Source organism: Myodes glareolus, chromosome 4 (assembly GCF_982192425.1).
Source record: "Myodes glareolus chromosome 4, mMyoGla1.1, whole genome shotgun sequence".
Lineage (NCBI taxonomy): Eukaryota > Metazoa > Chordata > Mammalia > Rodentia > Cricetidae > Myodes > Myodes glareolus.
The window spans coordinates 94,469,468-94,541,556 of record NC_142029.1 but is presented as its reverse complement, the minus strand read 5'-3'; the positions used below and the strand labels follow the sequence as shown (position 1 = coordinate 94,541,556).

General features: G+C 42.9%; 1 long non-coding RNA gene across 1 annotated transcript; it reads left to right on the top strand.

The window, feature by feature from the left end:
* Window positions 1-24,261: 24,261 nt before the first annotated feature.
* Window positions 24,262-68,265, top strand: LOC146894717 (uncharacterized). The gene is made up of 3 exons (XR_015001572.1): window positions 24,262-24,392; window positions 67,580-67,648; window positions 67,778-68,265. It is a non-coding gene; the product is annotated as an uncharacterized LOC146894717 (long non-coding RNA).
* The last annotated feature ends 3,824 nt before the right edge of the window (window positions 68,266-72,089 follow it).

Here is a 72,089-nt window from a genome sequence, read left to right as displayed (position 1 = left end):
CTCACAGAGATCCTCCTGCCTCTGACTCCCAAGTGCTGGGATTAAAGAGGTGAGCCACAGCTACCTGACTTTGATAAGCACTCTTTGAAATATTTCTTAGCCATTTTTATTTCTCCTTTGAGGAACTCTCAGTCTGATGGAAACCATTACAGAAACCCACAACCAATAAAAAAGATTTAGGGTTGTGGAGTCCAGTCCCAACTAATAAATCTACCACACAGCGCCTGCACCTAAGACTTGGGGATCACTGAGGAAGAGAGGGTAGAAAGATTGTAAGAGTCAGAGGAATAGGGAGTTTGTCATGAGAAGGTACACTCATAAAGTCTCACCAATGTGACTGCCTACACATGAGATGACCAAGGATGACACAAATAGACGTGCAAACATGGATGAGAAAAGCTCACAATCCCAGCCCTACACAAAATCTACAGGTAGCAAAGGAATGCTGGGAGGGGAAGAGCACACCAGTTGCTTATCCAGTACCAAATGGTCATTCCTGAAAACACACATCCAAGTAACATTATCCAGACTGAGCAGTTTGTATTTAGGAACACACACACATATCACACACACACACACACACACACACACACACACACACACACCACACACACACACACATACACACACCATACATGCACACGCATGTGTGTGTGTGTATGTATGTATACACTATATGTATAAATTTTAATGGAAAAAAGAGATCATTATTATTTCTAGAAATTTTCTGGTGGAATTTGTGGTTCCTCCTATGATATACATATCATATCATCTGAAAATAGGGATTATCTGACTTCTAACATGCTATTGGATTTAGTTTGCCTGTAGCTGGGTGACGGTTTTGCTTTAGTATTTACAAGGGACATTTGTCTATAGCTTTCTGGTGTAACAGGTCTCATGAGATGACTTAGGAAGTATCCTCTCCTCTCCAACTTTTCTTTAAAGAGCTTGGGAAAGTTTGATGTTAATTATTCAACCACTTGACAGAATTTGTTATGAAGCCTTTAAGTGAAGGCCTTTTCTATATTGGGAAGTTATTAGGTTTCTTTTCTTTTGATTTCTAAGTCAGAGTTACTGACTGTAAGTCTTCCGGGTTTCCATGTCTCCACGAATGAGTTTTGGCAGGTTGTCTCTTCCCAGGAGTGTACATTTCAGCCAGCTGATAATAATAAACAATTAGGGATGCTATAATAAAACATCTTCACACGATAGGTGTGTTGCCACACCTTTTATGGCGTAATAAGACGGAGTGATTTGTGAACAGAAGGTTATTATTACAATTTGGGTGGCTGAATTGGTCAAGATCAAGAAATACTTAATAGGTATGATGCCTGGTAAGAGGACCAGGTTTTCCTCCAAAGGAGGGGAGCACAGTGTCTTCACATGGCAGGAGGAATGGAAGAGGAGAGTGTGACTCCTTCACCAAGCCCTGTAATAATGATTCCGGATGCTATTAGGAAGGTGAATCATCGTGACTCAATGGCCTCCTAAGGGCCATGGCTCATGATGCCCTTGCACTTGGGATGAATTCATGAGAATTCTGGAAGGGACACGAACATTAAAGCTGTATCAGTTATCCAGTTTGTTGGAGTAAAATGTTTCTGCCAACTCTCTTACAAACCTCTTTATTTATGTAAAATCTACAGTAAATTTCTCTTTTTATTTAAGAGTTCAGGATTTTATTTTATTTCTTAGTCAATCCAAGCATTGTCAATTGTATTAGCCTTCTCAAAGAACCAACTTTTAGATTTGTGAACCTCCTCCATACTGTTCTCCTCTTTATTTGAGTATCTGCCACAGTATTTATTTTCTTTCTTCTGTAAATTTGAATTTAGTCTTTTTTCTTCAAATTTTAGAGCAGTCATGTTAGGTTGCTGACTTGAGATCTTTCTGGGCAAGAGTTCTTAGCTGTAACTCTCTTCCCTAGTGCTGCCTTTACTCTACCCCATTCATTTTGGGAGGTTATAGTCTCATGCCAGAGTGTATGTAGCTCAGAGGTAGAATGTTGACGCCCTACATCTGATCTTTAACAACACACACACACACACACACACACACACACACACAGGTTGGAGGGGTGAGAATATTGTGTTCTCATTTTCATCATGTCTAAGCACCTCCTAACCTCTCCAGGGTTTCTTGTGTATATGTGTGTGCACGTGTGTGTGTGTGTGTGTGTGTGTGTGTGTGTGTGTGAGTGTGTGTGTGTTATGCCCAGTCCATGGGGACCCCAAAAGACCACCAGGGAGATCGACTCACTGAAATGTAAAAGCAAGGTTTATTGTGTGCGTGTTTACAAGCTGGTAGGGACCTCAGCAGTGCAGCAGCGAGAGGAGGTACCCCGCTCTTCTGGAGGGTATTGTTTGAAGGCAAAACACAGAAAAGTTACATTAGCAGGGTGTGGGTGATGGGTCCAATCCTGATGGGCTGAAATTTGTCTAGGAGTGTTCTGGTGAAAAGCAATGGGTGTGTACTGGCAGGTGATCCTATCTACAATGGTAGGAACACTAGGAATTTCCTTTGGATGGTCTGTTCCTAGGTGCTGCCTGGGTGGTCTCAGTTTGTGGTCTTTCTCAGAACCAGGTATTGCCTTAGGGTAAACTACTGAGACTCAGGCCTCTATTGAGCTTGTCCTGACTGGGTTCCGCATTGTGTTCGTGAGTGAGTGGTATATGTGCAGATAAGGAGGCCAGAGGAGGACACTACCACTCTTGTTCCTGTGAAGCAGATTCTCTTGCTAAACCCCAGGCTCCCGTTTTCTGCCCAGTCTGGGAGCTCTAAGCCCCAGCAGTCCTCCGAATTGGTTCCTCTTAGTGCTGGAGTGATGAGTACGTGTGAGCTCACCAGGCACGCGGCTGCTGATGGTCACGCTCTAGTCGGCATGCTTGCCCAGTGACGTCCCTAATCATCCAGCCACCTCTCCAGCCCCAGTGTTTGCTTTTGTTTTCTTAAAACTGTGTTCTTAAAGTTATGTACAGGTTTTAAAAAAATTATTTTGTCAGTCTTTCCAAAATAGGCACAATAATCGTGTTGCTGACTATGTTAGAATTTACAAATTTGATTATTACCTAGAGAAAGGAGAATTTTCCCTAAACTATACTTATTCTGGGGCCAGTTTATCTTCCCACCTGCGCAAACTGAAGATGAACATAGCAGACTGACAGGCCTCTTCTGAACATGGACTCACTTCTGTTCAGTAGCCCTTCTCCACACTCAGACTAGCTGTGCATTTCCTGCTGATAGTCACTAAGTATCCAATAGTGTTTCCAGCGTCTTCTTCAACAGAAACGTACTAGATATTTCCCTGGTATCACCATGTGCATTAGAGGTGAAATTCTGAGGAGGGCAAGAGAGCCAAACGGTGAGCGTGGTTGTGATCACCTTGACGTTGGTTTTCCTGAAAATATATTGTCTTGTCCTTAGGTTGAGTGACTTCAACTTTAGTCATCTCAGCCTCTGCTCCTTCCCCTGAAGCCAAGAGAGTCTAGAGGGAGGGACCAGAAACCATTCCAGGACGGGAGCTGCCTGTGCTAAGGCAAACAACTCGTTGTGCAAGAGAGTGTTTTACATTAAAATACATTAGTAATTTCTGGTTTTCTTTCTATTGTAGACTTCCAGCCTCATCTCATTGTGGACAGTTTGATTTGTGGCCTAGCATATATATGGTCTACCTGGAGAAGGTCCCAGGTACCCGATAAAAGAGCCATAATCTTTTTGTTTACAAGTACGGTGTTCTGCGTCAGGTCAGGCATTTTCTAATTTCATTAGTCCATTTATTTCACAATCATGGTATTGTACGACACACGTTTTCTTACATAACCCATTTTCCTTGGGTTCTGTGTCTGAGCATGCAAACAAGATCTAGAAAGCCACTCTGGTTCTTTTGTAGGCGTCACATCAGATGTGAGGGAAGTGGGGGGTGGGTGGATAACTTTCGCAGAAGCGTGTTGCTTCCGAAGTGGGGCTGAGGGAGTCTAGGCTACATGATGATTGTCCCAATCATAACCTCAGGCCAGCTGAGCAGGGGAGACTGCAGCGAGTCCCATCGCTTCTCTCAAAGAATGCCTTTCAGAAGCTTCCTGGCCCCTCTACTGAAGAAGGCCCTTCTAGTACTGAGCCGAAGAGGTGTGTCCGCAGCTCAAGATGGGCGGTGTCCAGCACCTCCTGGGCAACAAACACTCCCATATTCCCACACTCCCAACTCTTCTTTCTGTCTCGGCTGTGGTGAATAGTTCTCACAATCTCTGTCGGTCCTGTGCAGACACAGAGAGGACGTCCCCTCCACTCATACTGCAGGTCTCTTGCTTCGCGCCCTGTGGCTCCTCTGAGGCTTTGCAGTCCACTCAACGGTCACACCAGCACAGTGGGAATTTTGAGGAAATAGGGCTCCCAAGGCCAGTTGTCACCAGTGAGAAAAGGCAACCATCGACACAAGCTGTTTCATCCTTTTGTTCCCTTTGCACAGACTCATTTGAATGTTCTCTTTAAGCCGGGTGTGGTGATACTATCTGCAATCCCTGCACTTTGGGAGGCTGTAGCAAGAAGATTGCTGTAAATTCAAGACCAGCTGGAGTCACATAGCAAGTTCACAGCAGGCCTGAGCTACAGAGAGAGATCTTAGCTAAAAAATACCAGTAAATAACTAAATAAATGAGTAAGTAAACAAATAACTCCTTTAAATGTGTCAATCTGAAAATAAAAAATTACCGTTGGTCAACTTTAAAAATATTTATTTCTAGCTTATGTGTATGCATGTGTATAGGTGCACCATGTGCAGGCATGGTGCCTAAAGAGGCCAGAGGAAGGCATCAGATCTCCTCGAATTGTAATTACAGAAGCTTGGAAGTTGCCAGGTGGGTTTAGGGAATTGAACCTGGGTCCTCTGCAAGAGCGGCAAGTGCTCTTAACCATTGAGAAGTCTCTCCAGCCTCGTGGTCAACTCATTTTTATTATTATAGTCTCTTTACTAGAATACTCTCCTAGCAAATCACCTACATCCAAGCCTCTTTCTCAGTGTCTGACTTGTGAAAACATAGTTCAAGATAGGAATTGTCAAAAATGCACACAGGAGTTGCCATGAACAGACATGCTATCTAAAGACGAGACAATTTAAAATCCAACAAAATGCCCACACTTTATAAAAGTACAAGGCATGTATAAAAACCATCGCTTTATAATGATACTCAGAAGGGAGAGATGTATAAAACAAAACTCATTAGACATCTTAGAAAGTTGCTGCGGCATCCAGTAATTATTTTTAAAATTAGTAATCAGAAGAAAAGAAACACCTGTCTTGACTTTTTTGGCACAAACTGTGTATTCAGGAGCCAAGGAAATGAACACAAGAATAGAACGATTAACAAGCAGCCCAACAAACAAACAGCTTCAAAAAATCAGTTCAGAAAATGACCCGCACGTACACAGTCCCTGGGCTTTTGACATTTGTAGTTTCGGGCACTAGGTAAAGACAGTTTAAAACAAGAAATCCAGGCCACCTGCATATCCATGTGGCGCCCTTGTAGCTTAAACTCTCCACCACTAGTACCACAGTGACTCACACAGCGACAATAGATTATAGACATGATTGTGGAAAGCAACACAAGAGCAACTTTCAAAGACAATAAGAAAAATTACTATTTGGGGACAAAAAATATTGTCTACAATGGTAGAAAAGGGAAAAACCTGGGCCGACAAGATGTGACTCAGTGGTTAATGGTGCTTGACACACAGGCCTGATGACCCAAGTGCCATCCCCAGATGCCATGATAGAAGGAAAGAATTGACTTCTAAAAAGTTATCCTTTGACCTTCACACATGCAGAGTGGTAGGTGTGAGCCTCCCTTCACACACACACACACACACACACACACACACTCGAATAAGAAGTAAAAATTCAAAAAGGCACCCACATAAAAGAAAGGATAGACCAGTGCGGCAGAGGTAGAGACAGGGGAATATCTGGAACTTGTTGGACAATTAGTCTAGCATCATCAGCAAGCCCCAGGTTCCACGGAGAGACCTTGCCTACAAAGAAAAAAGAAAAAAAAAAAGATGAATGGCCATCCTGAGGACCAATGCCCGAGGTAAGCCTCCAGCCTTCACAAGCATGCAAACGCTTTCAAGAAAAGAAACTTTTCTGGCACAAACTGTGTGTCAAGTAATCAAGAAAATGGGCACAAGAATAGAACAATTAACAACCAGTACAAATAAACAAACAACCCTTCAGAAAAATCATACACGTTGAAAGACCCCCGGTGTGGGGAGACTCTCACTCAAGTCTCGGGATAACATGACCCCCCCCCCAATAACTCACGAGAGACTGTCCTTGCTGAGGTTTATTGACAGGTACCAGTGCACTGGGGCTGAAACTCATAACCCACTCAGGGGAGGAGTTCAACCCCCAGTCCCTGGGAGAAGGGGTTTTTAAGGGAAGAAACCACAGCCCAGTAATCCGAAGGGGGTAGGGAGAGCGTTATAGAAAATTCCGAAAATCCAGTGATGATCACAAGGGGGCAACTCCCTGTTTCTCAAAATTATTCTCAAGATTATAATCAGCTAGTTCCTGAAACAGAGTATTCTAAAAATACCAGTCATAATCACAAAGGGGAAACTCCCTGTTTCTCAAGATTATTCTCAAGATTACAATCTAACTTTATCTTCAGCTAGTTCCTGAAACAGTCACTGAACCGGCTAATCCTCGATTTCTGATTCTTCTCTCCCTGCTTAGATTTTTGGCTCTATTTTTTCCTGCTAGGGGGTTCTGGATTTATCCAGGTCTTTCAATGTTAGCATTTAAACATTGCATTGTCACCTGACAAGATGCACTTGTCGGCATTCAGGCAAATACCTAGCCAGCCTCCGAGTCTTACGCTGAGCATGTAATTGCTGGTATTTAGGCAAATACTTAGTCAGTCCAGGGCTCTACCGCTGGTCTTTTGTCACCACATCAAGCCCTGCACGACTGTGTAAGGCTATGTACGTGTGCACAAAGGGCCCCCCTCTAAAGCAAGCTCCATCTGACTCTTGCCCTGACTTCACCACTGCCAAACTCCTCTCGGTGGACCGGCATGTCACAGTTCTCTTTCCCTGACCTGCCATAAACTTCCACGTGGGTTTGTTGTGTATTGTGTGATTCATTCTCGCTGTTGCCGCTAAACTACAACAATACACATACACGCAAAGTGAACCGATAAGAAACACACTGGAAGGGTTTGTCACATCAACATATCATCTCCAAACCACCCACAAATTAGCAGGAGGCAGACAACAACTTCCCTGAAAGAAAAAATAAGCCAAGGTAGTGAACGTTTTTATTCCTTAAAAATATAATGCTGCCGTGACCGCAGCTGCTAGTACAGGCAGAGACGGCTGCCAGAGCGGTGCAGATTCCCCGGCCGCGAGCAGCAGAGCGGTGGCTCATCCTGGACAGGCTGATGCTGCCATGCAGCGGGGAGAGTCACCCAAGTGGGCGGATAAAAGGCTTACAGGACGTAGTAAATAGACATACGGCTGAACATAAAGCTAAACATTTATTACTTAAAAGAGAAAGAAGGACAGAAATAGGAAAAGGGAAAGAGAAAGAACAGAAAACACGTGTGCACAGGCCAAGGGAGAGAGAGAAAGAGAGAAAGATGGCGAAGAGAGAGGGCAGAAGTCGTTGGGAGTGGGCGTGGCTTGCCCCTTGAAGGGACCAGAGACCAAAAGAATAACAAACGGTTACTTAAAATATAACAGCCAGTAAACTATGCGACCGTTCTCTATCTTACTACTTGTTACAACAAAACAAACTTAAGAACGATGTCGGGGTTAGGGTTGACAATGGGCTCCTTGTCAGCTTGACATGCAAACACAACTCTTCTGAACTAGAGCCTTTCCTTTCTCATTTATCCACGAGACGGCACGTAAATATTAATATCACAATATAAAGCCTAACTTTAGAAGTCCCACATGAAATAAAAAGGAACGGAAAGGACATGACTGCCTAGGTGTGGTGGAGGAGAAAGTTTACTCCAGATATGTGGGAGAGCATAGGGAGAGCATAGAGCAGGGACATCTGGGAGAGTCCAGAGTGGACATGGCCCTGAGCCATGTGAGGGCCGGGGGTGGGGGTGGGGATGGGGAAGGAGAGGAGGGAGATGGGAGAGAGGGGAACCAGCTGCAGCATCCAGGAGGCCCAAAAGAGAGTAGACAAAAAAGGCCAAGTAACCAAAATGGTTGGATTATATAGGGAGGAGAAACTGGGGGAATGGCAGCCCAGTTCCTGGCTAAATTTAGGGTACAGGGTGGCCAGTCAGGAGGGCCCCCATAACATGTAGGGACTGAGGGGTGCAGGGAGAACCTGGTGAAAGGTCCCCTTTGATATGTTAAATAGGCCCCTCAGCCTTTTGTCTCAGGTTTGAAAACTAACCTCACAGTCTTTACAAATTCAAATACATTAGAAGTGCAGTATCTTTAAAAATTCAAAATAGCGTTTAAAATTTCAATTTTTCTCAACTGTAGGCTCCTGTAAAAAAACAAACAAACAAACAAACAAAAAACCCAAAACCCAAATCAAGTTAAATAAATACTTTCTTCCAGAGAGAAGAACCAAAGCGCTTGGATTACTGCTGACTCTACCTTCTGCTGCCCACACAGTTTGTCTTCCCTGCTCCAGCTGATTTCACAGCTGCTGTTCTTGGGGGATCCTCCCACGGTGTAGGCATCTCCAAACTGTTGGGGTCTCTGCTGCAGCTGGACTGCACTTTCACCAATAGCTTCTCCTGGCCTCCCACAGTGCCAGGCCTCAGCAGATTTTCATGATCCCTTTGTGTCTCCTCCACCAAGTTTGGCTATCAGTGTGAGGTACAACTCTGGCCGCCTCTGGAACACAGGTCTGGTGTGTTGACTCTGAGGAAACATGTTTCAGAAGATTTCATCTCAGTGACTGATGCTGGTCTCTTCTTCATCGCCACTCATTCCTTGGCTCCAGATGACCAGCATCAACTGACCCAGCAAAGCAAAGCTTTCACTTCAGTGGTTCTGGTTTCTTGTTGATCACAGCTGATTTTTCAGCCCCAGCTAACTCGAACCGTGGACTCTCAAGGCAAAATAGCAAACCCCTGATAGAATCTTTAAGCAACTCTGGCCTCCACTGTCTGCATTTCTTTCAATACTCTTATTTTCCAAGCTGCTACAGAGCAGCTCACCACACTTTGAATAATCAGTGCCACTTCTAGCTTAAAGTTCCCATGTCCTGCCACAATCTTCCCCCAAATATGGTCAGGTCTGCCACAGAAATACCCAACTATCCTGGTATCAGTTCTATTGCTTTGTTGAAAACACCCTGGCCAATCAACTTTGGGAGGAAAGGGTTTTTTGTTGTTGTTGGGTTTTTTTTGTTTTTTGTTTTTGTTTTGGCTTAAGCTTCCATATCACTGTTCATCATCAAAGGAAAATCAGCACAGGAGCTCACGCAGGGCAGGATCCTGGAGGCAGGAGCTGATGCAGAGCTCATGGAGGGGAGCTGCTTACTGGCTTGCTCCCCATGGCTTGCTCAGTCTACTTTCTCATAGAATCCAGAACCATCAGCACAGGGATGACCCCACCCACATTGGGCTAGGACCTCGTTCATCAATCATTAATTAAGAAAATGCCCTACAGGTTTGCCTATAGCCCAGCTGAGTAGATACATTTTCTCAATTGAGGCAAGTTGACACTAGCCAACACAAACAGTAAGATATGAATGTTTACATAACAACAAAAATGAATGAGTGGCATTGTCATGTGTTAGCAAGGGTGAAGAGCAATTACAGTCTTATCTGTTACTACTGGAAGTGTAGGTTGGCTAAAGCCTCTTCTGAAAACCTCTTTATCATATATTCTGATCTTGAACACACCCACCAATCTATTGAAGAGTCTAAGAATAAGAAAATAAAAATGTAGTTTCCAAAAATAAGAATGTAGAAATAAAGAAATATAAAGTTGCAAGTCTAGGAGAATGAGAACAGACTGTCAGCAGCTTCCTCAGCAGATCAAAGATCAGTCATTCACAGTGAGTTATTTTCTCAGATGCTTGGGAAGCGTAGGTTATTTCATTTTTACAACTAGCTGTTTTATTTACAAGGCCAGAGAGCTTCTCCCTACAAATTGAAAGTAGTGTCCTGGCCATCCTTGATAAACGACAGATATGAACTGATTAACCTTTAGGAGACAGAGATATTGACCTCTGGGTTAGGCACAATCTCTGTTATGGAAAACTGGCACCACCAAAGGAGAGGCATGAGACTCTAGTATACACTTGAAGGTACCAGGAGACAGTGGACAAACACAATGATTTAATTAATGAGCTCTGATAATGGAGGATATAAAGTATGGCAATCTGTATCTGAGTTTTACCTTGAGATAGTGTGAAAAGCTTTCTGCTATCTTCTAAATTCTCAGCCTAAGAACCAGTTAATCCTAATTTATTAACCTTCTGGTATTACTAGCAGTCCCTTTTCTGACTAATTGCTAAAGACATCTGTTTTCTTGCAATTAGTGACTTTCACTGTACTCTCCTCTGAAACATATTTCATGATAGCTGCCTAGTAACCCATTGACATTAGAACACACTCCCCACTCGAGGGTCTCTGTTGACTGACCAATAGGTCAGAGCAAGATCGTAAAAATTCCTTTGTTCAGAGCTAATGCTTGGTGCCCCTACTATAAAAAGTGGGTTTAAAAACCGGTCTTTTGCCACAGCCTAACAAACACTATCTCTGGCTGTGGTCTCAGCTAGCTGATAAGCTTCTGTGCCCCATGGTGTTTTTTTTTTTTATTTTTAATTTTTATTTCTAAGTTTGCTTCTGGTTTTTCTAGAATCTGGTTTCTGGAATAAAGTTTGCTTCTGGGTTATTAGACTTGGTGGTGTTCTCATCTTTGCGTGACCCCCCTGCATCCAACACTATGACTTGACAACTGCAACTTCTAAGAATATACTCCCCAAGATGAGCTCAGCTGATTCTCCAAAGATTGGCACAATCAACATTATTCACCAAAGTCCGAACTGAAAAGAATGCAAATGCTGTTGTCAGTAGACAGATTGAGTAGACAGCTATGAGTTAATACAATTGAACACTGTGCAGCAGTAAGAATGGGCTGGGTATTATTACATGCACTAAAATACAAGAATCTTACAAAGGAACAATGTCACATACCATTATTATAGCATGATGTATAATCTTCCTGCCAAAAACATCCTCTGTGCTCTGACTGTTGACCACTTCCTTTTTTCCTAGTCTCTCGTAACCACTGATCTTTCTAAAATTTTTATTTTTATGTGTATGGGTATTTAGTTCACATGTATGCCTGTGTACTACATGTGTGATTGGTGCCTGAGAAGCCAGAAGAGGATATCAGAGCCTCTGACCCTGAAGTTACAGAGTTAGAGACAGTTGTGAACCACAATGTGGGTGCTGGGAATTGGACCTGGGGCCTTTGGAAGAACAGTCAGTGCTCTTAACTGCTGAACCATCTCTCTAGTTCCATCAGTGATGGTTTTATTGTCTTCATAGTTCTACTTTCTCTTGAATATCATATAGTTGGAATTAAAGTATGTACCCTTTTCTGATTGGCACCTTTCACTTAATAATATAAATAATGTTTGTAGCATGTCTCTTCATGGCTTATTTTTTTTTAGCACCAAATATTTTATCTTCTGAATGTAGCAGTTTATTTATCCATCCACATACTAAAGGATATCTTGATGGCTTCCCCATTTTTGCAGCTTTGAATAAAAGTACCATAATCACCCATGTACAAGTTGTTATGTAGATTGTTTTAAATTGCTTTGGGTAAGTACTGGTCAGAGCAATTGATAGGACCCTGAAAAGAGTATGTTATCCAGGTATGGTGGCCTACACCTTTAATCCCAGCACTACGGAGGGAGAGGCTGGTGGATCTCTGTGAGTTCAAGGCCAACCTGGTCTACAGAGTAAGTTCTAGGACAGCCAGGGCTACACGGAAAAACCCTGTCTTGGAAAACACACATACACAAAAGATAATATTTAGGTTTATAAGAAACCTTAAAACGACCTGCCCGGAGAGGCTGCATGGATTTTCTTTCACAATGGGAACCAATAGTATTCCTGCTGCTCTGCACATTTTTGTTTTTAAACCTTTATTTTCTTCTTTGTTACTATAAGCAAAGCAAAACTAAAAGTCCTGATAAGTATTAATACACTATGGGCTATAAAACAACCCAACTTTGCCGGGCTGTGGTGGCGCACGCCTTTAATCCCAGCACTTGGGAGGCAGAGGCAGGTGAATCCCTGTGAGTTCGAGGCCAGACTGGTCTACAAAAGGTAGTTCCAGGACAGCTAGGACGGTTACACAGGGAAACCCTGTCTTGGAAAACAAAAACAAAACAAAACAAACAAACAAAAAAAAAACAACCCAACTTTGAATATGGGTGATTTTTTTAAATTTTTTTTTTTTGATTTTTCGAGACAGGGTTTCTCTGTAGTTTTTGGTGCCTGTCTTGGAACTAGCTCTTGTAGACCAGGCTGGCCTCGAACTCACAGGAATTCGCCTGCCTCTGCCTCCCCAGTGCTGGGATTAAAGGTGTGCGCCACCACCGCCCGGCTTTTTTTTAAATTTTTTAAAAAAATTTTTCCAAGACAGGGTTTCTCTGTATAACAACTCTGGCTGTCCTAGAACTTACTCTGTAGACCAGGCTGGCCTTGAACTCACAGAGATCTGCCTGCCTCTGCTTCCCAAGTGCTGGGATTAAAGGCGTGTGCCACCACCTCCCAGTAACAATCCAACTCTAACTTTAAAATATGAAGACAAACATGCTTTATGAATCGGCATTTTCAGATTTTATTCTCTCTCTTTAAGTTTCCTGATATGCCCTTCTAAAGTCAAACAAAACATCAAAACAACCATTTATTGTCATTATTATTATTGCTGTTGTTGTTGTTGTTGTTGTTGTTATTTGAGTGGGACTATTGCTATATTGGTCATGTTGATCTTGAGTTATGCACTCAAATGTTCCTTCCGCCTCACCTACCTGCGGATTTGGCATTACAGATGTGCTAACTGTACATCACATTTGCCTGTTTAGCAGCTACTTTCAAAGTTAGGAACTCTCCTAACAACTGCTAAGATTAATGAGTACCTGCCATGCACAGGTACACAGTCAATGGAGCCGAAGCTTTGCTCTCTACACCAGACACTAAGCTCAGATAGTTCCCATCTCTAACAACTGTCCTCACCTAACACACTCATGCAACTCAACTCACCATCTCTAACACCTTCCATTTTTCTCTTCTTATTACTAAATTATGAGCAACTTTTGCAATTATGTAGACCCAAAATATTGTGACAGAGGACTTTCCATCACCTTTCAAATACCCTGCCAATCTTATTCTCATCTTTGTTGTAAATAAATAGTCTATATTCAAATATCTGTTGAATAAATAAGCATTATTTTTTTAGTATTGGTTTCTTTTCTTTGGACCCTTACAATTTTTGAATGTTTCAAATTGGCTATGTCAATCAATGTTAATACACTAAGCTAAAAGTTGCAAAGCTCCAGGTTCCAACCCCAGCACAAAATAAACAAAAACTGTTTTCTATCAAAGAGAAATGCACAGTATTTATAATTCTTGTCATGCAAACTACAGTCAAGATAGTAAGATAAGATGTAATAGAAAAGTATTATTTGGACTTAAAGAAACATCAGTCTCCCATTGGTAAGTTCTAGAACTTTTTAGTTCTGTAAGGAACACTCACCATGTCCTTTTTTCTGTCCTTTCCTTCAACTGGTGTTGAACTGGGTCCCACCATATTTATTGCCATCCATATGAATTCTGAATTTAGCCTCAGTGTGCACTGAATGCTAGGTGGCTTATCTAATCAAATGGGACCAAAGGCATTTGAATAGAATATTTTATGAAAGGTATACTAGCAGCTGAAGGTGAAACTGCCTGTCAAGACTGGTTCACCTCTTCAACCTTGAAAAAACGCTTTTAAAATCTTCCTGGTTGTGTGTTCCAATACCAGCTTTTCCCTACTTCTCTTTCATGATTTCTTGAGTACATACAACTTTCTAATGTCCTCAATATGAAAATGCTTTACTCTTTACAATAGGGCATTTGACTATATACTATTAGCAGGATTAAAACGAGAATCCCCAAGAGCTCTTTCAACACTCACTTTCCTTGGTTCAAACACTATGTCTGGAGACTGAAAGGAACATTCATTATACTTGGGTTGAGGTGCAGTGGTTTCTGCAGTAAATGCAGATTCCGCACTTGGAGAAATTCCACCCAATGTTTGTATACACTTTATTTCCCTTTTATTGGAAAAAATATGTGTAATCTGATATCTTTGCTGAGGAATTCTTCAACTTGCCCTCCAAGATCCTTTATGTCTGTAGTTTTTAGATGTGACATTAGAAGGCAAGGCAGGATAAACTATCATACTCCAAAGGTGACTTTTGTTTGAATTTTTCTGATCTGCTATCAGCTTTCAGAGGTTCCAAAGATGATTTGTTCAAGTTTGTCTTGGATTCCACGTGGGAAATATCCTTTGCTGTGGATCCTCATGGTCTTGGGCCTCATGAAAGCTGCCAGTCACCTACATACTGGTGCAGGATTGGGTCCCACACCCATTGGCCAGAGAACCAAGGCTTTGCTGGTCTAGCAGTCTGGGCAGCTGCCTTCACCTTTTCACCAGTCATATCTTTGAGGCTGCAGAGATGAGCCGCTCTGCAGGCTGAGTTTCTGGGCTGGCTCTAGCTCTAAGGTATGAGCAAGGAGGGATAAAAGACTCTTTATCCTTTAAATAATTATTTATATTATTATTGCTGTTGTTGTTGTTTTGTGTGTGTGTGTGTGTGTGTGTGCATGTGTGAGAATGCAGGCACACATATGCCATGCTACATATATGGTTAGAGAACATCTTAGGAGTTGCTTCCCCTTTTTCCACCTTGTGTTTGCGGGTTGAACTCAGGACATGGGCGTTTATTGCTCATCCATCTCACCAGACCTGCTCTCTCCATCCTTGATCATATCTGTTGTTGTCATGTTCTGGAATTCAGCTTTCTAGTGTTTAATGAGATCTCATGACTAATTAGCATTTTCTTGAAGTCGTATGATATAGCATATTTTGCATGCTTATTCCCTGTCTATCAATTGTCTTTGGTAAGGTTTTTATCAAGGCTTTTGACCACATGTAGAAAACTGGACTTTTAAATTAATCTTTGAAGGGCTGCAGAGATGGCTTGGCAGTTAAGAACACTTGCTGTTCTTGCAGAGGACCTGAGTCTGGTTCTCGGAAGACACACTGGGTAACTCACACCCTCTGCAACCCCAGGTTTAGGGGAACCCAGTGCCTCTATGCACACCAGCTTTCACATGCAAATGTCCACAGGCAGACAGAAAGACACACAATTCTTCGTGTGTGTGTGTGTGTGTGTGTGTGTGTGTTTATAGCAGTTCTTACCAGGTGTGTCATGTTGTTGTTGTTGGAGGCAAGGCTTCCCTCTGTAGTCCAGATACATCATCCTCCATGCTCAGCCTGAGTGCTGCAATTACAAGAATAAGTTCAGATTACTTTGCAAATATTTTTGTCAAATCTATATTTTCTTTTGTCATTCTTTTTACTTAGTTTTCTGCAAAGCTGTCTGTCTGTCTATCTATCTATCTATCTATCATCTATCTATCTATCTATCTATCTATCTATCTATCTATCTATCTATCTATTGTGGCACTATGTGTTGAACTTAGGGGCTCACACATGGTAGATAAACACTCCTCTATTAAACTATGTCCTAAACTTGAGAAAATATATTTTTGACTTTGAGACAAGGACTTGTTAAGCTTCCTTTGACCTTGTACTCACTCTTTAGAACATGAAGACTCTGAAATCCCCCTGCATCAGCCTCCAAAGTAGCTGCGATCAAAGGTTTATGCCATGAGGCCTTGTGAAAATTTGAAGCTGTTTTTTAAAATATTTTAGGTCTATTTTCTAGTCTCCTTCCTGTTTGTCTGCTTTATTCTCCTTTATTGTCCTAGTTTAACTTCTTTCATTTGATGTATGTATACATGATTTTATGAAACAATATGAACTCTATAAACAACAAATGAGAGAAAGTATACAACATTTGTCTTTTGGAAGCTGGCTTAATGCACTTAATATAACTATCTTTAACCATATTCATTTTATAGCAAGTAACATGCCTTTATTCTTCCTTATGCTGAAAAAATTCCATTGTGTGAATATATGTACATATGTATATATATGTATACATATATACATATAATAATTACTTTTATCTGTTCCTCTATTATTGAACACCTAGGTTGGTATATAAGTTAGCTATTGTGAATAGCACTGCAATTGACACAGATGTGCAAGTGTCCCAGATGTATCCACTTGGGGTCTTTTGGATAAATTCTAGGAGTGGCTACAGATAGTTCATTTGGAAGATTTATTGCAAAAACAAGAATGGACCCATTCCAAAAACAGTAGATGTAGAGATATGATTAATAAGGGAGCAGAAATTAAAGAATTGAAATATTTTAAAAATAGAATCAATAAAATGAAGAGTGGGTTCTTTAAAAAAAAGTAAACAAGATTAACAAACCCTTAGTTAAACTAAACTCATGAAACAGGGAAGACCCCCTAAAATCATCATGATCAAGTTGGTTTCATTCTAGACATGCAAGGATGGCTCAACATACATAAATCAATAAATTTAATTCATTACATAAATGGATTCAAACCCAGAAATCACATAATCATCCCGGTAGACACTTTTTGATGAAAGCCAGCAGATCTCCATGACAGAAGTCACGGGAAGTTAGGAATGGAAGGAGCATACCTCCACACAATAAAGGCTGTATAAGATAAATCTATAACCAGAGTCATGTTAAATGGAAAAAACACAGAGCATTATCATGAGAATTGGGAACAAGACAGGGGTAGTTGCCCTCTCTAATACTATTCAATATAGTGCTTAAAATCTTAGAGTGATGAGACCAGGGAACAAATACAAAAAGATGAGAGAGAGAGAGAGAGAGAGAGAGAGAGAGAGAGAGAGAGAGATTCTAAAGACTATACCTTCAGCAAAATGGTGGACTATGGAATGGATATGTGAAACTGGCAGCCTTCCTATATACCAATGACAAACAAATGTCAGGGAATCAAGAAAACAATGTCATTCACAGTATGAGAGTGGGGTTGGGGAGAGGGAGAGGGATGGAGAGTGAGGAGGAGCAAGAGAAAATGCGAGAACAAGCAAGTGCCCTGGAATAAATCTAACCAAGGAAGTGACATACTAGAAATGAAAGACCTTTACAATAAAAAGATCATAAAAAGAAATAGAGGAAGATACTAGAAGCAGTCACCAGCTTCTGGAAGAATTAGTAGTGTGAAAATGGCTACCCATAGAATCAGTGGGAACACAGGCTATGAATTTTACTGAAAATGTTTTCTCTGTCTTTAGCATGAAACTCTATTTATAAAAAGAGCCTTAAAATATTTTAATTAATGTGTATTTGTGTTTGTGTGAGTGTATGCCCCTTTTGGGGTGCAGTTACCAGCAGCTGAGAGTTGTCTGATGTGGGTCCTGGGAGCTAAACTCAGGTCTTCTGCAAGAACACTGTTGCCCATTTTTGGGAATCCTTCAGAAGTCAGGCTGGGAAGACCGGTCCTACCCCTGTGTGATTCTTTCTGATGTCTGGCTTGCTGCTTTGAGCCTTTGTCTACTTTCTCCTCTACACCCTGGCTCTGACCTGGGTTTGACCTCACTGAATCTTGTGTACTTCTGAGTCAAAATTTCTTCCTCATGACCTAGACATACTCTGTAGGTGAGGTTTCAGATTTTAGTCCTGTGACACTTGGTTTACAAAGATTCTGGTGTCAAATTGCAGACTCTTCAGGGTTTGTTTGTCTTAAAGGTGGTGTCCTGCGGTCATTCTGGTCAAGGGCTGAATGCTAAGAAGAGAGTCTTTCTTTCCAGGGGCTTCCATTGCCAGTTCTCCAGCCACATGCCTTTTGTCTGCCTCTGCCCACATGTTATGATCTTTAACACGTCTATTACTGAAATACAGCTCAGATATCCAGAGCCTCTGTTCTAAGCAGTGACTCCTGCCATCTTCTTCCTCACCAGGAACAGGGAGCACTCCCAGACTGGGCACCCTGCAGGATAGCTGCCTGGCTGCCTCTCCTACTTAGTAAGTTCCCTTCTTTACTCTGTTGCTAATGCTAGAGACACACAGTCATCACCTCCTCTTCTGATAGCCTTTATTCAACCTGCCCTAGCTTATTCCCCGGAGACCCCAGCAGACTGTTGGGGTGTCATCCGCCGTCCTCCTTAGAAGACAGGACAAGCTTCCGTATGCCTCGTATTCCTCCACTTCTCTATTGTAAAGTGGAAACGGTAATATCTACCATAGAGGGTTGGAGTGATACTCCAAACATGCATATTTATATGAGAGCAGGTACATATTTACATGGCATTTAACTGTGCTTGGCACATAGGAAACATATGTGGAAGGTTCTCCAATAGAGAGATCCAGTGTTAAAAAGGGAAAATGGTAACATCTTAGAGGATACACGCACAGTGTGTGGTAATATGATGAAAACTCTCATTCTAGACTAGAGATTTGGCTGGACTTCACAGCCAGAGTTAAGAATATTCCTCGAAGTCACTTAACAAACACCTAAGGCTGATTTGTAGTCTGTTTAAACTGCTTTTTTTTTTTAAAAAAAAAAAACAATACAAGTCTTTTATTGCTCCAAATGACACCCCAAATTATACTTATAATTCAGTATAAGTTTCTGGAGCCTGAAAACTTAGAGCTTACTCATCAACCTGCTCTACTCCTCCCTTTTCAGACACATAGATGTCATCTAAAACTTTTTCGGTATCCTTGTGTTTGACTGCTGTGGCTTGCTGAATCAGAACCACAGAATCTGAAACAAGTTCAAGAGCGTTTCCTTCGATGACTAATTCATCCTTCTAGGCTGAACAAGCTATGCCTGTCCTCATCCAAACCACACAGATGTATTTTTCACCCAAGAAATGTCGAATTTCAACGAAGACCCATTCTCCTGGCATTGAGGGGGTGGTGAGCACACACAGATCTCGTCTCGTAGCAGAAGCCCAGGCCCGTGTTCTGAATGTGACTACGGATGAGTCAGACAGTGGCCAGTTCCCCTCTGCTACCCCACACTTGTCAACCCGGAGCCTCTTCCTTTCCTTTCCAAGGTGGCTCGGCTCTGCATCGATGTGGTCTGAGTCCCTCCACAGGGTTCCTTGGGGCCGTCTTAGTTAGGGTTTCTATGGCTGTGAAAAGACACCATGACCACGGCAACTCTTATAAGGAAAGCCCTTCATTGAGGGGCTTGCTTACCGGTAGTTTTAGAGTTTCAGTCCATTATTAGCATGGTGGGGAGCCTGGTGGTGTGCAGGCAGATGTGGTGCTGGAGCTGAGAGTCCTACATCTTGTAGGCAACTGAAGTCAGTTGATAGTCACACTGAAGGAGGCTTGAGCAAAAAAGATCTCAAAGTCTTCCCCAATAGTGACACACCTCCTCCCACAAGTTCACACCTCCTAATAGTGCCACTCCCTCTGGGGGCCATTTTCTTTCAAACCACCACATTCTACTCCTTGGCCTCCAGAGGCTTGTAGCCATATCATTATGCCAAAAAATTCATTCCACTTCAAAAGTCTTCATAGTCTCAAACTTGTTTCAAAGTCTAAAGTCCAAAGTCTCTTCTGAGACACATGGCAATCTCTTAAATGTAATCCCTCTGTAAAAATCAAAAGCAAAAATCACATACTTCCAACATATAATGGCACAGGATATGCATTACCATTCCAAAATGCAGGAAGGGAGCATTGTGAGGAAATACTGGACCAAAGCAAGACTGAAAGCTACTTGTGCAAACTCCACTCCATGTCTGATGTCAAAATGCTTTCCACATCTCCACCTCCTTTCAGCATTGTTGATTGCATGCAGCATACTTTTTTCTCTTGAGCTGATTTCACTCCCTGTTAGCAGCTCTCGTTGGCAGGTACCCACAGCTCTGGTCTCTAATATCCTGGATTCTCAAGGGCAATCCAGGCTTTACCTTCACAGCCTCCTGCAAAGGCCTCTCTACTAGGCCTCCATTCAGGGACACCCTGACACATGCCTGACCTCAGTGCCTTTATTCCATAGCTCCTTTATTTTATCTTTAACTCTAAGCCCAGAACCATGTGGCCAAAGATGCTAAGTTCTGCTGCTTGTTGGGGCTGGAACATGGCCCCTTCAATTACATCTTCACCAGTTTTTCATCTTAAACTCCCTAAGCTTGGCTGTCCTGAACCTTGTTCTGTAGACAAGGCTGGCCTCGGACTCAGATCTGCTAGCCTCTGCCTTCCCTGTTCTTGGATTAAAGGTGTGCCCCTCCACACCCAGCTCTCAGCTCTTCAGCGGGTCTTTTTACAAGTTGGAAACTTAGCTGAGTGATATCTTGCCCTGAGGTCACTACTAATTTTATTCCTTTTCTTTATCCAATTTTCTCCCTGAACACAGAATTTAGCTCTACGCCACTTACTGGTGCTCTTTTTCTCCTCAAAATTTACATTTTGTAATTTATCCTGCTCAGCATACTCCTTTTCATTATAAATCCTCACTAGAGTTACTACCAATAACCATAGGACAGTCTATATGGATGTTTTGAGATTTCCTCTGCCAATATAATTAATCCAAAACTCTTCACTTTAGCCTCAGGTAGATTCTTCAGATAAGAAAAATAGGCAGTCACTTTCTTCACCAAAATATTACAAGAATTATGTAATTCTTCTCTGAAACCTCTTGAGCCAGCTTCTGACATCTCAAATAATTATTAGCACCGTTGTCTAACATGATTCTACTAGTATGACCCATTAAGCAGTGCTTAAAGCATTCCACTAATTTCCAAGCTCAAAGTACCAAAGTCCAAATTCTTCCAAAATAAACACATGGCCAGAGCCATCACAGCAATATCCCAGTCCCTGGTACCAACTTCTGTCTTAGTTAGGGTTTCTATTGCTGTGAAGAGATACCATAATCATGGCAACTTTGATAAGGGAAACATTTAATTGGGGCGACTTGCTTACAGTTTCAGAGGTTTAGTATATTATCATCATGGCAAGGAACATGGCAGCATGCAGGCAGACATGGCGCTAGAGAAGTATCTGAGAGTCCTAGATTTTGCAGACAACAGGAAGTTGACTGACAGTCACACTGAGGGAAACTTGAGCAAATGAGATCTCAAAGCCCTCCCCAATAGTGGCACATTTCCTCCAACAAGGCCATACCCACTCCAACAAAGACACACCTCCTAATATTGCCACTCTCTATGAGCTTATAGGAGCCAACTACATTCAAATTACCACAGGTTGGAATTAGGGGGTTAGGGTTGCGGCTAGAATCCCAAGTTAAGGTTAGAGCTTAAATTAGGGTTAGGTTTAGGGAGCCCTGAAGACTCATAAACAAATAATTATTTTTTTTGTTTTTATTGTTTGCTTTTTTCTGGGTTTTGATTTTTATGTTTTTTGTGTTTTTTTGTTTGTTTGTTTGTTTGTTTCTATGTTAACAGCTTTGGCTGTCTTGGAACCTGCTTTGTAGATCAGGCTGACTTTGAACTCACAGAGATCTGCTTGCCTCTGCCTCTGAAGTCCTGGGATTAAAGGTATGCGCCACCACACACAATTAATTGTTGGTGGAAAAAGTAGAGACATAATGGTTAATAGGTGCCTCTGCTCCTGTAAACAGACCCTCACCCATGCCCAAATATACAATCCTAATGAAACTCATTGTGTTATTAAAAACAAGCAAACAAACAAACAAAACAAAACAAACAACACAGAAGACACCGGTGAGATGGCTCATTGGGTAAAAGCATTTACCATGGAAGTCTGATGACTTGAGTTCAATACCCAGAACTCATGATAAAAAAAGAGAACTGATTTCCAAGTGTCCTCTGATTTCCACACATACATGGGAAGCCATGGGATATGTGCAAGTGCACACACACACACACACACACACACACACACACACACATGCACACATACACACACACAGACTCGGGTCGCCAGGCTTGGCAGCAGCATCTTTACTCACTGAGCCAACTTGCCATCCCTAACGCTGGCACTTTGGATTGCCCTAGCTAAAATACACAGAGAAAAAGTTGCTATAGTGATGTCTGGCGTATTGTTGCTTAGGACACGCTCATTACATCATCCGTCTGATCCCATCTTCTCACTTTGTTTCTCATAATATAGTTTAATAGCTTCCTGAGTAATTTATTTCGATTACAGTCGGAGTTGGAGTTCTCCCTCGCCTTTCCTTTTGAGGCCACTTGAATGGTTTTAATTACTTGCTGAATATTTTCAGTATGTGTGAAGAAGAACGTAAAAAGTCTCTGGGGAGCTGACTTGGAGGTTCAGCAAGCTTGGTGGTGAGAAGTGCTTAGCCTGCTGTGTTTCAGGGTGGACAACCCCTGCTCTTCAGTCCAGAGCAGTACACGGAACAACGGTTCAGCTCTGCCTCAGGGAAGGCTTCATGCTCCTTCCACTGAAGCTCTTAGAAGCAGATGTTGAGTCAGGAATTACAGAAAGGCCGACATCCTTTCTGCTGGCCTTGGTGTTGATGAATGAAAGGTTTTAAAGAAGAAAACAAAATGAAAGCTATATCAACAGTATTTCCTCTGACTAACACGGTCTTTAAACTGTCAAGCCCTGTCTCACTCTTGACTTCTTCCCACCCTTCTTGCATTCAGTGGTTTATTTCCTCCTTCTCTTTGTTGTTTACAATTCTGTCTGTGTTTCTCATAAAGACATATCAAACACAGAAAATCAAAACAAATCGTATTGTAGTTAGAATTTTTCTTTGGCCACAAACCAGCTCCCCAATAAACACACAGAGGTTTATTATTAATTAGGAATGCCTGGCCTTAGCTTATGCTTGTCCCACTAGCTCTTTTGACTTTTTTAAAAACCTGTTTCTATTCATCTATGTTTTTGTCTCAGGCCTTTTTTTACCTACTGTTTTTTTTTTTCTTTTCATTCTGTATGCCCTATTTTCCTGCTTTCTCCATGTCTGTCTGTCTGGTCCCTGGTGTTTCCCTGGTGTCTCTTTTTCTTTCTTTCCCTGAGCCTAAATTCTTTCTCCTACTTACTTTCCCTGCTCCAAGGTCCACCTATACCTCCTCCCTCACTATTGACTGTTCCGCTTTTTATTAGAGCAATCAGATGCCTTAGGCAGGTAAGGGAAAATAGCAGCACATCTTTACACAGTTAAACAAGTGTAACACATCTTTGCCTAGTTAAACAAATGTCCCACAACATTATATTTACACTAATGTTGCATCGAGTAAATGCATTAAAGATCACTCACACAAAACACCAACATGCAGTGAGTTTGAATGCATGAGTAATAAACTTGAATCACCAATAATGCATCAGTGTTGCTTTAAAAAAAGCAATGAAAGCACTTCCCCTCCATGTCATTTAACAAAGAGAGCAAGAGAGAGCCCAGGTTGGAATCCTTGTCTTCCTTTTGTCTTCTGTGGTTCCCGACTGCTGTATGAGCCTGAATCTGTGCCTGCCTGAATGCTGCCTTGTGAATCCTTCTGTCCCTGTCTCTGTTTGTTCTTAACGCCAGGTCTCTGCCTGGTTGAACAGCACAAAAAGCATCAGGCAGGAAAAGGAAGGATTCTTTGCAGAAATCTTTAACAGTGTTTTACACATGACTAAGTCACTGACCCTACCTAACCCAGAAACAAGCACTATCCAGTGATATCCAAATTCTGCTTTCTGCATTTATGGCAGGTATTCATTTTATAAGGCCACCTTCAGCTTAGTCTCTTCTTTCAACAAATGATTATCAGAACACATATACAAACCACATGTGTTACTCTTGGATGGGGCATGAAGGGTACATCACTTAGACTGCAAAAGCTGGTTACATGGGAAATCTAGACAAGTAAGATTGGTTGTTAGATTGTTCTCTTAAAAGCAGGCTAAACGCTTTTGCCCCATCTACTGCAAGAATGAAGACCATTCTAAGCAATCAGACTGCTGACATTGAAGAAAATGCGGACATCACTCTGAAGGTGCACACAGTCGCTGTGAAGGGTCCTGAGGTGGTTTGAAAGAAAATGACCCCAAAAGGGAAGGGCACAGTTAGGAGGTGTGGCCTTGATGGAGGAAGTGTGTCACTGTGCAGGCGGGATTTGAGATCTCTTTTCGCTCAAGCTTTTCTCAAGGTGACAGTCAGTAGACTTCCTGCTGCCTGCAGGATGTAGGACTCTCCGTTTTAGCACCACATTTGCCAGCATGCCGCCATGCTCCCCACCATGATGATAATGGGCTGGACCTCTGAAACTGGTAAGCGAGCCCCTTCAAAGGTTTTCCTTAGAGGTGTTGCCGTGGTCATGGTGTCTTTCACAGCAGCAGAAGCCCTAACTAAGACACAACCCTCTAACGCCCACATGTGCATTTCCTTTGCTCCTTTTCTTCTTTCTTTCCCTTCCTCTGTAATGTTTCTTAAGCCTCGGAGGAGGTGATATGTATGCCCCATCTCTGACTTAATTAATATTCAACAGTCATTTATTCTCGGCACTTTGGTTATGAATCACCGTGGTTACTACTGATCATTGCCAAAGGAAGCTTCTCTGAACAAAGCCGACAGCAGAGTTGATTTATGGGTATAAACCAGTTTGTCAGGGATGCTCGTGCACCAGGGCCTGTCACTCCCCCAGCCGCAGCCTTCTGAACAGGTTTCTGATACCAGACACAAATTCTCTCTTGTAGAAAGTGTTTCAGTGCCAATCAGAGAGCAGTTAGCAACCCCCACCACAGACTCGTCGCTATTGCTCCAGTGGGCACATCTTCCTGGGCAGTCGGTATTGTTGTACTCGGGGTCCACAGCAGAGTAAGACTATTGAGGACAATCCTTTAACAGTCGCCTTCAGAGCAGCTTCTAGCCCAGTTCCGGTTTGATTCCCTCTATGTCCTGTGACCAGGACATGTGGTGTCTTCAGCAATTGGGTCTTGCCATCCGGTTCTGGTTGGAAACCAACAGCAGTGGCATTTGTTGCTCTGTCGTGGGGATCTCTGGGGCCTGCCATACCAAGAACTCGTAGGAAGGTAGACAGTCAGAGCACTGCAATTTCATCAAACTCTTAATTTTTTTAAAATTAGCTTACCAATTGTCTTAGTGTTTTACATCAATCAGTAATTAAGAAAATGTCTCACAGGCTTGCCTACAGTCCATTTTATTGAGGAATTTTCTCAACTGAGGCTCCTTCCTCTCTGAAGACTCTGTCTTGTATCAAGTTGGCATAACACTATCCGGGACAGCTGACCCTTTGTTAGCTTGACACACAAACACATCACTGTTAAGCCTTAACTTCCTTTTCTTGTTCATCCCCAAGATTAGACATTAATAAAGACATCACAATATAAAACATTTTACAAAAATTTGCAAATTTTTGCCAGATGGTGGTGGTGCACGCCTTTAATCCCAGCACTCATGAGAGAGAGGCAGGTGGATCTCTGTGAGTTTGAGGCTAGCCTGGTCTACAAGAGCTAGTTCTAGGACAGGCTCCAAAGCTACAGAGAAACCCTGTCTTGAAAAACAAAAACAAAAACAAAAAAATACAAACTTTAAATATATCATAGCCATAGTATAACTTTAAAAGTTATCTCTTTAAAACTACCCGATCTCAGGGCTGGAGAGATGGCTCAGTGGTTAAGAGCATTGACTGCTCTTCCAGAGGTCCTGAGTTCAATTCCCGGCAACCACATGGTGTCTTACAACCTTCTATAATGAAGGCATACATGCAGGCAGAATACTATATACATAATAAACAAATAAATCCCTTTAAAAAAAACTACCCAATCTCTTTTAAAGTCCAAATTCTCTGAAAAACCTCAAAATCTCTTTTATTCAAAAAGTTCAAAGTCTCTCAACTGTAGGCTCATATAAAATTAAAAATAGGGGCTGGGGAGATGGCTCAATGGTTAAGAGCACTGGATGCACTTCCAGAGGTCCTGAGTTCAATTCCCAGCAACCACATGGTGGCTCACGGCCATCTGTGATGAAATCTGGTACCTTCTTCTGACATTCAGACAGAACACTGTATACATAATAAATAAATAAATCTTTTTTAAAAAATTAAAAATAAATTAAGTTGGCATAAGAACAGACAGGAGGACCAATGGAACCGAATAGATGACTCAGATATCAATCCACACATCTTCAAACACCTGATCTTTGATACGGAGGCAAAAAATATCAAATGGAAAAAGAAAGCTTATTTAACAAGTGGTGCTGGAATAACTGGATATTAACATGTAAAAGAATGAAAATAGACCCATATCTATCACCATTCACAAAACTCAAGTCCAAATGGATCAAAGACCTCAACATAAAGCCAGCCACACTGAACCTTATAGAAGAGAAAGTGGGAAGTACACTTGAACGCATTGGCACAGGGAACCACTTCCTAAATAGAACCCCAGCAGCACAGACACTGAAACAATTAATAAATGGGACCTCCTAAAACTGAACAGCTTCTGTAAAGCAAAGGACACGGTCAACAAGATGAAATGACAGCCTACAGTTTGGGAAAAGATCTTTATTAACCCCACATCAGACAGAGGTCTGATCTCCAAAATATACAAAGAACTCAAGAAATCGGACACCAAAAGATCACATAATCCAATAAAAAAAAATGGAGTACAGATCTAAACAAAGAACTCTCAACAGAAGAATCTAAAATGGCTGAAAGACATTTAAGGAAATGTTCAACATCTTTGATCATCAGAGAAATGCAAATCAAAACAACTCTGAGATTCCATCTTACACCTATAAGAATGTCCAAAATCAAAACCACTGATGACAATTTATGCTGGAGATGTGGTGGGGAAAAGGGAACACTTCTGTATTGCTGGTGGGAATGCAAGCTGGTACAACTCCTTTGGATGTCAGTATGGCAATTTCTCAGAAAATTAGGAAACAACCTTCCTCAAGACCCAGTAATACCACTTTTGGGTATATATCCAAAGGATGCTCAATTGTGCCACAAGGACATGTGCTCAACTATGTTCATAGCAGCACTGTTTGTCATAGCCAGAACCTGGAAACAACCTAAATGTCCCTCGATCGAAGAATGGATAAGAAAAATTTGGTACATTCACACAATGGAGTACTACACAGCAGAAAAAAATAATGACAGCTTGAATTTTGCAGGAAAATGTATGGAGCTAGAAAACATTATTTTGAGTGAGGTAACCCAGACACAGAAAGACAATTATCACATGTACTCACTCAAAGGTGGTTTTTAAAAATAAAGCAAAGAAAGCCAGCCTACAAACCAAAACCCCAGAGAACTTAGACAACAATGTGAACACTAAGAGACTTACATAGATATAATCTACGTGGGAAGTAGAAAGTAGAAAAAGACAAGATCTCCTGACTAAACTGGGAGCATGGGGACCTTGGGGGAGGATTGCAGAAGGGAGGGGAGAGGCAGAGAGGGGAGCAGAGAAAAATGTAGAGCTCAATAAATATCAATAAAAAATGTAAAAAAAATAAATTAAGTATGTTCTACCTTTAAGGAGGAAGAACCAGGGCACAGTTACAATATGTCCAAAGCAAAATCGAACTCCAACAAGGTGTATTCTAGGATCCACTCGCAATATTCTGGGTTCCTTCAAAGGGCTTGGGTTACTTCTCTCTCTCTGTCCTCAGCACACAGTTTGTCTCCTAGGCTCAGGCTGGCTCCTCTCCACACCTGCTTCTGTGCTTAATGGGTATCCCATGGTACTGGCATCTCCAAATGCTGGGGTCCCTACTGCAACCTGGCTACACTTTCGCCAATAGCCTCTCCTGGCCTCTCTTCAGGGACTCCAGCCCTGCCCCACAATGCCAGACCTCAGCTGCTCTCCCTGACCCCTTCACGCTTTCAAGACCAACACCACCTGGGTGACTCCTAGACCACCAAGTTCGGCTGCCAACAGAAGGTACAACGTTTTCCACTCTCGGAAGGCAGCTTCTTCATGCTGGCCCTGAGAACACACTTTCCAGAAGACTTCACCTCAATGATGCTGGTCTCTTCTTAATCAAAGCTGATTCTTTGGCTCCAGCCGACTACCATCAATTGTCTGCTGTGGGAGCTCCTTCTGCTCCTTTAGCCACCAGTCCACGTGGGCATGGTCTCTTATACTATAAATGCAACATACACATAAGTTTCCTTTGTGTCTCTCCATGGCTTGCTAATTCACTTCTTTTTAATAATAAATAACTTTCTATTGTCTAGATGTACCATGATTTATTTATCTATTCAATAACTAAAGGGTGTTTTGACCATTTCCAAGTCTTGACAGGACTAAAACCTCCATGGGCTTGATTGTAACTATTTACTTGGCTAAAAAACCTTTCAAGCCCCTTGGGTACGTGTCAGTGTGGCTGCTGATAGTATGGGTATATGTAATTTTGTGAGGAATTTTCACACGTCTTCTGTGATGGGGATGCTGGTGTGCTTTGCATTCCCACCAGCAATGAGAGTTCTTATCGCTTCTCATCCTTGCCAGTTTTTGATGTTGTCCCGTTAGAAATTATGGCCATTTTGATTGGTGCTGCTATATTTCATTGGTATTTAATTTGCATTTCCTTGAAATATATTTTCCATCTCTTACCATTTCTTTTTTTGAGACATCTTAAGATCTGTGGCCCACTTTTTAAAGGGGTTACTTATTTTTATATTGTTGGGTTTTCAGAGGTTTTTTTTCTTTGTGTGTGTGTGTGTGTGTGTGTGTGTGTGTGTGTGTGTGTGTGTGTGTGTATTATGGATAATAGCCCAGGCTGGGCTCAAACTTGCTTCCAGAGTTCTGGGATTGCAGGCATATGCTTCCGAGCTTCACCAAAGCCATTACTGTCAATGCGCTCTGGCTGAACAGTGCTTTTTCTTGCCGAGGATTGATCTTTAGTATCACGATAAAGAAGTCGCTATCAAAGTCAAGGTCATTAGATTTTTGTCCTTGTTATCTTTTAAGAGTTTGATCGGTATATTTTACACTTAAGTCTGTGATCCACGCTGAGTTAAGTTTTGTGACGTTTGTATGGTGTCCACATCCTTTGCGGCCTTCCACATGCATCCTTCTCTCCTCCCTGCCTCTTCCACCCATGTGGATTTCCAGTTGTTCAGTATCATTTGTTGAAAGAGATGATCGTTTCTCCATGGCATTGATCCTTGCTTCCTTTGCAAAAATCAGTCGATTATTTTCACGTGAGTCTATTTCTAGGCTCGCCACTATGTTTAATCGATCCATTTATCTGTTCCCTTTGCCGATCCCGCAAGATTACATAAATTGAGACCGTGTAGAATTGATGTTAACTATAGATTTTATGCATTGTTGGATTTGATTCCCTAATTTTTAAATGATTTCTGTTTCTATGTCCATAAGAGGTATTTGTAAGCAGTTTTCTTGAAAGGTGATTGGTTTTGGTATTATAGCGTTCTTAGAGGAGTTAGGAAGTATCCACTCAGTAGTCATCTTCTCAAATTACTATAATTTCCTGTGTGAATATCCACAGCCCACTTGGCCTGGCTCTTTCTGTTTTGGAGGCTTGTCCCTTGTTTATGAATTACTAACAGTGATGAGAAATTTAATATCCAGGAGATATTAAATATCCAGGAGAAGAGCAAGGCTGGACTCTTATCTTACCATAAATAGAGCTTAAATGCAAGACCTGAAACTATATAATTCTGAGGAGGAAATACAGTGATGTAATTCAGTGTCGCTAACTTATTGACACTGGTCCGAGGAATGTTTTTATTGGCTCTGACACCAAACACACAAGCAACAAAAGCAAACTGGTATGCTTAGGTGTCAGGTCAGGTTTTGGATATTTATCCTGCATGGTGTTCTCTCAGGTTATGGGTGCTAAGGTTTGGGTTTGGCATTACTTTGGGGAAGTTCTCAGTTATACTTATTTTGCTGGGGTTTTTTTCCCCCTGCTTTTTCTTCCCATTCTGGTTTGTATTACTGGTGTGTGGTAGAGACCAAAAGATCACTCAGCATGACCAATGTTCAAATTGAGAGTCTGTGTGAAGTTGGTGTGTGAATATCTGGAAAGAAAAACGTCTCACAGATCAATCTTGAATGCATATTACAGCAAGATTTTAAATACAAAAAACACAGAAAAACTCCATCCTTGTTGGCAGTTGCAGAGGGAAGTAAATAAGCAGTTTAACAAGAACCAAGAATATGCAGTTAGCTGGGGCATTTTAACCCCATTTCTAGAACATGGTTGGATGCTTTGTAATGGGACTTTTCAGGGTAGGGGTAGAAATCAAAGATGGCTTCAGCTGAGACAAGATGGAAACCTTTGTCCTGTTATATTACCCTTTTCAGCATGCTGTACCTCTGTAGTTCTACAGATCTTGGATAATGTATTTGTCAACATTTTTTAGAGGAGCAGAACTGATAGAATGAATCTATAATGAAGGGATAAATGGAGTGGCTTATAGACTGTGCTCCAGTTAGTCCAACAATGACTGTTTCCCTGAGGAAAAGGCCAAGAACTCTGTTTTGTGAACTGTGAGTTCACAAGACTGGATGACTCAGTTGGTCTTTGGTCTATGTTGGAGTCCTGAAGAAGTAGGTTCCAGCACCAACAAAGCAATGCTTCAACAAGTGGATAGATTAACTTTGCCGAGAGAGTGAGAAAAAACATGCAAAAGGCAAGCATTCGTCTATGTCCTTTTGTAGGACACACCTACCAGAAGGTGTGGCCCAGATTTAGGATGAGTCTTCCCACTTCACATGATCTAGGCTTAGGGTTGGTCTCCCCACCTCAAATGATCCAATCAAGAAAAATACATTGCCTCTGTGCCCAACTGCTTTAGTTAATTCCAGATGTAATCAAACTGACAACTTAGGCTAGCCAGCACAGAGAATTTGATGGGTTTTCCTCAGTTGTTTTCTATTGTCTCTTAGTTTTGTGGAGGACAGTGTGACATCCTCTAGCCTAGGACTTCTGCCTCCTTGCTTACATTACCTAATCCTGACTCCTGCCTACTTCTCCATGAAAAATTTTAGCATGTTTTTTCCTCCTCTTAGCTGTGGGGACTGCATCCAGAACATTGTGATGTTAGAATTCCCTTTGGCATCTCAATTATAAATGAGACATCAGCTTAGACAATGATGGATCAGTGGTGGGATCCATCATCTTGACTGAAACTCTTTAGATGTGCAAATCCTTGGCTATGTTTGAACCTTAATCTCACTTCAAGACCCTGAAAACAGGTGTGTGTGTTTGTGTGTGTGTGTGTGTGTGTGTGTGTGTGTGTGTGTGTGTGTGGTGGTAGTTATTGGATCTCTGTCTTCCCCTTTCTAATGTGGCTACCTTGAATAAATCTTCCTTTCATTTTCTACTTTGGATTGGCTTATTGAGGACCTCTGGTCAGTTCTGACACGGGGCACAAATTGTGACCCTCAAGTTTGGTAAGAACTCTAGTCTAGTTCTCAGGAAGTTTCCTGGTCTTTGTTTCTGCCCTGCAAGTTGTGACTGCTCTGCATTCACTTCTCAGTTGCTCCAATTTGAGGAGTAGCAGTTTGCCTGGAGACTTCACAGCTCTGCTTAGTTATGTAAAAGAAGTAATTTTTCAGTTTCTTTGGTGATTTTCTTGCTGGTGCTGAATGTGGTGGTTTAAATGAAAAAATCTTCCCATAGGATCAGGAAATTGGACCCTTGGTCCTCGGTTGGTGGCACTGTATGGGAAGTTACTGCAGCCTTGTTAGAGGAAGTATGTCGCTAGGGACAAGACCCAAGGGATGGGCCTTGAGAGTTTATAGCCTCGCTCCACTTCCAGTTCATTCTCTTTCCTTTAAGCTTTCAGTTGAAGATGTGATCTCACAACTTCACGTCCTTGTCACCATGCCTGCAGCTTGCTGGCATGCACCTCTTCCCTCAATCATGGACATCACAGTCTATCACTGAGAGAAGTCAGGGAAGGAACTTCAAGAGAACAGGAACCTGGAGGCAGGACCTGAATCAGACACCATGGATGAGGACCGTGATGTGAGACTGTTAGCTGAAATAAATCATGTGAGGCTGTTAGCTGAAATAAATCATTTTCTTTCCGACTTGCTTTTGATCAAAGTGTTTATCACAGCAATAGAAAACCCAACTGAGACACTAGTAATGCTTATGGAAGTCTATAATGAAAAAAAGGAAATGGGATAAAAAGAAATAAAAATATGCAGTTTGGAGATAAAAGATAGGTACTAAGACATCTAATATTCAGCCAAGGCACACGCTGAAAGTTGTGTTGTAAATCTTGGGATTAGCACAGTTTACGGAGATGCATCCTACTCCATTCTAGAACAATGGGAAGGATGCCTTGCGGCAAGACCTCACCCAGATAAACCTCCAATTTGTGAAAGAGAGCCTAGGGAGTTTTCTGCTCCTTGAAAGCTTCTGGATTTAAAAAAAAAAGTTACTGCTAATATGGTTCAAGGAGGCCAGGCTGGTCATGGCAAGCTGGCAGCCAGACTTGACAGTGCAGTCTCCTGTGATGCTGTGAGACAATGGTCTTGTATCCTGTAAAGATTTATTATTTATATTTTAAAAAAATGCTGATTGACCAGTAGCCAGGAAGGAAGTATAGGTGGGGCGACCAGAACAGGAGAATTCTGGGAAGAAGAAATAGGCTGAGTCTGCAGTCGACACAGAGGAAGCAAGATGAGAATGTCTCACCAATAAAAGGCACCAAGCCACGTGGCTAACACAGACAAGAATTATGGACTAGTATAAGTTATAAGCGTTAATAAGAAGCCTGAGCTAATAGGCCAACCAGTTTATAATTAATGTAGACCTCCGTGTGCTTCTTTGGGGCTGAACAGTTGTGGGACTGGGCGGGACAGCATCTACTATCAGCAAGCTGAGGCCAGGCAATACTAGGCATGGAAGTTTCTTCATTAAGACCCCACAATATCATTGTGTGAAGCTGTGGAGGTAAAGCCTTGGTTGCAGTGGTGATCCTGAGATACTGGTGATGACAGAGATGTGAGACATCTAGAAAGGGGAGCTGCACACAGCGAGTAGAAACAGCTCCAGAGAGGGACATGTGTTGCAGGCAGTGTACCTGGAGAGGCAGAGCCATTTGACATGGATCATTGAAAATGCAGGATTTGCTGCTTGCTCTTCTGGGTTTTGGTCTCACATTGATCCCATATTTCTTCCTTATATTCCCTAGTTCTCCCTTTTGGAATGGGAATATGTTCTGTACTATCATGCATTGGAAATAAGTAATTTGCCTTTCGATTTTATAGGAGTTTATAATTAAGAGATTTCTTTAAGCCTTAGAAGAGAGTTTGGACTTTGAAACAGTGTGGAGATCATGGAAAACTATGGGGACTTTTTTGAGTTGAATGAAACACATTCTACAGCATTGATATGGCCACAAACCATGGGAGTCAGGAACTGGAATGTGGTAGTTTAAGTGAGAATTTTCTCACATAGCTTCGTTTATTTGAATTTGAATACTTGGTCCCCAATTGGTGGCACTGTTTAAAACAGATAGTGAAGCCTGGCTTGAGGAAGGATGTCACTGGGCCAGTGGCTTATTTAGGGTTTCTACTGCTGTGAAGAGACACCATGACCATGGTAACCCTTATAAAGGAGTTATGGTTTCAGATTTTAGTCTGTTGTCATCATGGTGGGATACGGTGGTGTGCAGGCAGACATGGTGCTAGAGAAGGAGCTGAGAGTTCTCCATCTTGAACAGGCAACAGGAAATGGTCTGAGACACTGGGCAGAGCTTGAGCATGCTCAATGAGACCTCAAAGCCTGCCTCCACAGTGATACACTTCCTCCAAGACCACACCTATTCCAAGAAGGCCACGCCTCCTAATAATGCTACTCCCTTTGGCGGCCATTTCCTTTCAAACTACCATAGACAGACTTTGTGAATAGCCCCACACAAACTTCCAATTTGCTTCCTGTGCTTTTTGCCTGTGACTGAAGTCATGACCTTTCAGATTCCTGCTCCTGTCACTATTCCTTGCTGCCATGCTGCCCCTTTATTATGTACTCTCTAGAACTTTAATACAAAATAAACTCTTTCTTCCATAAGTCACTTTTGGTCATGGTATTTCATCACAGCAATAGAAAAGTAACTAATGCCATGAAAGTATAGTTATCTGGTAAGCAATGTTCTTGGAGAGATGGTGGGAATTGAACCCAGAACTTTCACATCTTAGGTCAGTGATCAGAGTTACATCCCTAGTATCCTGCTTTAAGATATGAACTTCCTAAGTTGCCCTTGTTGGCCTTGAATTCATGATTTTCCTGCTACATCTCCTTGTATGCTAGAATTACAAATTGAGAGCCTAACCCTAACCCTGGCTAAACAGATTGGAAACACACATGCCCGTGTGTGTGTGAATGCATGTATGTGTGTGTGTGTGTTTATGTCTGGGTTTCGGTCTGGGACTGGAGACAACTTATAGGAGCTGGTTCTCTATTTCCACATTGTGGGGCTCAGGGTTTGAACTCAGGTAGTCAGGCTTGGCAGCAAGCCCCTTTACTGTGTAACCCATCTCAGTGACCCACTCCTAAACAGACTGGCAAAATAATAGTCTTTAAGTATTATGTCTGTATTTATTATTTCCTGCCATCTTTATTTCTTTTTGATTTAAACATTCATATAAGATCATTTTCCTTCTGCTTGTTAAAATGCTTCTTTTAATAAGAGCATATTGATCTGTAAATAAATCTTCATGTTTGAAAAAATATTTATTGCTTTGTTGAACGATATCACTATTGGATATGTAAATTGAATTCCATGCCCCCCCTTTCATCCATGGAAGTCCTTACTCTCAATACCTCAGAATGTAATGTAATTCGGAAATAGGATTATCACAAAAGTAATTTTGTGATTTATGTATCTATATAGTGATAGAATGAAATCTCAATCCAGTATATCTGGTGCCTTAGACAAAGAAAGAGGGAGAATGCCATGTCCATGTGAGCGCGCAGGTTGAAGGTAACGTGATATAGCCCAGGCTGAAGTGTTCCAAAGCGGACCAGCAAAGCACCAAAACCTGGAAGAAGACATGCAACACGATCCCCTTCACAGCCCGAAGAAACCTTTAACTTTAATTGCAGAACAGCGAAACAAAGAGTTTCTGTAGATAGCATGACTGTAAACATATGATTAGCACATTGTCTCATGTCAGTGAAGATTAAAGATGTGGACTTTCTATGCAAACTTTATCAAGGAGGAGGAAAGAAAAGTGAGAAACTGAGAAATTAAGAAAAAGTGAGACAAACTTCCCAAAAGAGGGAGTGTTTTGCAAGAGAATAGGAAGTCGCTGAAGTTTCTTGTCTGGAGGTTTTTGTATGCATGTACCTTTGGCAACCCCGGGGAGCATTGATCGCCCACTGTTCATAGGTTTCCTAACTGGTTAGAGATGGCTAGGAGTGGTTGAAGCCCTACCGCACCACACCCCCACATCCACCTTTGATTTGTGGTTTGTTTGCTGCTGACCCTGACTGTTAGCTGTCAGTCACTGGCTGCTGTTGCTACTCTTTCCACCTCGTTAATTGTAGTTGTACTGAGCAGCTCTTTGTTCTCACATCTACCAAGAAGTAGCTGCATCCTATCTTAGCTAACTGTCTGTGGGCTGCTCTGGGATCTCTTTCCTGAAGTTTTCTTAGACACTACCTTTCAACAGTTTGTTCTTATTAGAATTAGTCTTTATTGTAAACATGTTTTGCTTGTCTTTTCTGTGACGCTTTTACAAAAGCTACCATCCGCGGATCTCCAAAGTGTTCACCTGTTGTCTACACAATATTGCTTTTGAAGAAATAACTCATTTTTACATAAAATAGAACGATACCAGAGACTGTGACTCATGCTATCCCCTAGTTTTGCTGCGTTCCTCACTATCTCCAAGCAGTTTGCTGTAGATGAAGTTTTAATGGCCTTTTAGAGACTTTCAGAAAGTTGTTGATTTAAATCTAGGTGGTAAGTCATCTGGAAGGTAAACTTGTGGCTACAGTGGCCGGCTGGATGGCGGTACTGCAAAGATCTGGGGCCAGGTTCTCCGAATGACTGTTACTTGGGCTCTGAGTGGGTATCCTGTGGACGAACATACTTTTTCTCCCATAGTCAAGATTCATGAGTTCAGGGATCAAAGGCTGGAAACATAGCCCTGCCATTATTTCTAATGACCCACACAATTGTCGCTTTTTGTGTGACTTTATGCTCCGCTGATCTAGAGGTTAACCATGTTCATGCCATTTTGTAAAGCTCCTCCATTTTATTTGAACAATGACAATTCGCAAGCTGGAAATAACTTGGTTCCTGGAACTGAAGTAACTTGTTTCTCTACTTTCTTGCCCTATCTACTCTATTGTTGTTCCTCTGCCACCTGCTGTCACTAATGACCGGCCGTGAGAGATGTTTCTAGATCATCTGACAGAGTCTTTAGGTGACTCGCTGATTACCCCCTGCATCGAACTACTGCAGGCCATAAAGTGAAACTTCTCAATCTCTGTCCCCGGTTTTGTGAGTCCTATATGGACCCCAGCCTGTCAGCAGATATCAGGCTCTGGTTCTCAGCTCAGAGGCTTCCTCTGTGGGTTTTTCACCTGAATAAAAACCTGTGATGTTCTTGAGCCGCTCGTTCCCTTGTCTGTCTTTGGTACTCACTGATACTACACTGGGAACTGAGTATGGTAGTCCCCCTCTGCCTCCTCCTTCCTGCTGACCCCCAAGACTCATTTTATCCCCTCCTTGAGCAACTTACAAGGACCCTCTCCATTGAGTGTTTTGCATCTACCACCAGTTGGATGAATTTGAGAGACTTTGAAGACCCCTACTCTGACCATCCACAGGGCAGACTTCTCAGAAACCCTGAAACTGGGTGAGGAGTTTTCCACAGATTGTATCACTGATGCTCCTCTAAAGGGGTCTGTGGATGTTGCCTCTCTTTATCTAGGGCAGTGGTTCTCAACAAAAGTCTTAAGTTCTTAAGCATTTTAAATGCCATATTCTGAAAGTCTCTGAAAGATTTGAAGAATACCTATCTAACTGACATATACCTCTATACATCTAGAAAATCTAACTAACATGACTACAAGCTTGACTATTACAGATGACTCTCTATTAACCTATATTTCTTAATTATACATTACATTTTTTAAATGTACTCCACAAACACAATACCTTAATCAAGATCAGAAATACATATAACAAAATTGACCTTAAATTTGTATCAATAAACCAAGATTCATAACAATGCAAATCTCTATAGCATATCCCCCTTTAGATGTAAACAAACATTTATAGATAATATTTGGGAATATGGGTGTAGATTTGTCCATACTGCTTCCTGTTGTTTGGGGGCGCTGTTAATCAGGTCTTTCATGGTGCATCCTGTGTGCTAGGTTCATCTCAGTCAGCAGTTGGGCAAAGTAATTTTTTGAGGGTTGTTCATGGTGACCTTTCAGGAGGTCTCGGTCCATGAAACCATATTCGCGTGGAAGCAATCCACAGGTTCTCATCTTCTGTGAAAACAAAAGAAGAACCTCTTTTCCCAAGCAACATGTTCTTAGACCCAAATTCTGAAGTCAAGATACCTTTATAATATACATGCTGGTTTAGCTTAGCAGTCCATATAATGAAATGTCTCTCTGTACTTAGCTCCTTCACAGTCAAAAAATTCAAAGAAAACACAATAATATACATAGTCCAGACTCTCTGTGAATTTTCCATTTTTACATGGCTTATTTTTCTTTACTCCTTTTAATCTATGATTATCTGTACTGTCTCTTTAAAGACTTTAACCCCACCCCTTTTTAAAGCATTAACTTTATTTTATGACTCTCTATACTTTTTTCTTCTCTCTTCTAAGCCTACGTACATTTATCCAATATGTGACCCATTTAGAGGTCTTTTATGTCTGAATCTGTCCTTATTGCATTATCTGTAATTATCTTCTGATCAGAAGCCTTTCTTAAAATGCTAAGCAGCTTGGTCTCAGTGGCCCTGGGTGCTGGCTCCACCTCTCTCAGGCTTTAAATATGGTGGAAGTAGTTTACCTCAGCTCTAGGACTGCCAGGTGGGAGCCATCTTCTCCTCCTAAACTCTGGATAGCACCAATAGCACCATGCAGCATATACCTACCCCCCCCCCCCCCCGTTAAGTAAAAGCTAAATCCGCCATGCAGTGCAGTGCATGGCCTGGAAATATCTCTGTGTATGGTGGCGGGAATCCGCCATGCTCTCCTGCCTGTGCACGCCTAGTAGACCTGATCCTGCTGACACTGCACAATGGCAGAAAAGTTGCTGGTGTTCTGACTGCCCCTGGCAGTTGTGGGGGAACGCTGAGTCATGAGCACGGTTTCACCTATTTTCCTCCCAACCCCGAGTGGGCACACAAACACCCAAGCCCACAAATTCCATTTAAATGCTCCATAGCCGGAGTTCACTGGCAGCCTGGCCCAGGAAGCCAAGTTTTATTTTTTTATTTTTTCTCTGATAATTTTTTATTACTTTATAAATAATAGGAATCAAAATTTCCACTTCCTCCCCTCCTCTCATTTCCCTCCCACTCTCCCACTCATCCTCCTTCCTCTCCTCCAGTCCTGAGAGAGGGAAGTCCAAGGCCCTTTCCCCTTCATCCAGGCTTAGGAAGGTAGGCATCCAGATAGAATAGGATTCCAAAAAGCCAGTACATGCAGTAGAAATAAATCCTAGTGCCATTATTGTTGGCTTCTCAGTCTGCCTCAATTGTGAGCCACACTCAGAGGGTTCAGTTTGATCCCATGGTCATTCAGTTCCAGTCCAGCTGGATTTAGTGAGCTCCCATTAGTTCAGGCACACTGTCTCAGTGGGTGGACCAACCCCTCGTGGTCCTGACTTCCTTGGTTGTATTTTCCCTCCTCTGCTCTTCAACTGAACCTTGGGAACTCAGTCCAGTGCTCCAATGTGAGTCTCTGTCTCTATCTCCATCTGCCGCCAGACAAAGGCTCTATGGTGATATTCAAGATAGTCTACAGGACAAGGCCAGTTCAGGCACCCTCACTTCAACTGCCCAGGGTCCTAGCTGGGGTCATCCCCATGGACTCCTGGGAACCCCTCCAGAGCCAAGTCTCTTGCCAACCCCAAAATGGCTCCCTCAATTAAGATATCTCCTTCCCTGCTCTCATATCCATCCTTCCTCCATCTCAACCATCCCACTCCCCCAAGCTCTCCCCAACCCTCCCCTTCTCCCTTCTCTCTTCCCCTTTCCCCTTCTCCCTATCCACACCCACCCCCATGCTCCCAACTTTTTCCTGGAGATCTTGTCTGCTTCCAATTTCCAAGAGGATCTATATATGTTTTTCTTTGGGTTCACCTTATTACTTAGGTTCTCTAGGATCACGAACTATAGGCTCAATGTTCTTTGTTTATGGCTACAATCCACTAATGAGTGAGTACATACCATATTCATATTTTTGGGTCTGGGTTATCTCACTCAGGATAGTGTTTTCTATTTCCATCCATTTGCATGCAAAATTCAAGATGTCATTGTCTTTTACCTCTGAGTAGTACTCTAATGTGTAGATGTGCCACACTTTCTTTATCCATTCTTCCACTGAGGGACACCTAGGTTGTTTCCAGGTTCTGGCTATTACAAATAATGCTGCTATGAACATAGTTGAACAAATGCTTTTTTAGTATGATTGAGCATCTCTTGGGTATATTCCCAAGAGTGGTATAGATGGGTCCTGAGGTAGGTTGATTCTCAATTTTCTGAGAAACTGCCACACTGATTTCCAAAGTGGTTGCACAAGTTTGCATTCCCACCAGCAATGGATGAGTGTTCCCTTTACTCCACATCCCCTCCATCATAAGCTATCATTGGTGTTTTTGATTTTAGCCATTCTGACAGGTGTAAGATGGTATCTTAAAGTTGTTTTGATTTGCATTTCCCTGATAGCTAAGGAAGTTGAACATGTCCTTAAGTATCTTTTGGCAATTTGAACTTCTTGTGTTGAGAATTCTCTGTTCAGTTCAGTACCCCATTTTTAAATTGGGTTATTTAGAATTTTAATATCTAGTTTCTTGAGTTCTTTATATATTTTGGAGATCAGACCGTTGTCTGATGTGGAGTTGGTGAAGATCTTCTCCCATTCAATAGCATGCCTTTTTGTCTTAACGACAGTGTCCTTTGCTTTACAGAAGCTTCTCAGTTTCAGGAGGTCCCATTTATTCATTGTTTCTCTTATTGTCTGTGTTACTGGGGTTATACGTAGAACATGGCCTCCTGTGCCCATGTATTGCTGGCTACTTCCCACTTTCTCTTCTGTCAGGTTCAATGTGGTCGGATTTATAATGAGGTCTTTAATACATTTGGACTTGAATTTTGTGCATGGTAATAGATATGAATCTATTTTTATTCTTCTACAGGTTGACATCCAGTTATGTCAGCACCATTTGTTGAAAATGCTTTCTTTTTTTTCATTGCATAATTTTAGGAAAGCTGCATTATAAAACAGCATGGATTTTTTTTTTTTTACTGCAGCTGCTGCTGAGTCAAAAAAACCTCTCTTAAAGGAGTTGCAGTAAGCCACCAGCAAACAGCAAGAAGCTGTGTTAAACTCTGTATTTTTTTTTTTGTCTAAAATTCCTTTTCAAGCCCTCTCAGGTTTTATGTGGAGTTAGTTGACCACGATGGAGTGCCAATTGTTGCAAGGAGGCACTTGTCTGTCCCAGTCGCCCAGAACTGAAATTATCACACAGGAACTGTATCAATTAAATCACTGCTTGGCCCATTAGCTCTAGCTTTTTATTTGCTAACTCTTACATATTAATTTAAACCATTTCTATTAATCTGTATATCGCCATGTAGCAGTGGCTTACCAGCAAATATTCAGCACGTATGACTTTGGTGGCTCCATGGTAGCTCTCTGACTCTGCCCTTCTTTCTCCCAGCATTCAGTTCTGTCTTCCCTGTCTACCTAAGTTCTGCCCTATCAACAGGCCAAGGCAGTTTCTTTATTCATTTATGGTAATCACAGCACAAAGAGGAACTCTCACATCATCAACCTTCCTAATGTAGTGACCCTTTAACACAATTCCTCAAGTGTGGTGACCCCATCCATAAAATTATTTCATTGTTACTTCATAAAATTTTGTTACTGTTATGAATAGTTGTGTAAATATCTGATATATGACCCTTACGAAAGGTTGTTTGACCCCCAAAGGGTTCGTGACCCACAGGCTGGAAGCTGTTGATCTAGGGGTTTACCTCTTCACCAAACAGAGCCTGTCCACTTGTGAATTTTCTTTCTCACTCCACTAGATGGTCATGGGACAACCGTCCTTTTCAAAGGGTTATTCAATTAAGCCCAAACATCTTGCATTCTACTCTTAACATGGCCTGACTGAATTGCCTCCTCTGTAATGGCCACTGCTGATCACAGGAGTGGCATGTTTAGCTTACAGATTAAAGAGATTTTCATATTTCCTCCAGCATGATGGAACATGGTTTGAAGTTCCCTAGATCCAAACCTTTGTCTAGCTTGGCTCCTGCTACATTACTGCCTCATTCTACCCCGTATTTCCTCCTTTTTCACAAAAGTTATCCTAGCCAGTCTCCTAACTCTTATCTCCTTAGATCTGACCCTTGTCTCACGCTCTTGCTATTATATTAAAACTGCTGTCATCTCTGCCAGTTGTGTGCCTTTCCCTTTGCTCTGCCTAAATCTGCCTCCAGGGCTGCAGGAAGCAGCCAGTCATGCCTGCCTTGACTGGCAAATACTCAGCCCCTCAGAAATGCCAAGTCATTGCTGACTTGTGGCTGATGTAAATCCATGTTTTGCTCACTGCAGTAGTCAAACTAAGATGGAAAGTCTTCTGTTCCTTAGAGCCACCTGACTTGGTCCTATTTATATAAAAATAAAAGTCTGTGTTTAATCCAGATTTCCAAATTGCTTATCTTGCCCTCAAATTTCCCTCTGTCACATTCCTTTCTCCCCTTCTTCTCACCTAGAAACCACACCCCTGAGATCCACCACTTTGATTCCCATCTCTCATCCCCGGGTCATTCTTAGCTAAGTGATGAAAGACAAGAAGTTTGTTTCCCCGTATTTTTTATTTGTTCTTGGGTAATTTCATACAATGTATTTAGACTAAGCTTACCACGTCTGAGACCCACCCCCACTTCCCTGACCACCCGACTTTGTGTCCTCTTTCTGTTTTTAGAAACCCATCACGTCTAATTTGCCCTACCCATAGGCTCTTAGGTGTGTGAGGGTCCACTGGAGCGTGGTTGACTGGCCACTGGCCACAGCCTTAAAGAGAACTGACTTCCCTATTCCAGCAGCTATCAATCGCCAATAGTTCCTTAGCCAATGATGGGACTTCTTGCTCATCTCTTCTCTCCATTTGGAGAGCTTATTTGACTTGAGTTTTTTTACAGGTTTTGTATATACTGTCAACACGGCTGTGAATTCATATGTGCAACTGTCCTGTTGTGTCTGGAAGACATTGTTTCCTTGTAGTGTTAGAAACAAGTTTGGGGTCTCTCTCTCTCTCTCTCTCTCTCTCTCTCTCTCTCTCTCTCTCACACACACACACACACACACACACACACACACACAAAGCATTACTCCAGTTGAAGTCTCTTGGCAAGGCAAAACTTTACTCTGATCAAGAGATGTACTAAACGTAAGAGCGAGAGCAAGCACACCAGGGCAAGAGATGAACTTGGTTGTTATCCAAACGGAGGTGCTGTCTTTCTCCTATTGGCTAAGATCTGGTCATAGTCTTTCAAAACTGTCTAGACTTAAGAGAATCAGCACAAAGAAAAGAAGAAGAGTGGAAAGGGGTCGGTTGCTTAAATTCTAAGGAGGTGGCAGAGCCTCTGTGTAAGCAAGGGTTTACCAGGTTTGGGGTGTGTGTGTGGAAGGGATTGAAATATTTACACAAAAGTCTTACAAGGTAGGGAAGAAGGATTTAAATTCCTTGCTGTAAACACAAGTTTTACAATGTTTGATTAAAAGACTAATATTTAATGTTACTGACAGTTGTAATTCACTGAGTCTGCCTCTTAAAACCTTTCTGTTCCATCTTCTGCAGGGATCCTGAGCCTGGGGAGGAAGGGCGTCATATAGACGGCCCATTAGGGCTGAGAGTTCTGCAGAATCTCCATTAAGTCTACCTCAGTTGTGTCTCTTTGCTAATCACCATTTGAGAACAAAAAGAAGCTTCTCTGCTGAGGGCTCAGAGATGCACTAATACATTGTTAGGAACCAGTTTAATACTACATCCATTTAGCAGATAAGAGCAGTTGGTTCTCTCCTTGAAACCTGTAAGATAGAATAAGCTGCTTCCTCCCCGCAGGCTGCTTCTGGTTATGATGTTTATCACAGCACCAGGAAAGCAGCTAGAACATTTACATTACTTTAAAAATTATGAAAAATGTTTCTAAATGTGAATTTATCTAGATTTTCTAAGGCCAGGACTAATTCACCACTGTAAAATTAGAAACAAATTCTCTGGTTCTGAAGCAACAAGCTTTTCTTTAAAACGTTCCGTCCTTTGTCACATTTGTGAAAAGAAGTAGCCCAGAAGACAGATTTTCTGTTTTTTACTTTCTTTGAGACAGGGGTCTTTCTATGTAGCCCTGGGTGACTTGGTCTTGAACTCAGAGATCTGCCTGCTTCTGGCTCCTAGATGCTGAGATTAAAGGCACATGCCACCATACCCAGCTTCCAGATTTTATGTTTATGAAACTAATTGTTTATGTTTTCTGCTGATACTGTCAGGTTTTAACTATTTAAGAAAGTGAGTCTTAACCAAGTCAAGGCTCATTTAAATATCTGTTTATGTCAAAATGCTTGATGACCATCTTATAAACAATTAATATTTTAAGATGAATTTAGTGTATTTAATACTTATGTCTGCCTCTGACTGGAAATGTACAGAGCTATGAATTTACATTTTATTTGAATATTTTGCAAATGTTGACGGAGTCAAAGTATGTAATCTGAATATATGCAAAGTTATCAGAAATGTTCTTTTCCATCCAATATTGCATCTAGACTTTCAACATATAAAGAGGACTTTTTTTTTTTATAAAAAAAGAAACGTCTTTGCTATTTTTACAGTATCTTTCAAAAGAAAATCCTGCCATTTGAGCAGTCCTGGTATTTAAAACTGGGGTCTACATCTATTTGCTTTGACTAAGCATTTTCTTATTGTACATACGAGACACACTTTGTGCATCAGAAAACAAGTCTATTTGCAGTCACTGTTACGGCCCCTAAAGCTTCAGGAAGTCTAAAGTTTGGAGACAGTGGGACAAACCAAGTGATGAAGACTTGTTGACCTGTGTTTGACCCCTGAGACCCACATGGTGGAAGGAGAAAACTGGTTTCTGCAAGGTGTCCTCTGACCTCCACATACGAATTACGGCACTAAGGTACAAACATACACAGCACACACACACACACACACACACACACACACACACACACAATAAAGTAAATACCATAAAAAGAGACTCATGTTTTCATTTTGCAGTTGTTGTGGACTTGTTATTTAATAAGCTAAGAATCCAAAATTTTGTATTAAAAGCAAAAACAAAAGTAGCACTAATTCTGTGTGTTAATTGTTGGCTTTTTCGCATACTTGAATGTATTTATATTCATTAAGTATATAAGACTTCTAGTATACAAAGCTTAAGAGAATAGGTTTCCAAGCTATGCCCTCTAAGACACATTATTGGTGATTTGAACCCTCTTCTGGCTGGTGTGCATATGATCCTAATTGTATTATGATCAGGGTATTTTTATTGTTATTTATTTCTTTTACTACAAGTGGATGTTTTGCCTGCATGCATGTCTGTGTATCACTTGTGTGCCTGGTGTCCTCACAGGTCAGAGTAGGTCTTGGATCCCACTGTGGGTCCTGGGATCAGAACCTGCATCTTTTGAAGGAGAGCCAGTGTTCTTAACCACTGAGCCATCTCTCCAGCCCTCATGACCAGATCTTTAAGCAAAGGTAAAGATAACGAGACTGTTTTGTCAGCTCCTTGTCATCCAATGTTCTCTGCAATGTTTCGATCATGGGAAGTGTAAGACTTTTGTTGCCACAGTTTTGTCTTCTTTAAAGAATTTACAGCCAGACTGTTGAAAACGGATGCTCATGTGTGCTTGGTAGTCAACTGGTTTTCTTTAGATATTTACTCTTATTGACTATGTTTGTATTGTGTTGTCTGTCCATACCCCATAGAATTACAGTTGCTTACAAAAGAGCCCGAGCACTATGCTTGGCTATGCCAAGACATCCAAGGCAAGCAGAACACATCTTTAGGGCAGGAGCAGACTTTAGGAATTTTTACACGAAGTCCAACATATCACTCAGATCTCTCAAGACAGAGGTCTAAACACAGAGGGGAGTGTAACTTCTCTGGTCGGAGCTACCATACTTTAAAGGAATCTTTCTCTCTGGTTACCAGACTATTGAAATGAGGGATCCCAATGAATTGAAATAATCCCCAGGACTCCCAGTCCAGAGGACTGAAATGAGGGAAGCCCCACTACCAGCTGGAGATGGAAGAGGTTTCACAGTTCTGACAACTTCTGTGAACGGATGCGTGGTGCTGGCTTTTGTTTAGTTTTTCCTGTAAAACTGAAATACTGCTCAAGAGAAGGTGGAGGAAAACCAGGGCCCATTCTTTCCCCAGTTGGGCCACACTGCAATAAATCTATTTTCCTTGATCAATTTGCTCCTAGTTTCTTTTAAGAGCCTTTGTGTTGGGAGTAGGGCTGGGGTGAGGCAAGAGAGTTGGCTCAGTTCCCAAGGTCTACTTCCAGTACCGATAGGAGGCTCACAACCCACCTGTCCCTCCAGCTCCAGGACATTTGATTCCTTCTTCTGGCCTCCGTGTGCACTGTACCTACCCCCCTCCCCAACACCGCCCCCAATGCACACAGATAAAAACAACAGATAAATCTAAAAATAGAAGCAGTAGGTTTATGGATCTAAATGCCCTGTTTGTTCAGGAGTAGGGGTTTCTGTCACCACTTCAGGCATAAGCCGTGACCAGCTGAGATGCTAGTTGAAGCTTAAAGAAAGTACAGAATGTGTAGGGGAGGGAGGCAGCTGGAAGTATCAGTTATGACCCTGTGACCCAGGACAGAGCGGGGAATGGTGATACTTTCTTATTTTACTGTGTGTGTGCATGCGTATACCTTTGTTTTCTTTCCTCTTGTGCCCTGAGCATAAGATATAATGATTTTATGTCACACTATTTAAGCACTGTTGATTTTGTATGACAGTATTAAGTTTTGGGATATCAACGAGAAGGTTCAAGCCGTCACTCAAGGACTTGACCCTTTTTCTTTCTGTGGGAGAGGTTAGTGCATTTTCAGCTGCGTCAAATTGAGTAGAATGATAAAGTCATTATTACCTTTCTTGGAGACTATGTAGGCTGTAAGGACATTTGGACAGATACCAAGGCAAAGAGTAGATCTGTGATGGTTTTTGTGTGTGTGCTTGTGTGTACAATGCGTACATGTGTGTGTACACGTCTGTGCAGGTTAGCTGCATATGGAGTCCAGAGGTCAATGTCAGATGTCTTCCTCCCTTGTTCTCTACCTTTTTTTTTGACACCAGATTTCTCACTGAACCTGGAGCTCAGGCTGGTTGACCAGCAAACTCAGGAGATCTGCCCATCTTTGCTCACCCCCAGCCCTAGTCCCAGCCCCAGCACTGGGGTTTCAGACATACAGCACTACTCCTGACTTTGTTATGGGTTCTGGAGATCAAAACTCCAGTCCTCATGTCTATGGAGCAAATGTCCACAGAGCCCTCTGCCCAGCCTTGTGATGCTAAATTTTCTCTGTTGACATGACTAGGCTGGATTAAACATTAAACAATCTGGGTATGAGTGCTTCCGGACGAGATTAGCAACCGGACTGGTGGACTCTGCAAAACAGATCACCTTTATGAAAGTGGCCAGCGTACAGTCTGTTAGGTAAGCACTTGGGTTGAACAAAGGTCAAAGATTTGCCCCGTTTTCAGGTCAGAACTTCCGCCATTGGTTCCCCGACTGGCAGACTCTCAGACAAGAACAAGCTGGCTTTTCTTGGGTCTGTAGCTTGTAGATGGCAAGTTATGGTATTTCCTACGCTGTGACTGCATGAACCAGTTTCTCAGAATAATAAATCTCTCGTCTTCTTTACACACACTTTAATTAATTATTTACTTTTATTGAGTCAGGGTTTCACCCATGTATTCCTGAACTAGCCTCAAGCGACTACATAGCTCAACTCCACCTTCAAAGTTTAGATCTTTCTCTCTCGGCCTCCCAAGTACTGAGATGACAGGCCTAAGTTTCCATACCCAGCTCTCCACACATATAATATACATATTATAAATGTTTATACTGTATGTGCGTTAGAAATATAAAACATTAACTCTGTTTCTCTCAAGCACCCAGTCTAATACATTCTGGTGAACAATTTCCAATAAATTAAAAAAGCTAGAGTCATTCTTGCACTTTTATGTACATATATGTGCATATTTGTATGCATGTAGGTACACTTGTATGTGTGTATCCATGGTTGTGGAGGTCAAAGGGTAGCCCCTGGTGTTTCTCATGTGCCATTCGCTCTTTCTTTCTTTCTTTCCTTTTTTTCTTTCCTTTTTTTCTTTCCTTTTTTTTCTTTCCTTTTTTTTCTTTCTTTCTTTAAAGACAGTCTTTTACTGGCCTAGAACTCACCTATTGGTAGAGGATCAGTGAGTCCTCGAAATCTGCCTCTCTCCACTTCCCAGCACCTACCTGCATTATAAGCATGTGCCAACATTTCTGATTTTCTTTTTAATTTGAATTCTGGGGAGTGAACTCAGATCCTCATGTTTTTAAGGCAAGTGTTTCACTCACAAAGCTGATCCAAGGCCCCAAAGTTCTTCCTTCATTTCTTTCTTTCTTTCCTTTGTGCGTGTATGAGGCATGGATACATGTGCTCATGTGTGTGTTCATGTGTGTGTATGTGTGTGTAGGCAGAGGTCAGAGGTCAACCTTAGGTGTTTGTCTTCAAGCAGAGTAGGCTGAGCTGGCCAACGAGTCTATGTGATCCGCCTGTATCCAGAGTCCTAAAGCTGGCTTTGCAAGCATGTACTGCCACACCTGGCTTTCTTATGTAGGTGTTGATCAAACTCAGGTCACCTTGCTTGCATGGCAAGGGTTATCGACTCAACCCTCTTTCTAGCTCATCATTTAACTGTTTTTCTCAGGGCTGGAGAGATGAGTCAGATGTTAAGTATACCACAGGCAACAATAAACAGTTAAGTGGGTAAAAAGTAGGAATTCTCTGGGGCTGAAGAGGTGGCTCGGCAGTTGAATGTTTCCTGTTCTTACAGAGAACCTGGGTTCAGTTCCCAGCAGGCTCACAACTGCCTATGACTCCAGTTTCAGGGAATTTGATGCCTTCTTCTGGCCTCCACAAACTCATGCAATCAAACCCACACTGGCAGGTACACATGCACATAAGTACAGTAATAAAAAAAATCATTTAAAAAAAAAAAAGCAGGACAGCCTAGGAAGGCTTCCCTGGACCTCTGAGGCTTAGGAGTCAGGAGGTAAGAAAAGCCATGCCAAAGCTGAGGAGTCGGCTTCTCTTTACATAAAAGATAGTTTTATGGACTGTCTTAATCTTTTGTTAGATCGCAGCAATTTTTTGCACATCCTGGGAAGATCACATTCTTTCATAGCTCCTTTCTGGGGTTTTGAGTCTCACTTGGATAGGGGAGACCTACTTTTCCTCAAGAGATAATTTGGCCTGGTGGAGGCAACTTCACACTTGCTATCACAGTGGTTCTCAACCTTCCTAACTCTGTGAACCTTTAATACAGCTCCTCATGTTGTGGTGACCCCAACCATAAAATTATTTTAGTTGCTGCTTCATAAACTGTAATTTTGTTTCTGTTATGGATCATAATGTAAATATCTTTTCAGAACTAGAAGGTTGCCAAAGGGGTGACAGCCCACAGGTTGTACTAAAGGATCTGGCTGGTCTAGCTTGTGAGAACCCTGTTTCTGGCCCTCGGTGAACTGAGACGGCTCTGCCCATCCCTCTCCCATTCCCCCCCCCCCAATCTTTGCCCACAACACAGTGCTCAGCCCTGGGCTGGAGGACCCCTCTGCTGCCCGAGGAGATCTCCCTTCTGTGACGCTTGGCTTAGTTTCCTTGCTCTGCTGGTGCCCTGAACTTTGTCTCTTTATCTGGGGAGCCTGTTCGGCTCCATTTTGATTCTTTCTTTTACGATCGGCTGGAAGCTCTCCAGGCAGCAATGTGGCACCTCTTTTACCCTGGTCGTTTGATTTCTTCCTCTCAGTGACCACGATTCTGCATCGCTGCTGTCCAGCGTCGTATATTGTCCGCAGCTTTTAGTTTTCAAAGTGGGAGAAAGTAAATGCAGTCTCTGATGTTCTAACATGGCTGGAAGCAGGATTCTGTCTGGTCCACAGCTTTTATTTCAGTTGTTTCTATTTTTTTTGTTAGAAGACTATTACACATGAAGAACGATTACAATTATTCATAAAGTTATATGCCTTTTCTTCTTAGTTTGTGGGTGTAACAATTTATATGCACAGAACTCTCATATAAATGGAATGACCTTTACATTTCCGGAAGGAACACTTCTGTGTCAGGTACTAATTTTATAGGATTAAAATAATATTGGCTGAGCTGGTGGCACATGCCTATAATAACCAGGCTTGCAGGAGGATTGAAAGTTCAAGGCCAGCCAGGGTTACATAGCAAAACCTAGGAGCAGCTTGTTTGGATCGATGGCATCTAACTAATTCACAGAGTTACGAGCTGGGAATACGTAGAGAGTGAAATACGGTTTCTGTTTATTTGTTAGTTTTCCCCCTGAAGACAGGGTTTCTCTGTGTAGCCCTAGCTGTCCTGAAACTCACCCTGTAGACCAGGTTGGCCTTGGACTCACAGAGATCCACCTACCTCTGCCTCTCGAGTACTGGGATTAAAGTCCTGTGTTACCACCGGGCCGAGTGTTTTTTGTTTTTATCTCCAACAAACCTTAATTCTCATGATCTGACTGACAATTTAGAGGTTCCTTTCATCTTTTTTTTTTTTTAACATTTAGAGGCATTTTTAGTTCTTCATATTCTAGAGAGATTGAAGTTGTTCATAATGCGCTATTGCTCCGTTTGCCAGCTTCTGGATTTCAGTTTTCATGGCTTGAATCATTGTATTTTCAGGTTCACGGAGCGTTATCTTCAGTGTCTACTCTGCTCATCTCATCCATGTATTTTCATGATTACACTGTAGATTTTCTTTTTGACGTTGTAGTTTTAGTCTCAAAAGTCCAATTTAATTGATTTAGTCATTCATTTATTAAAGATGGAGACTTGTGCTATATGGCACAGACCGGCTATGAATTTGTGGTATTCCTACTTCAGCCTCCTGACTTGCCAGGGGAGGACCATCATGCCTTGCTCAACACAAGATCATTTTCTCCTCATCCTCCTTGTCCACCTCGCCCTTCTCCTTCCCCTCCTCTCCTTCCTTCTCCTTTCTTTTTTCTCTTCTCCCCTCCTTTCCCTTACCTCTTCCTTTTTCCCCTCCCTCTCTCCTGTTCTTCCTCCACGGTTTCCCTTTCTTCTCACGCCTCCCCCTCCTCTCCCTCCCCCTCCCTTTCTTCCCACTCTTCTCCCCCTCTTCTCCCTCCCCTCCTCTCCCTCCCCCTCCCTTTCCTCCCACTCTTCTCCCCCTCCTCTCCCTCCCCTCTTCTCCCTCCCCCTCCCTTTCCTCCCACTCTTCTCCCCCTCCTCTCCCTCCCCTCTTCTCCCTCCCCCTCCCTTTCCTCCCACTCTTCTCCCCCTCCTCTCCCTCCCCTCTTCTCCCTCCCCCTCCCTTTCCTCCCACTCTTCTCCCCCTCCTCTCCCTCCCCTCTTCTCCCTCCCCCTCCCTTTCCTCCCACTCTTCTGCCCCTGTTCTTCCTTCTCTGCTCATCATGCTTGGAATCCACCTCACAGCTCTCTGCATAAGGCTGAGCTACATTCTTTGTTTTTGACTTCAACATTTTCGAAACCTATCTTTCAGGTATCATCAACAGCTGGGCGTCTTGAATATATAGCATATAATAACTGTTTTAATGTCCTTGTCTCCCAATTCCAAAGTCTATGTCATTTCTCGGTTAGCTTTCTTGATTGCTTTTCTCTTTGAGATGCTTTTCCTGTGCTTTTGCCTGTCTCATAACCATTTTTTTTTAAATTTTTTCTTATTGGGTTCATGACATCACGGACTTTACCTGACCAGGCAATACATCGCCCTGTAGGTCTGCAGAGCTGTCACAGTACTCCCTCTTGTGGCTGCAGCATGGAAAGCAAGCAAGCTGGCCCTTGATTCAGGTCCATGGCTCAGGACAGCAGTGAAGTTCAATGGGAGTGATCTGGACAGCTATGGAGCCAGCCTAGGGCACAGTAGAGCACATTGGAATGTGTGGGGGTTCAGAGTAAGTAAGTAAGATAAAAAAAGAATGGAGAGTAACCTTCACAGAGGAGGGACCACATTTAGAAACTTTAATGATATTTTAAAAGCCAAAATAAAGCTTATCACATACAAATCTGATTATAACACACAATCACAATGACACAGGCACACAGACCCCAGCACCACTGCACACAGAATGAGGTGAGATGTGGGTTGGACTGTTTACATTCCTGCCAGGGTGTGTAGTAAGGGTCCCCTCTTGTCTGATTCCTCACTAGTAATCATTATTTCTTTCTTAATGATTCTCCTTCTGACTGGACTAAGGCAGAAGCTCACCAAAAGTTGCATCTTCCTGATAGTTAGTGCACATGAACATTTATCTCTGTGTCCATTGGCCATTTGTATTTTATCTTCTGAGTACTTCCTGTTCATTAGCTCACTGGTTGACTGGGTTGGAACTTCCTGTTCATTAGCCCTCTGGTTGACTGGGTAGCTTGCTTTCTTGTTTAAGTTTTTGAGTTCCTCATATATTCTAGGAATTAATACTTTGTCAGATGTTAGGCAGGAAGGATTTTCTTCCATTCTCTAGGTTGTCTCTTCACTCAGTTAGGAAGTCACAGGAGCCATTTGTTGGCCTTTTTGCCTGGCGGAAGTCCTTTTGAGGAAGCCCTTTCCCGTGCCTATCTCTTGAGCTGTTTTCCCCGTTCTTTTTCCTAACAGTTTTGGAGTTTCAGGTTTTACCTTAATATCTTTGACCCATTTGGAGTTCATTTTTCTCAGGGTGAGAGCTAAAAGTGTGTATCCAGTTTCACACAGTATCTGTTGGAGAGGTTGTCTTTTCTTCAAGGTGTATTTTTAAAATCTTCATTAAAAACCAGGACGCTTTAGCCATGAGGGTTTATATTTGGGTCTTCTGTTCTATTCTGTCCATTGCTGTGTCTGTTACTGCGCCAGTACCATGCTGTTTTGGTCACTGCGGCTTTGAAGTTTAATTTCTAATATGTTTAGCAATGCTCGGTCTGCTGAGGATGGCTTTGGCTATGCACGGGCTTCGGTTTTTCCAGATGTATTTTTGGGTTGCTCTTCCCAGTGGCAAATATCATTGGAAGGTTTATGGGGATTGCATTGAATCTATTGATAACTTTTGTTAATCTAGCCATCTCTACAATGCTAACTATGACAATCCAGGAACACGAAACAGCTCTCCAAGAACTGGGGTCTTCTTTGACTTCCCTTTGCAGGATCCTCATTTTCTTCTTTAAAGATAACTTCAGTTTTACTGGCAATATTTGCTCCCGTGTTCCCTGTATAATTTTCTTTGTTGTGTTTTTGTCCGGTTTGGCATCAGAGTAGCACCGGCTTCATAAGAGGGTTTGGTAACGATTCTTCCTTTCCTATTTTGTGGAAAAATGTAACCTTAGTTGTTTAAAGATACAGTAGAATTCAGTTAATTCCTCTGGACCTGGTCTGGCCACTGGGATGCGCCTCTCAGAACCAGTAGCATATGCTGGTCCCCCCCGGGAAGCCCTAGGAGTCCAGTTGTGAATTCCAGTCCAGTCTCCATGAAGCTCTTTCCTAGTATATGGTGTGCTGCCTGGGAGCTGTGATTACGTGTCCTGCAGGCTCTGCCTAGGGTAACATCTCCACCTTTCTGAACACTGTATGTTCAGATTCAAAGTTTCGTCCCCACCATCCAGAGGTCTGCTGTTGACCTGTTATGCCTAGATCACAGAGTCTCCCCAAAAGCAACTAGAAGACTGAGTCCTGTATGTATGTAAAAGCAAAGAGCCTTTATTTTTCTACAAGTTTGCAAACTCGGATTCTCTGTGTGTTCAACATATTGGACTGATGGGAAAGCCCTGAGCTCGGTTGGGGTTAGGCTTTTATAGTAGCAAAGGTAGAGGTGACTGATTTTTAAGGTTCAGGACTCCTGAGTGGCTGACATTTGTCTAGGGATGCCCTGGTGAAAAGCGATGGGTGTGTACTGGCAGGTGACCCTGTCTACAGTGGTTGTAATGTTAGGAATTTCCTTTGCATGGTCTGTTCCTGGGTGGTGCCAGCTTATGGTTTTTCTTGGAACCTGGTGCTGCCTACTGTGGCAGCCGTGCAGCCTGGGCCCCATGTGTGGCCAGGCTGCTCTGGGCCCCACAGTCAGGTTTCAGCATATAGACCCACGCCACTTGCTATAAATCTCCTAAGAGTATGGCTCCCAGAGGTCATGTCTCTGAACCAGCAAATCTTCAGCCTGTTGTAGTCTGTTTGTTTTTGAGGCAGGGTCTCACTGTATAGCCCTAACTGGCCTGGAGCTTGCTGTATAGATCGGGCCATCTTTGAGCCCTCTCACACAGAGATCTGCTTCAGCAGCGTCTTTTAAAAATTCTCGTGTTTAATTCTTTGTGGCATCGCCATACTGTTTTCTCACTAATGTGTTGGCTTGCATTTCCAGCAACAGTTTGCGGAGGGTCTGGTCTCCCTACATTCTCACACACACACACACACACACACACACACACACTTATCTTTAGACTTTTTGCTAATGACTCACGGGAGTGAGGTGATATCTCACTGTGGTTTACAAATCTCTGATGATTAATGATGTTGAACATTTTTTTTCATATATTTGTTTGCTGTTTGTATGCTTTCTTTTGATGAATGCCTATTAAGATCAACTTTGTTACTTTATTTATTTGCTATTGAGCATGTGGAATTTTTTTATATTCTGTACATCAGCTCCTTCTCAGATGTCTGGTCTATGTTTCCTCCCATTCAATGACTGCACAGAAGCTGGTGAGTGGACAGAGAAAAAGTGGTAGGTTGTACCCAGTGGAACACAATTTGATCCCGAGAGGACGACATCCTGTGGTTTGCAGCATGACTGAGCCGGGGGTCTCCGTGTTAGCGGAACTAAGCCATGGGCAGAAGCTCAAGTCGGTGATGTCATTCTTGTGTGTAGCCTAAAAAAGCTGACCTCACAGAAGTTCAGGGTAGAATGGTGGTTCCAGCTGCTGGTAGAGTGGGCTTAGGAAGGGATGAGGCGAGATTGGCGGGTGGCAACCAAGTAATCACAATAATAAGTTCTGGTATGGCATGGCATGGTAGACCTGAGACTCTTAAAAGCTGTTGTTGCTGTTGTTTAGAGTTTCATAGATATATACACAGTGTATCTTGGTCATATCTGCCCCCCAACATAAATCCTGTCTCCCTTTCAACTTCTTGTCTTTTTTATTTATTTAGACTTTTAAAAACTTATATATATGTGTTTGAGTGTCAAATGTGTGGGGGGACCTGTGACAGCCAGAAGAGGGTGTCAGGTTCCCTGGAGCTGGTTGGAAGCTTCCTAACATATGTGCCAGAATAACTGTGGTGGATGTTTTTGTACAATAAAAAGTATTTTTAGAAAACGACCAAAGAGAACTTAAAACCTTGATCTTGTAGCAGTGGTAGTAGCAGAACTCTGCCAGAGTTGGATTAATAGCTCATCAGCATTTTCTTGATAATGTTAAGACTATGAACGGCAGCGTGAGAGAGAAATTTGATAACTTGCATTTGTCCTCACACCTTAATAACTTGCATTTCTTTGTCTTAAAACACCTTTTATTTAAAACACGGTAAGAAGTTATACTGAAATTTGTTTGGTGAGGTTGTCCTTTCAAAGAGGCAAACCTCTCTGCTGCCAAACTGCATCAGGATAAAATTTTTCTTGAGTTTTTGATTAAGAATGACAGAGAACTTACTCAATTGGCTTCCTAGAGCTACTCCTCAGGGTCATCCATGGTCATCGAGGGCAAGGACTTTTAGGGCTATGTTTGCCTTTTGTACAGGGCCTGCCAGGCTTTAGAAGATCCCATGGGTTAGGAAATCTGATGGAAAACAAGTCTATGAGCAGCAGGGCCATCAATTCCATTTACTCTTTGTAGACTGTCTGGAGATCTTCAGGAATTTAGATGAAAGGCAGTTTCTCCCAGTGGTTAGAACTTTCATTTGATGAAGCAAATTGCGGATGGATGTTGTTCTGTGCCCATCTGTCTTCTGTCTTCTTTGAATGCTGCTGTTAGGAACCAATCTGTCTCTCTGTTATGAAAAGTCTTTTTAATAATTAAACATTTAAGTGCCATATTCCCCAGATCTCTGAACAGTTGAGGGCTGTTTGTCGGGTACAGGTAAATTATGGCTACCATATAGAATCTGCCTGGAGAGCTGAGTCCAAGCTTGACTTAACAGGTGAGATTTATACTTGTGAAAGACAAAGAAGAAAAAACTGTTTGCAACACAAACTTAACAGTAGAACGGAAAATAGTGAACAGCTTACAGGAAAGGGTGTAGGTTAGCTTTTGTTAATCTGAAATAGATTTTTTATAACCTTAAATTTTAATCTATCTATCTATCTACAATACATTTTAAAGCAGAGTTGGATTAAATACCAATTTAAAATATTTGAGACTTATTGCTTCCTTAGTCTGGAATGAAATACAATGAACAGAGCTCATTAGGACTGGGACTACTTAAAACATTTTTTAGCAGTAAATACATACACAAACACACATAGTTGAATTTAAGTTTTATACACATATACACACAGAGTTAAAGCTAACTTATATTCACACATAAAGTTAACTCAAAAGTCACATACATGCACACACGCGCACGCCCGCGCGCGCGCGCGCACACACACACACACACACACACACACACACACACACGTATTAAACAGGAGTTGGGTGAAGTGGTTGCTCTGGTGGGCCCTACTGAAAGCATACCACTGCACAGAACACACATGTAACAGAGTCAATAAGAAGAATTTAGAGACAAAAACATATGCAAAAGATAAGATGAGGCAAGGGGTACCTCAGTAAAGATGGCGACTTGTTTACCTGCCCTGCCCTTAGTCAAGATGCGGTGAGGTCATCTGACCTGCCCCCCTCCTTGCCCTTAGTCAAAATGGCGGTGGTCACGCAGGGCATTTCTTTACAATCTCCTTAGCTTGTTGCCATGTAATAGAAAACTCCTTTTTCAAGCCTTTGCTATTGACATGATGTTTTTTATGAAATTCAGATGCCTGCAGCACACTACCAATCAATAATTGATCAATATCTGCATTACCTTGTGCTAGAGGACCTGGCAGACCCGTATGGGATCGGATATGTGTTATATAAATAGGGCAGAGCCTGTTCCTGATCATGTCTTGTACCTGGATAAACAATGAGGTCAGTTCTGTACCATCAGGTATAAATTCAGCAGTTTCAATATGCAAAATAACTCTTTCTGCATATTGTGAGTCAGTAATTATATTAAGAGGTTCTTTAAAGTCCCTAAGCACCATAAGGATGGCATATAATTCTGCCTTCTGGACAGAATCATAAGGACTTTGTTCCACTTTACTTGATTCTTCTGATTTGTAACCTGTTTTCCCTGATTTATTAGCATCAGTATAAAATGTACGAGCTCCGGTTATTGGAGCATCACGGACAATTCGAGGAAGGAGTGCTGGCATCCATTAAACCTGGTCCTTCTTCTAATTGGGTTTAATTTGTTCTGATTTGGATTATTGCATTGGTGAAGAAGTTTTTTGGGTCACCGGAAAAACTTAACACTCAGCAGGGTAACTTCTCCTGCACAGGCAACAGAATGACCTTGATCCATTCCCCCACACCAGGAGGCCTTAGAGCAATGACACTCACTCTTTGTTCTAACAGTCAAATTTACATAGAGATAATCCCATAAAATTACCTGCTAACAGACCACATAGAAATGTCTAAAGAAGACAGGCACTGAATAGGAAGATAGCAAGTTCCGCCTTTGCTAACAAACAAATCTGGGTGTCCTCAAAGTTGGATATCACAAAAGAACTTGTATGAGAATGGGTGAATCCAGGATTCAGGTTGTTTAGTAACCTTATTCTAATGATTTGGAATGTCAAGTGTTTCCCCTTGAATGCTGGCTCTTTCCTGGGTGGTGTCACCTGCTCCAGGGTGCTGTTTTATCAGGTTCTACCTGCCCTTTTCTGTGATTTCGATTTGCATATTATCATTGTTTTTATGTGTGGGAATTTCCAACAGACTGTAAAAACTATAAACCTAGTGGGGATCATCCCTTCACTTCACTTTTTCCCCCTGTCCCGAAAAATAAAGAACATGAACAGATCACATTGCTTGAGTTAATTTTTTACCCTCACATCTTCACTTGCCATAGATGCCCTATTCTGAGCCCTGAGGGGATGCTAAGTCTGGTACTCAAGGCCCCTGATACTCTTTGGCCTCTGTAGGCACTTCATGCATGTGATACACAGATATAGACACAAGCAAACCCCCATACACACAAATCGGTTAGAGCTATTTTTCAATATCAGTTTCTATAGCCTTGAGAAAAGCTGTTTGGAGCCTTTGATAAGGTGGCAAGGTGTAGTGAGTGGTGAGAGGGCGTGGTGATCTGTGGGCAGTCTAATCAGGTGACAGCCTACCCTTCTTCCATTTTAATAGGTGGTCACAGTGTCACAGTTTCCAGTGGTGGACAGAGCACAGGAACATCTTGTCATAGGTGGTAGAGGAGCCCTGCAGAATGTGCTAAGGGGACAAAGATGGAGCTCCCCTTTATCTTAGCTTCACAGCTATGTAGAAAAGTCTATTATGAGTTAACACTGGATTTTACACCCTCTTCTCTTACAAAGTCCCTGCCTATCTGAAGCCTTAGCCCAGTGTTTCTGGGAGCTCTGAGGAAATATTTTTTTTGTTGTGTATCAGAACTCACAGCTCCTGGGCACCGATGCCATGCTGCTCTCTGGGAGTGGGGAGCCTCTGTCTCACTGAAGTTACAGGAAGGGGTAGGAGGTATCTGGAAGGCTACAGACAAGGCAAAGCTTCCTTTCTGCTGTGTTTGCAATGCCCTGAGCTCTGCATTTGATCAACTTGTGTTTGATATCTTATTTCCTCTCTTTTTATTTATTTTTTATTCATTTTATAAAACAACCACAGTTCTCCCCTCCCCTCCTCCTACTCCTTCCGCACACCTCCCCTCACCCCACCCCCATCCACTCCTCTGAAAGGGTAAGACCTCCCATGGGGAACCACCAAAGCCTGGCATACCAAGTTGAGGCAAGACCAAGTCCCTCCCTACTGCATCAAGGCTGCATCCCACCACAGGGAATGGGCTCCAAAAAGCCAGTTCATGCACCAGGGATAAATCCTGGTCCCACTGCCAGGGGTCCCACAAACAGACAAAGCCACACAACTGTCACCCACATGCAGAGGGCCTAGTTTGGTCCCATGTAGGCTCCCCAGTTGTCGGTCCAGAGTTCATGAGCACCCATTAGCTCAGGTCAGCTTTGTGGGTTTTTCCCATCATGATCTTGACACCTTCTCCCTCCTCACTCATATAATCCCTCCTCCCTCTCCTCAACTGGACTCCTGGAGCTTGACCACAGATCTCTGCATCTGCTTCCATCAATTACTGGATGAAGGTTCTATGATGACAATTAGGTTTTTCATTAATCTGATTCTAGGAGAAGGCCAGTTCAGGCACCCTCTTCACTATTGCTAGGAGTCTTAACTGGGGTCATCCTTGTGGATTCTTGGGAATTTCCCTAGCACCAGGTTTCTTCTTGACCCCATAATGGCTCGGTCTATCAAGAAATCTTTTTCATTGCTGTCCCTCTCCATCCCTCCCCAACTTGACCACCCCTTTCCCTCACGTTCTCCTCCCCATCTTCTCCCCTCTACTCTGTGCCCCCATTTTACCCGGAAGATCTTATCTATTTCTCATTCCTAGGGGTATCCATGCATCCTTCCTAGGATCTTCCTTGTTCCTTAGCTTCTTTGGGGCTGTGGATTGCAGCATGGTTATCTTTTGCTTTACATTTAATATCCACTTATGAATGAGTACATGCCCTGTCTGTCTTTCTGACTATGACAAATAATGCTGCTATGAACATAGTTGAGTACATGTCCTTGTGGTATGATTGAGCAGCCTTTGGGTATATGCCCAAGAGTGGTATTGCTGGGTCCTGAGGTAGATTGATTGCCACTTTTCTGAGAAGCTGCCCTACTGATTTCTAAAGTGACTGTACAAGTTTGCACTCCCACCAGCAGTGGAGGAGTGTTCCCTTTATGCCATATCCTTTCCAGCATAAACTGTCATTAGTGTTTTTGATCTTAGCTATTCTGATTGGTGTAAGATGATATCTCAGACTCTTATTGATTACATTTCCTTGATGACTAAGGATTTTGAACAATTCCTTAAATGTCTTTCAACCCTTTGAGATTCTTCTGTTGAGAATTCTCTGTTTAGATTTGTACCCCCTTTAAAATTGGTTTATTTGGTGTTTTGCTGTCTAGTTTCTTGAGTTCTTTATGTATTTTGGAGACGTTCTCTGTCAGATATGGGGTTAGTAAAGATCTTTTCCCTTTCTATAGGCTGCCATTTTGACTTCAGGAGGTCCCATTTATTAATTGTTGCTCTCAGTGCCTATGCTACTAGGGTTATATTATGGAAGTGGTCTCCTGTGTCAATGTGTTCAAGGCTGCTTTTCACTTTCTTGTCTATCAGGTTCATTGTAACTGGATTTATGTTGAGGTCTTTGATCCATTTGGGCTTGAGTTTTGTACATGGTTATAGATTTGGAACTATTTGCATTCTTCTACACATTGACCTCCAGTTATGCCAGCATCATTTGTTGAAGATGTATTCTTTTTCCCATTGTCCAATTTTGGCTTCTTTGTCAAAAATCAGGTGTTCATAGGTGTGTGGATTAATGTCAGGGTCTCCAATTAAATTCCATTGATTCATATGTCTGTTCTTATGCCAATACTTAGCTTGTGCCTGTAGAGGCTAGAAGGAGGCATCAGATTCCGATCAGATTCAGATTCAGATCCCCTAGAACTGAAGTTACAGGTAGTTGTGAGCTACTCAATGAGGGTACTGGATACCAAAATCAGGTTCTCTGTAAAAGTAGCAAGTGCCCTTAAACTCTGAGCCATCTCTTTGTCTCTTATGTAGCTTTCTTGTAACACCCAGGACCACCTGCCAAGGGAAGCTGCTGTCTATAAGCTGGACCATCTGAAAGACTCCCCGCTGGGCGTCTTCCCTCGGGAGAGACCCCAAGCCCAAAGATCAGTCGAAAGCACGCAGCCGAATGCAAGCAGCAAGAGGTTTATTGGTGGATACACAGGTACCTGGGCGACAAGTCTCTCGAAGAACTTGCGCGCCGCAGGTTGGGGGTGAGGGGTTTTTATAGGGGAGCAAAAAGCAAGGTTTACAGAAGCGAGATGCAGGGTGGTAAATTTTTAACCTAGATAACATTGAGGGGACTGCTTGGCGGTTTATTGTTCCTCTCATCCTGCCTTCCCCTTTTCTGGCTGGCGACCAGACGTCTGATAGCATAGCCCCTGATTCGTGACGAGCCCCGCTTTCTACATGCCTCAGGCCTCGCAATCTTCTCTTTCTTTGTTCCTATGACCTATCCATAAATCTCATGTCTCGCAGCCAGATGAGGCTATCTTTGCTCAGGTGTCTTTGCTCAGCATTTCAGAGGCACTGGATTCCGGAGATCCTTTTAATGGAGCTGGTCATCTGCTCCGCATTCCGGAGGCTCTAAACTCTGGGGGTCCTTAATTAAGTTTGCTATCTGAAAACCTTTGCAGAACGGCATAACTGTGGTTAAGATGAGTTGGGGTCCTTCAATCTTGCATTGATCAATCAAGACAAACCCTCATAGATGTGCTCATAGGCCATTCTGATCTATGTAATTCCTCTACTGAGTCATTCTTCTCAGATGAATTTAGCTTGTGTCAAGTGGACAATTAAAGCAAACTTGGGCACCAGAAGTCTATAAACAACTTCCTAGGCTGGTGTATTGGACAAGGTTGCAGGATAGAAGGTCAAAACACACAGAGAAAGAGAATCAATAAAACATCTCTATGGATATAGTTGGTGTCCTCTCTGCTTCTGTAGGTCTGTCTTCATGGAGTCCATCCACCGTGAACCAAAAGTATTTGAAATAAACTGAATTTTTATTGACCATGTACAGGTTGCTTTCTTTGCTGTTAGTCTCTAAATAGTGCAGTATAACAACTATTTATATAGTATTTTCATTGGATTAGGCATTAAAGTAACTCAGGGATGAAGTTTATGGGAAGATAGGCACAGTTTGCATGCAATCAATAGAAGAGACTCCAGGCATCTCTTGATTTGGGTACCAAGAACCAATGCCTTCTTCATATTGATGGGTGACTATATGGAGTGGTGAACAAGAAATATTTTGAGAACTTGACTTCCAAATTCTTCAGGGCACATAGGCAGGATAGACTCTGGAGAAAGCTGATGTTGCCGATGGAGCCTGTAGGCCATCTGGGAAAAGAGCACTCTCTGCTTTGAGGGACAGCTTCGATTAGCTCTTGAGCTGTTCTTGCAGAAAACTGGGGTTCAGTTTCCAGCTCTGACATGGTAGCTCACAGCTATTCTTAACTCCAGTCCCAGGGTATCAGATGCCCTCTTCTGGCCTCTGCAGGCACCAGGTACACATGCAAGTGCACGTACATACATGCAGGCAAGATATGCCTGCGAATAAGATAAAAATGATTAACACTCTTTTTAAATGACAGAGGACGGGCAGTGAGCCGGTTCTGGAATGGAGCCTAGGTTCTCCCCAGGGGAAGGCTAACAATCTACAGCCTGTGCGGCAACTCTGTGTGTTGTTCCTGCTCTACATCCCTCCCCCCCAGAAACCTGTGTATTTGATCTGCTTTTTTTTTTTTTTGCTTTAGCTCCATTTTGACTGGGCAAAAAGTGCTGGGGATGGAACCTAAGGTCTTCAGTATGGCAGGCAGAATGCTGTCTTTGTCTTAGTTCGGGTTTCTGTTGCTGTGATAAAATATCCTGACCAAAAGCAATTTTGGGAGGAAAACGTCTACTTCCCCTTAGAGTTCCATTTTACAGTCCCTTATCGGAAAGAACTCAGGGCAGGAACTTGAGACAGGAAATGAAGCAGGAACTCCAGAGGTACTGGCTGGTCCCCCTTCCCCCCAGGACTTGTTCAGTCGGCTCTCTTAGTGTTCCAAGACCACCTGCCAAGAGACAGCCTCCCTCACAATAGGTGGGGCCTTCCCATATCAATCACAAATTCAGAAAGTGCCCTCAAGCCTGCATACAATCCAGTTGTGAGGAGACTTTTTCTCAGCTGTGGTGCCCACTTCTCAGATAACTCTAGGTTGTGTCAAGTTGAGAAAATCTAAACTAGGACGATCTCTGAGCTTCACCCTCCAGCACGCCTTCGGTCCTGTTGTTCAGTTTCAGAAATGACTGTTTCAGTCTCTTGCGATTAACTGCTCAGTTCTGGCACCAGCTGTGTTCTGCAAACTTTGGAAGGGAGAAGCATATTTTTGAGGTAGGATTACTTGCGATACAATTTTCATACAATGTTATGCAATAGATTTTGGGTCTTTTGGTAACTTTGATGAGTGAAATGAAGGCTGTGCGCCTGTTTGTTAGATATTTGGTTCTCTAGTGGGGTAAAGAAGCTCCGCCTGACGGTGTTTGCCGATTTCTGTGGTGGTAAATGCTTCCACTATGGCGGATTCTGTGATTCTAATGTGAACCAGCTTACAATATCTTGAAATTGTAAAAACTGCTTTCAGAGGGTCCAGTGGACTCAGGAAAACCCGGCCTGTTTACACCCGTGTGACCAACCTCCACGCCAGAATTTAGGCCAGTTTTGCCACCCTACACGTTTAGTGTCCCTCTGTAATCAGCCCCCTCCCTCAGCTGTGCTGATTTCCACCATAAAGAAGACCTCGTTGTTCTAGGACATTATGATAATGCAGCATTTTCGTCTGGAACCCCCTCTTTCGTCCCCAGTTAGATTCAACATTCACCCCGCATTGTCCTCTCCATGGCTGTCGACCCTTTTTCTTGCTCAGTACTTCTCCACCATACACCACGGAGCCTTCTCTTAACGAGCTCACGCTGTTCCCTGCGGCGTTGAGACTTTCTGACTGCTCTCACAAGTCCATGAGAAAGTATAAAAGAAGATGTTCTTAGACTCTTGGCAAAGCCCTTTCTGGCTTTTTTTTTTTTAAAGATTTGCCCATGATAAGGACACTTCCGGAAGTGTCTAACACAGGGCAGATACTCAGTTCCTGCTGCAGATACCCTTGGCAGAATCATGTTTCCAGGCCTTGTGCCCAGGGCTGGTTTGAGTTTTGGGGGGCGGGTCAGACTCAGTCAATCACTCTAGAGGGCAGAAAGGCTACCCGCTTTAAAAAAATACTCACAGAGTTCTTTTTGTTTTTCATTTGACAGAACCCATTTTAGAAATAGTTCACAATTTCAACAACACCGCCCCCCCAATTTCTAGGTGAATTTTTTTTTTTGTAATTCGAAGCCTATTTATTATACCTACACTCTAGCTTACTTTCGATTTTTATTGTATGTGCATTATTTCATTTAGACTTTTGTCTAATATTACAAGATCAACGTACCCTCCTCTTTAAGAATAAGAAAAAACAAAGCTTTGAGGGATTAACTTTATTAAGCTCAAAAGATTATGAACAACCCCATTTCGGTTGAATCTGACGAGAGTCCACGCTTCTCTCATGGCCATAAGAAGCCCGATGTTTACACCTCAGTGTGACACGGAGCACACATTCTTAAGTAGTTGCTTTTCATTTTCAGTCTCGTTTTGTTTTACAAGTGCCAAGTTAAAGTGAGCAAATTGGAAAGTTTGTTGCTAAAGCTGCACGTTGTAAACTGCCCTGTAGATGGTGCTGTTTTCATACTTTTGTAATAGGAAACACCTCATATGACCACCAGGGGGCACTGCATTGCTCCTGGCTAATTAAGTGGCGAGATCCTGACTGATCTACCACCAAGAAAGGAAAGGCATCATTCCTTTACTCTGTAACAAGGACTCTCAGCTTCATCTCTTGAGCCTCTAAACAGGGAGGGTTTCTAACAGTATAAATTTAGTCCTTGAGGTACTTCCTATAGCCTGTGCTTGGCTCTCCTGCAGCAGCCAGTTGTTTAGATCCATTTTATCCCTTCATCCCTCTCGTCCTCTGAGCTAGGTCTTTGATTTTACATCGCCAGTTCAAGATCATTTCTTACTAGTACTGTCACTCTTTCCATTCTCAGAGGCGAGAGAGGGTGCCAGGCCTTGGAAAAGCAGGCATGAAGGGTGTTCTGAAGAAGCTAGGCACAATGATCAACGGGGGCGTGCCTGCTCCGTCTTGACTTTTGTCTGTCAGTGGAAGACGGTTGTCTGTGAACACACTATCCAGGGCTAGCTCGAACTACTTGCATTGTTGAGATGGATAAACCTGGGGAACATGCTAAATGACATAAGAAAAATAACAGAAAGTATCAGCCTGTGCATCTCAGTGAGTGGAGGCTCCTCTGGCCTCAGTGCATGCTGGGAGCCTGTGACATGAAACAAAATTAGGGACATGTCCCCTAAAACCGTCCTCCAGCTCGCCCTGGGTAGAGACAGGCTGACAGCATCCCCCTTCCTCAAAGCACTCCAGCTGGGAGCCAGGGAGTACAGAAGAGGCCCTTTGTTCACATCTCAGGGTTCTGACTGGAAAACTCATTCATTTCTCAGAGGCGGAAGAGAAGAGGGGGAAGTTCATCATACATATTGAATTGGGTCCGAGTTGGTCCGTTTGAATGCTAGAAAAGGATTGCAGGAAATTTTGGATGGAGGAGAATCTCAGAAAATGCTAGCCTTTAAATAGGCTTATTGCAGTATAAACTGAAATAAAATTGCATATATTTAACACATGCCATCCTGTGAGTTTGCACATTTGTTACCTGTGAATCATCCCACAGTCAAGGTAAATGTCACATTCACTACCTCTCCAAGTTTCCTTTTTTTTTTTACATTTTTTTTTAAAAATTTGGGATTAAAAACACTAATACGAGGCCCAACCTCTTAACAGGTTTTGAATACACAATGCCATAAACACCACATCTTAAAACCTTAGACGTTATAGGTGGCAGATGTCTAGAACTTACCTATTTCTGTAACTGTAACCTTACACCTGCTGGCAAGTTCCCACTTCCCTTCTCCAAAGCCTCCAGTGGCCACCAATCTATTTTCTTCTTGCACAGAATTGACAGCTAGAGAGATACCTCTTGTGAGTGGAATCACGTAGCCATGCTGTCCTCCATGGCTAAATTACTTCACGTAGCAGAATGTCTTCCGTGTTGATATAGGTCATACGTGATAGGATTTCCGTCTAGAACATACCTTACCCAGGGAGACAGAAAAAGGGCAAGAAGGGAGGAAATGCAACAACCACTGACTCACTCCTTGACAGCTTTTGGGTCTTGGGTGGGCCCTGCCACAGCCTGGGATGTAGAAGGGGAGGAGCCCAAGGTGCTTATGGGTGGTTTCAGTGCTCACTGGGGCTGCTTCTCAGTCATGGAATGTGGGCAGTAGAGCCAGCCTTGCAAGTTTGCTGAGAATGCCTGGCTGTGCTGTGTTATGCTAAACTGTTATGTCATGTATAAATACATGTCTCCACTGCAGAGTCCCTCTATAGACGTCTGCCCCATGCATCTAAAACTTACACTCTGCAGTCATTTCCCTGTCACCTGGCTAGACAAAGTCTCTTCTCCCCAAGGGCTCACTCACCTTAGTGTTTGTCCTCCCCACACAGCCTGGGGAGCAAAGGCTCGCATACAGCAGCCACGTTCCACAGGTACTTGCTGAGTGGATGGAGGGAGGTTTAAACCACACACCGTTGCACATAGTTGAACAGTGTTGACATCTTATTAGTATAAAGCAATTGATCTGATGCCTTTTCATTATACACACACAGACACACAGATTCACACACAGGCACATAGACATACACACACAGATACACACACACATACAGACACACATAGAGACATACACACACATACAGATACACCCCCCACAAATACACACACAAGACACACAGAGATTCACACACAGAGAGATATACCAGACACGTAGACACAAACAGACACATAGACGCACAGACAGAGACACACACACAGATAGACACACAGATACACACATACAGATACACACACAGACATAGACATACATAGACACACACACACACACACACACACACACACACACACACACACACAGAGTTGCTACTTATAAAAACAACCCTCCTTTCCCCAGCAGTGGTTCTTCTAGGGCTATGTTTGCAAACTCCTCTTTCTTCTTTTCTTCCTTTCTGTCCTCCACTTTTGTCTGGAGACAGGGTCTCACTATGTGGCCCAGGCTTGTCTTGAACTCATGACCTTTCTGCTTTAGCCTCCCTAGGACTGGGATTATAAGTATGTCCCGCCACCTTGGCCAGCAGGTCACCTCTTGCAGAGTGGCGGTTTCCATGGCTTGGGGTTGTATTTGCAGGCCTGAGACTCTGGTACTTCAAGTATCTTCGTATAAGTCAGCATTGCAAAGTTCCCAAACAAGCAGATGGTGAGGAGGGACACAGGCAGGGACACTTGATTTGCCTATCTAAGAACAGTGAGAATTCTCTTCAGATAGGGTCACAGCTTGCCTGGTGGTCCACCCAACAGGTAATTCCCAGTCACCAGCCTGGGCTCTCTGATCTGGGGATAGTCGCCATTGGCACATGCATACTCTCCGTCTATCTCATGCACAGGCAGGAGACGCCTCTGAGAGATGCCTTGCAGGCAGAGTGGCTCTGTTAGTAACAGGAGGCAGAGCTGGGACTCAGGGACCAGGCATCCTGTCCTTACATTGGAGGTGCCATTGGGCCTAATAATTGAGCTGGGTAAAGAATACTGCTTTTGTTTGTTTGTTTGTTTGTTTGTTTGTTTTTAAGTAAGCATCTACTTTCTTTTCCTCTGTTTCTCTGCCCTCACGACTCTTCTTTACTCTGAAGGGACAGTTTATCCTCTTTAGCAAAAGGACACATGGCAGAGGGCGGTCTGGGAGCTAGACTTCCCGGGTTCAAATCCTGGCTTTGACTTTGAGTTGAGCCATGACAACAGGAAGTTCGCTTCATGCCTGTAATTAAATCACCTCTTTTGTAACACAGGTCACGTCAAAAGATGGTTGTGAAATGAGATCAATAACACAGGTGTTTCCAACAGCACTTGGCATTTAGGTAAGTACTCGACCATCAAGAGATTGGTGGTCCTCTCTGCCTCTCTGCCTCCCCTCTCCCGGACTGCTCCCTTTGAAGTAGTTTCTGGTGTCCACTGGTGCATGAGGATCCTCTGCTGTTCTGTGACAGGTACAGGGAGATACTGACCAAGATGAGACGTCTGTTCTCAAGGGCTTGTGATCAGATGTGGAGCCAGAAACCAAATGCTGAAGCTAAAGAACAAGGCATGCGGAGTAAGTGACGTTACATCAGTCGTTAGAGCAGAGCAGGCCCGGGCCAGGTGGTGAAAGCATCGTCAAAGCCAGAACCTAATTTGCGGCCTACAGGTGGGAGACCATGGAGAGCTGCTTACGACTTTTCCTGACAACGACAGCTCCCTGAACTGTCTTTACGTCTGTGTCAATATGGAAAGACGCCACTTCCACCTCTGAGATCTGGGGAGTGTCTCGTACTCCACAGGTAGATCAGGTGTTAGCGTAGGTATCACTGACTTTTTAACTGTAAGGAAAGAGGGCAAGGCTCAGAGACTGTCTCATTCCTAGGTCTCTCATGACTCTCTGTACCATGACTGCAGAGGTTTTGAATTCAGGTCAATAAACTCCTCTGATCTGGTCTTGCCTCTCTTGAGAAGTCTATGAAGTTTTTATAACAAGGCCAACCTGAGAGTGCCTAGCCTGAGTGCCTGTCTCCAGACCTGAGAAAGGGGTCTGGCACTTCAGAAGACACACTGCCAGTGTGCACTGCTGTACGGGACTTTCCCCGGGGAGACACAACACACACGGTTACTCACCCAAATAACCCATGTCAGACCACAGTACTGATTCCGCCAAAGTCAAACTTGGTGAGCCAGTGAGTATTACTGGGGTTACTTGCAGGAGTATGGGTGAGATAAACTTACAGAAGCAGAAATGACACAAAGACAATCACCAAAGCCACCCAGCATGGGTGACAGCTCACAGAAGCTGGGAACCTGGAGCACACTGCATAGCCTGCAGGCAGCTCAACAGGTTGAAGTGACCTTTTCCAGCGGTTCAGCAGGTCTAAACCTCTTCCAGGTGGCTCTGCTGGCCTTCGTTTCTTCTGGGCAAATTGGGCTGGCCTCGGGTGCTTTTTGGTAGGCCAGGGCACGTTTGAGTACGAGGCTCAACAATCTTTGTAGTTTATATACTCTCTGTGGGGGAGGGTAGCGAATCTGGTCAGTTTCGGGGACTCCCCGACGCTGCTTTATTTGAGATGCTTACTTTCTGTCTTGAAGAGCTCTTTAGGATGGAGAGTTTCAGTCTAGGAGGAACCACTACAGGATATGCACCTCAGAGCCACCCACACCCAGTCCTGGAATTTCCTTCTTCTGACTGTAGCTTTCGCTTTGAGATGGGCTCAAGCAAAGCAGAGTGAATTTTGATGCCCCTTGTTGTGGAATATTCCTTTACACTGTGAGAATATATGTCGCTGTGATTGGTTTAATAAAGAAGCTGGCTGGCCGATAACTGTACAGCTAGAGGTCAGGTGGGACTGGCAGACAGAGAGAGGGAAGAAGAAAAGTCTCAGGGGTCATGAGGGAGACGCAGGAGAAGTAGAAGATGAACTTGCAGCAGTGAGAAAAGGTACTGAGCCACGTGGCAGAGCTTAGATAAGAAATACGGGTTAGTTGAAGTTAGAAGAGCTCATTAGTGACAAACTGAGCTATCAGAGAGCATTTGTAATTAACAAGAAGTCTCTGTGTGGTTATTTGGGAGCTCACTGACGGGACAGAAAAGTCCGCCTACACTTTTTAGCCCAAAGTTTCACTCGTGCAGTGTGGACCTACAGCAGAGTCTCTGTGGGCTCCTTACTTGGTGGCTAATCTTCTGAGAGCCTGAGTTTCTTGTGGTTGGACCTTGTCCTTGGCAGCTCTGCACCAGTAGGTTTTGAAAGGGACATCTCCATGAGTAAGCAGGTGATTTGAATGAGAAAGAGAAGGAGGGAAAGGAACCAAGGTGACAGCTGTCACATCTGTTGACCCCAGACATGAGGGTATTGATGGTGCAGAGAAAAAAGACAGAGGAAAGAACACCCCTCCCTTGACTTGACCCCAGGCCTGAAACCAGGGTCAAGGGGAAAGCACCTCGCTCCTGGGTTGAGGCAGGGATCCTGAACTTTGGAAACCCTCACTCCAATGACTCAGCATTAATGGTCAAACAATAGTGTGCTTTTCAACTAGCTTATTTGAAGCATGTTCCGAAAGCCCCATACAAGCCCTCTCCTCTGTCCAGACCCCAGGTGTCTCTGTTTCCAGACAGAGGCAGTCACCATTCTGTTCTTTGACCCCAATAAATCTCTTGTGTGAGGTTTGTGGCATGGTGTAGCTTTGTGGTATGGTGTGGGAGAATTGTCTGTATTCTGTCAATCATATTTTAATAAAACGCTGATTGGCCAGGCAGGAAGTATAGGTGGGTCAACCAGACAGGAAGTAGAGGCAGGGCAATGAGAATAGAATAAGGCTATGGTTGAGGAAGGTTCCTCTGCCACTCCTGCGCAGACCACCGAAGAGGCAGCATGTAACCTGCCCAGCTGAGAAAGGTACGGAGCCAATGTGGCTAATGTAGATAAAGATAATGGGGTAACATAAGTTATAAGAGTTAACAAGAAGCCTGACCTAATGGGCCAATCAGTTTATAACCTTATGGAGTCCTGTGTGTGATTTTCTTTGGGGCCTGCCTGCTGTGGGGTACTGGGCGGGACAGATACCCCAACAAGCCGGCCCTCATGTAACAGTGGTATCCCTTGGCTCCCGACTGCCAGGACACCATGTGCTGGAAGAACCGTTTCAGATGGTCTAAAGAAAGAACTGGTAGATGCTGGCGAGATGGCTCAGAGGTTAAGAGCACCAGCTGCTCTTCCAGAGGTCCTGAGTTCAATTCCCAGCAACCACATGGTGGCTCACAACCATCTGTAATGAGATCTGGTGCCCTCTTCTGTCCCATAGGGATACATGCAGGCAGAATATTGTATATATAATAAATAAATCTTTAAAAAGAAAGATCAGTTTAATGAACCAATCAATTTATTGGGATTACTTATAAGATCATGGGTGACTCAAGAAGTCCTGTGAGACTCACCACTGTTGAGTCTCCTGTGTGGCTTATGTATAGTTACACCACTAAAGAGTCCCCATGGGAGGTTTCTGGAAGGCTAAGGAGACTTCTGCCACAGAGATTGTCTGCCTCCTATGTAACCCGGGAGAGGGACGGAATATGTGAGGATCTTGGGAAGGCTTTGGAGCCCCACTCTGAACCCATGAGAGACTCGTGCAGGTCATCCAAGATGCTCTGACTCAGGATGGCCATGGCCATGTCCTACCTGGAGGAAACAGTTACGTGCCAGCACCGGAAGCAGAGGTGGGTGGGGGTGCGAGACTGGGGGATGGATGTGACTGGTTTATGATCTGACTGGGGAGGGTATAAAACCAAAGACACCCATCATACCACGGGCTCAAGAATGCCCAAGGCAGGAGACTTCTGACCCAATGTAGGATGTCAAAGCTGGGGACCCGGAGGAAAGATAATTGGGGATCAACCTGTTCAACGCAGGCGTCTTTACTTTGATCAAGATTTACCTATCTGTATTCCACAGTTCTAGCTGAAAGGTGGCCACATATAAAGGGAGTTGGAGTAAGTCATCAACCTAGAGGCAAAGTCTCAGACCTTGGGAGCGGCTCAGTCTCCCTGGGAGCCGGTGTGCACTGGGCTGAGTCTGTGTAAGCTGGATGCCCATGCTTTCCCTTCGGCTCCCTGCTTCTTTTCCCACTTGAAGCCTGTTCTCTCATTCTTGTTTCAGATTCATTTGAACATTGCACGAGGACTTTGAAGCTTTCTTTGCAAAAAAAAAATGCACACAGGCACATTCTGTTTCAGTGGAGGGCATGGTCTGGCAGACCCACCTGGACACTCGCTAGTTGCTCCTGCCTCTATTATTATAATTATAATTATTATTATTATTGTTGTTGTTGTTGTTTTTAAACTCTGCAGTAGCCCTGGCCGTGTTCTTTCAACCTTCTCAGCCAGACTCTAAACCGCTTGGAGGCAGTGCTGGGGTCTCAAATGTGGGAGGGAAGGAGATCCTTTCTACTCATTTCCATTGTCTGCTCTTCTATAGTCTCTGTATAATGCCATGCGTTAGCATAGTTCATACAGTTTAAGCATTCTTTGTGGATGAATGCTGGAACTCTCCTGCTCAGAACACATGTGGTCAGGAGTAGGATTTTCCACTTGGGGTGTCATGTTGACGTTCAAGTTTTTGATTACAGAGCACATCATATTTTGGAATCTTGAGTTGGGGTACTCTGTACCCTACTATCCACTGGCCGCATATTTAGAAGCCACGCACTCACATTCCCTAGCTTTTCCTATTGCTAAGGTACCTGGCCATCAGCTCTGGGGAAAATATCCTGAAGCCTCTGCTG